This window comes from Pristiophorus japonicus, unplaced genomic scaffold, assembly GCF_044704955.1.
Source record: "Pristiophorus japonicus isolate sPriJap1 unplaced genomic scaffold, sPriJap1.hap1 HAP1_SCAFFOLD_603, whole genome shotgun sequence".
NCBI lineage: Eukaryota > Metazoa > Chordata > Chondrichthyes > Pristiophoridae > Pristiophorus > Pristiophorus japonicus.
Window position 1 is genome coordinate 106,493 of NW_027254513.1, and position 72,089 is coordinate 178,581.

At 54.8% G+C, this 72,089-nt stretch overlaps 1 protein-coding gene and 1 pseudogene across 1 annotated transcript in view; both read left to right on the plus strand.

The window, feature by feature from the left end:
• The first annotated feature begins 5,807 nt into the window (after positions 1 to 5,807).
• Positions 5,808 to 51,485, plus strand: LOC139255435 (flavin-containing monooxygenase 5-like; annotated as a pseudogene).
• An 11,390-nt stretch (positions 51,486 to 62,875) lies between these two features.
• LOC139255433 (scavenger receptor cysteine-rich domain-containing protein DMBT1-like) overlaps positions 62,876 to 72,089 on the plus strand; it is a 108,590-nt gene continuing 99,376 nt past the window's right edge. The window contains exon 1 of the mRNA XM_070873917.1: positions 62,876 to 62,900. Within this exon, the coding sequence (XP_070730018.1) occupies positions 62,876 to 62,900 (25 nt within the window). The remainder of the gene's footprint in view (positions 62,901 to 72,089) is intronic.

Here is a 72,089-nt window from a genome sequence, read left to right on the forward strand (position 1 = left end):
AGACTAGAACTAGGGGGCATGGTCTTAGAATAAGGGGCCGCCCATTTAAAACTGAGATGAGGAGGAATTTCTTCTCTCAGAGGGTTGTAAATCTGTGGAATTCGCTGCCTCAGAGAGCTTTTGTGTGGCACCTTGTCAAATGCCTTCTGGAAGTCCCAATACACCACATCCACTGGTTCCCCCTTTATCTACCCTGTTTGTTACATCCAACACCCCAGCAAATTTGTCAAACATGACTTCCCCTTCATAAATCCATGCTGACTCTGCCTGACTGAATTTTGCTTTTCCAAATGTCCTGCTATTGCTTCCTTAATAATGGACTCCAACATTTTCCCAACCACAGATGTTCGGCTAACTGCTCTATCGTCTCCTGCTTTCTGTCTGCCTCCTTTTTTTAAATAGGGGCGTTACATTTGCAGTTTTCCAATCTGCTGGGACCTTCCCAGAATCCAGGGAATTTTGGTAAATTACAACCAATGCATCCACTATCCCTGCCGCTACAAGTTTGCAGATGACACTAAGCTGGGTGGCGGTGTGAGCTGTGAGGAGGATGCTAAGAGGCTGCAGGGTGACTTGGACAGGTTCGGTGAGTGGGGCAAATGCATGGCAGATGCAGTATAATGTGGATAAATGTGAGGTTATCCACTTTGGTGGCAAAAACAGGAAGGCAGAATATTATCTGAATGGTGACAGATTCGGAAAAGGGGAGGTGCAACGAGACCTGGGTGTCATGATACATCAGTCATTGAAAGTTGGCATGCAGGTACAGCAGGCGGTGAAGAAGGCAAATGGTATGTTGGCCTTCATAGCGAGAGGATTTGAGTACAGGAGCAGGGAGGTCTTACTGCAGTTGTACAGGGCCTTGGTGAGACCACACCTGGAATATTGTGTTCAGTTTTGGTCTCCTAATCTGAGGAAGGACATTCTTGCTCTTGAGGGAGTGCAGCGAAGGTTCACCAGACTGATTCCCGGGATGGCAGGACTGACATATGAAGAAATTCTGGATCGACTGGGCCTGTATTCACTGGAATTTAGAAGAATGAGAGGGGATCTGATAGAAACATATAAAATTCTGACGGGACTGGACAGGTTAGATGCAGGAAGAATGTTCCCAATGTTGGGGAAGTCCAGAACCAGGGCTCACAGTCTAAGGATAAGGGGTAGGCCATTTAGGACCGAGATGAGGAGAAACTCCTTCACTCAGAGAATTGTGAACCTGTGGAATTCTCTACCACAAAAAGTTGTTGGGGGCCAGTTCGTTGGATATATTCAAAAGGGAGTTAGATGTGGCCCTTACGGCTAAAGGGATCAGCGGGTATGGAGAGAAGGCAGGAGTGGGGTACTGAGGGAATGATCAGCCCATGATCATATTGAATGGTGGGGCAGGCTCGAAGGGCCCAATGGCGGGGCAGGCTCGAAGGGCCCAATGGCGGGGCAGGCTCGAAGGGCCCAATGGCGGGGCAGGCTCGAAGGGCCCAATGGCGGGGCAGGCTCGAAGGGCCCAATGGCGGGGCAGGCTCGAAGGGCCCAATGGCGGGGCAGGCTCGAAGGGCCCAATGGCCTGCTCCTGCACCGATTTTCTATGTTTCTCTTAAGACCAGTTCCAGAATCGCTGACGACTTTCGCACCAACCTTTACACAGAAAGACGTTAGCAATTAACAGGACAATCCTTGTCAGCAAAACATTTCTGTTGGCCGTGTTCCAGACCAACTGGAGAATGTTCGCAGTGGCTATGATTTTCTGCGGTGGGGTCGGGCGGGGGGGAGGGCACGTTGCTGAGCGAAGGTCAGCTTCGGGAGCCCAAAGTCCAGGCCAATAGCTCACCGATACGTTGGAGAGGGGCCGGACAAACGGCCAAGGCAGCAAGCCGGGGTTGGGAGAGGAGACAGCGAGGTTACCGAGCCAGCGGGGGGTGAGTGAGCGGCAACACCGCGCAGTGTTTGAGCGGTGACGGGTTCAATCGCACGGCGTGGGGTGGGGGGGGCGGGGGGGAGGCGACAGGTCATAGCTTGTCCCCCGTGCACCACACACGGGGGAGCGGGAGTTTTCTTGCAAGCCCAGGGGGTCGTAAATGTGTCGGTAATTCAGCAAGGTAGGGAGGGGGGGGGAGCGAGAGAAGGGAGGGGAGGGATGGAGGGTGGAGAAGGAGGGAGTGATGGAGCGAGGGAGGGATGGAAAGAAAGACTTGCATTTATATAGCGCCTTTCACAACCAGCGGACGTCCCAAAGTACTTTGGGAGTGCGGTCGCTGTTGTATTGTGGGAAACGGGGCGGCCAATTTGCGCACAGCAAGCTCCCTCACACAGCGATGTGATCATGACCCGGATAATCGGTTTCAGTGATGTTGGTTGAGGGATAAATATTGGCCCCAGGACACCGGGGAGAACTCCCCCTGCTCTTCTTCCAAATAATCCCTCAGTACCGCCTCTCCGACAGCGCAGTACGGCACTCCCTCAGTACTGCCCCTCCGACAGCGCAGTACGGCACTCCCTCAGTACTGCCCCTCCGACAGCGCAGTACGGCATTCCCTCAGTACTGCCCCTCCGACAGTACGGCACTCCCTCAGTACTGCCCCTCCGACACTGCAGTGCGGCACTCCCTCAGTACTGCCCCTCCGACACTGCAGTACGGCACTCCCTCAGTACTGCCCCTCCGACAGTACAGTGCGGCACTCCCTCAGTACTGCCCCTCCGACAGCACAGTACGGCACTCCCTCAGTACTGCCCCTCCGACAGCGCAGTACGGCACTCCCTCAGTACTGCCCCTCCGACAGTACGGCACTCCCTCAGTACTGCCCCTCCGACACTGCAGTGCGGCACTCCCTCAGTACTGTCCCTCCGACAGCACAGTACGGCACTCCCTCAGTACTGCCCCTCCGACAGCACAGTACGGCACTCCCTCAGTACTGCCCCTCCGACAGTACGGCACTCCCTCAGTACTGCCCCTCCGACACTGCAGTGCGGCACTCCCTCAGTACTGTCCCTCCGACAGCACAGTACGGCACTCCCTCAGTACTGCCCCTCCGACAGTACGGCACTCCCTCAGTACCGCCCCTCCGACAGTACAGTACGGCACTCCCTCAGTACTGCCCCTCCGACAGCGCAGTACGGCACTCCCTCAGTACTGCCCCTCCGACAGTATGGCACTCCCTCAGTACCGCCCCTCCGAAAGTACAGTACGGCACTCCCTCAGTACTGCCCCTCCGACAGTGCAGTACGGCATTCCCTCAGTACTGCCCCTCCGACAGCGCAGTACGGCACTCCCTCAGTACTGCCCCTCCGACAGTACAGTACAGCACTCCCTCAGTACTGCCCCTCCGACAGTGCAGTACGGCATTCCCTCAGTACTGCCCCTCCGACAGTGCAGTACGGCATTCCCTCAGTACTGCCCCTCCGACAGTACGGCACTCCCTCAGTACTGCCCCTCCGACAGCGCAGTACGGCACTCCCTCAGTACTGCCCCTCCGACAGTACGGCACTCCCTCAGTCCCGCCCCTCCGACAGTGCAGTACGGCACTCCCTCACTACTGCCCCTCCGAAAGCGCAGTACGGTGCTCCCTCAGTACTGCCCCTCCGACAGTGCAGTACGGCACTCCCTCAGTACTGCCCCTCCGACAGCGCAGTACGGCACTCCCTCAGTACTGCCCCTCCGACAGTGCAGTACGGCATTCCCTCAGTACTGCCCCTCCGACAGTGCAGTACGGCGCTCCCTCAGCGTTGCACTGGGAGCATCAGCCTGGATTTTTGTGATCAAGTCCCTGGAGTGGGATTCGAACCCACAACCTTCTGACTCAGAGGCGAGAGAGTAACCCACGGAGACACAGTAGAGACTGGACAGTGCAGAGATAAACCCCAGACTCACATACCACATGGTTTAGACAAATAACACACGACATCGGTGTTGAAATGTACGTGTGTTTACCCTGAGAGCACTGCTACCGACCTTGACAAACAATCCTGTCATCGATCGTGGACTGACAATAACTGACACACTTTGACCACATTACCAAGAAATCTCCCTTTTCCATCCATGCTTAATATCCCGGGAATATTTCATCCACTGTTCAGCAGCACAATGATGCGGAGATTATCATTTTTATAAAAGGAGGGAGAGAGAAAACAGGAAATTATAGACCAGTCAGCCTGACATCGGTGGTGGGGAAAATGTTGGAATCAATTATTAAAGATGTAATAGCAGCGCATTTGGAAAGCAGTGACAGGATCGGTCCAAGTCAGCATGGGTTTATGAAAGGGAAATCATGCTTGACAAATCTTCTAGAATTTTTTGAGGATGTAAACTAGTAGAGTGGACAAGGGAGAACCAGTGGATGTGGTGTATTTGGACTTTCAAAAGGCTTTTGACAAGGTCCCACACAAGAGATTGTTGTGCAAAATTAAAGCACATGGTATTGGGGGTAATGTACTGACGTGGATAGAGAACTGGTTGGCAGACAGGAAGCAGAGAGTCGGGATAAACGGGTCCTTTTCAGAATGGCAGGCAGTGACTAGTGGAGTGCCGCAGGGTTCAGTGCTGGGACCCCAGCTATTTACAATATACATCAATGATTTAGACGAAGGAATTGAATGTAATATCTCCCAGTTTGCAGATGACACTAAGCTGGGTGGCGGTATGAGCTGTGAGGAGGACGCTAAGAGGCTGCAGGGTGACTTGGACAGGTTAGGTGAGTGGGGCAAATGCATGGCAGATGCAGTATAATGTGGATAAATGTGAGGTTATCCACTTTGGGGGCAAAAACAGGAAGGCAGAATATTATCTGAATGGTGACAGATTAGGAAAAGGGGAGATGCAACGAGACCTGGGTGTCATGGTACATCAGTCATTGAAAGTTGACATGCAGGTACAGCAGGTGGTGAAGAAGGCAAATGGCATGTTGGCCTTCATAGCGAGAGGATTTGAGTATAGGAGCAGGGAGGCACTCCCTCAATAGCAAGAATGTCCTTCCTCAGATTAGGAGACCAAAACTGAACACAATATTCCAGGTGTGGCCTCACCAAGGCCCTGTACAACTGCAGTAAGACCTCCCTGTTCCTATACTCAAATCCTCTCGCTATGAAGGCCAACATACCATTTGCCTTCTTCACCGCCTGCTGTACCTGCATGGCAACTTTCAATGACTGATGTACCATGACACCCAGGTCTCGTTGCACCTCCCCTTTTCCTAATCTGTCACCATTCAGATAATAGTCTGTCTCTCTGTTTTTGCCCCCAAAGTGGATAACCTCACATTTATCCACATTATACTGCATCTGCCATGCATTTGCCCCACTCACCTAACCTGTCCAAGTCACCCTGCAGCCTCTTAGCATCCTCCTCACAGCTCACACCGCCACCCAGCTTAGTGTCATCTGCAAACTTGGAGATATTACACTCAATTCCTTCGTCTAAATCATTAATGTATATTGTAAATAGCTGGGGTCCCAGCACTGAGCCCTGCGGCACCCCACTAGTCACTGCCTGCCATTCTGAAAAGGACCCGTTTATCCTGACTCTCTGCTTCCTGTCTGACAACCAGTTCTCTATCCACGTCAGTACATTACCCCCAATACCATGCGCTTTAATTTTGCACTCGATGTGTGGGACCTTGTCAAAAGCCTTTTGAAATTCTAAATACACCACATCCACTGGTTCTCCCTTGTCCACTCTGCTAGTTACATCCTCAAAAAATTCCAGAAGATTTGCCAAGCATGATTTCCCTTTCATAAACCCATGCTGACTTGGACTGAAGGTGATTTTGATTGAAGTTGGAGGCCCGTCGCGTTCGACTTGATTTGCTTCTGTCCGTCAGATGAAACGTGTCGCGATCATCGGGGCAGGAGCAAGCGGGCTCACCAGCCTGAAGTGTTGCCTGGACGAAGACTTGGAGCCGGTCTGCTTTGAGAGGAGCGATGATATCGGAGGACTGTGGAATTTCCAGGCAAGCACTGGCTTCGCAAGATATACGCGGGCTGCGTTTCTTCGGGTCTGCGTGTTGCGGGGACGGTGTGGAGGGGGGTCTACCCAAGGGCGGGCTCTGTCGGCGGTTAACCCCTCCCGTTATCTATCGGGAGACCACGCCCATATGAGGCACTTCCCAGGGAGCCTCTTATCAACCAGAGCAGACATTGGCGACGAGGGCCAACACCGCCCTCCAGTGCACCAGTGCAGCCTTCGGCCGCCTGAGGAAAAGAGTGTTCGAAGACCAGGCCCTCAAATCCACCATCCAGCTCATGGTCTACAGGGCTGTAGTGATACCCGCCCTCCTGTATGGCCCAGAGACATGGACCATGTACAGTAGGTATCTCACCCCCAGCACCCAGCTCATGGTCTACAGGGCTGTAGTGATACCCGCCCTCCTGTATGGCTCAGAGACATGGACCATGTACAGTAGGTATCTCACCCCCAGCACCCAGCTCATGGTCTACAGGGCTGTAGTGATACCCACCCTCCTGTATGACCCAGAGACATGGACCATGTACAGTAGGTATCTCACCCCCAGCACCCAGCTCATGGTCTACAGGGCTGTAGTAATACCCACCCTCCTGTATGGCTCAGAGACATGGACCATGTACAGTAGGTATCTCACCCCCAGTACACAGCTCATGGTCTACAGGGCTGTAGTGATACCCACCCTCCTGTATGGCTCAGAGACATGGACCATGTACAGTAGGTATCTCACCCCCAGTACACAGCTCATGGTCTACAGGGCTGTAGTGATACCCACCCTCCTGTATGGCCCAGAGACACGGACCATGTACAGTAGGTATCTCACCCCCAGCACCCAGCTCATGGTCTACAGGGCTGTAGTAATACCCACCCTCCTGTATGGCTCAGAGACATGGACCATGTACAGTAGGTATCTCACCCCCAGTACACAGCTCATGGTCTACAGGGCTGTAGTGATACCCACCCTCCTGTATGGCTCAGAGACATGGACCATGTACAGTAGGTATCTCACCCCCAGCACCCAGCTCATGGTCTACAGGGCTGTAGTGATACCCGCCCTCCTGTATGGCTCAGAGACATGGACCATGTACAGTAGGTATCTCACCCCCAGCACCCAGCTCACGGTCTACAGGGCTGTAGTGATACCCGCCCTCCTGTATGGCTCAGAGACATGGACCATGTACAGTAGGTATCTCACCCCCAGCACCCAGCTCATGGTCTACAGGGCTGTAGTGATACCCAGCCTCCTGTATGGCCCAGAGACATGGACCATGTACAGTAGGTATCTCACCCCCAGCACCCAGCTCATGGTCTGCAGGGCTGTAGTGATACCCGCCCTCCTGTATGGCCCAGAGACATGGACCATGTACAGTAGGTATCTCACCCCCAGCACCCAGCTCATGTTCCACAGGGCTGTAGTGATACCCGCCCTCCTGTATGGCCCAGAGACATGGACCATGTACAGTAGGTATCTCACCCCCAGCACCCAGCTCATGGTCTACAGGGCTGTAGTGATACCCACCCTCCTGTATGGCCCAGAGACAGGGACCATGTACAGTAGGTATCTCACCCCCAGCACCCAGCTCATGGTCTACAGGGCTGTAGTGATACCCACCCTCCTGTATGGCCCACAGACATGGACCATGTACAGTAGGTATCTCACCCTCAGCACCCAGCTCATGGTCTACAGGGCTGTAGTGATACCCACCCTCCTGTATGGCCCAGAGACATGGACCATGTACAGTAGGTATCTCACCCCCAGCACCCAGCTCATGGTCTACAGTGCTGTAGTGATACCCGCCCTCCTGTATGGCTCAGAGACATGGACCATGCACAGTAGACACCTCAAGTCGCTGGAGAAATACCACCAACGCTGTCTCTGCAAGATCCAGCAAATCCCCCGGGAGGACAGACACACCAACGTTAGCGTCCTTGATCAGGCCAACATCCCCAGCATCGAAGCACTGACCACACTCGACCAGCTCCGCTGGGCAGGGCCACATTGTCCGCATGTCCCCCCAGACACGAGACTCCCCAAAGCAAGAGCTCTACTCGGAACTCCTTCACGGGCAAACGAGCCAAAGGTGGGCAGAGGAAATGTTACAAGGGACCACCCCTCCCTGATAAAGTGCAACATCCCCCACCCACACCTGGGAGTCCCTGGCCCAAAGACCAGTCCGCCCTAAGTGGAGGAAGTGCATCCGGGAGGGCGCTGAGCACCTCGAGTCTCGTCGCCAATTGCGAGCACGCAGAAAGCAAGCGCAGGCAGTGGAAGGAGCGTGCGGCAAACCTGTCCCACCCTCCCCTTCCCTCAACGTCTATCTGTCCCACCTGTGACAGGGTCTGTGGTTCCTGTATTGGACTGTTCAGTCACCCGAGAACTCATGTTAGAGTGGGAGCAAGTCTTCCTCGATTCCGAGGGACTGCCTATGATGATAATGATACGACGATGGCCTGAAGGCTGTTGTCACGGAGCAATCATTTGGTTCACGGACTCCCCCCCAGGGACCGCCTGCAGCTTCTGCGGCCTGGAGGAGTTCGTGTTCCACGTGTCATCATCATAGGCAGTCCCTGGGAATCGAGCAAGACTTGCTCCCACTCTAACATGCGTTCTCGGATGACTGAACAGTCCAATACAGGAACCACAGACCCTGTCACAGGGTGGGACAGATAGACATTGAAGGAAGGGGAGGGTGGGACTGGTTTGCCGCACGCTCCTTCCGCTGCCTGCGCTTGCTTTCTGCGTGCTCTCGGCGACGAGACTCGAGGTGCTCAGCGCCCTCCCGGATGCACTTCCTCCACTTAGGGCGGACTGGTCTTTGGGCCAGGGACTCCCAGGTGTGGGTGGGGATGTTGCACTTTATCAGGGGAGGGGTGTGTCCCTTGTAACGTTTCCTCTGCCCACCTTTGGCTCGTTTGCCCGTGAAGGAGTTCCGAGTAGAGCGCTCGCTTTGGGGGTCTCGTGTCTGCGGGCATGCGGACAATGTGGCCCTGCCCAGCGGAGCTGGTCGAGTGTGGTCAGTGCTTCGATGCTGGGGATGTTGGGCCTGGTCGAGGACGCTAACGTTGGTGCGTCTGTCCTCCCGGGGGATTTACAGGATCTTGCGGAGACATCGTTGGTGGTATTTCTCCAGCGACTTGAGGTGTCTGCTGTACATGGTCCATGTCTCTGAACCATACAGAGGGCGGGTATCACTACAGCCCTGTAGACCATGAGCTGGGTGCTGGGGGTGAGATACCTACTGTATATGGTCCATGTCTCTGGGCCATACAGGAGGGTGGGTATCACTACAGCCCTGTAGACCATGAGCTGGGTGCGGGGGGTGAGATACCTACTGTACATGGTCCGTGTCTCTGAGCCATACAGGAGGGCGGGTATCACTACAGCCCTGTAGACCATGAGCTGGGTGCTGGGGGTGAGATACCTACTGTACATGGTCCATGTCTCTGAGCCATACAGGAGGGCGGGTATCACTACAGCCCTGTAGACCATGAGCTGGGTGCTGGGGGTGAGATACCTACTGTACATGGTCCATGTCTCTGAGCCATACAGGAGGGTGGGTATTACTACAGCCCTGTAGACCATGAGCTGGGTGCTGGGGGTGAGATACCTACTGTACATGGTCCGTGTCTCTGAGCCATACAGGAGGGTGGGTATTACTACAGCCCTGTAGACCATGAGCTGGGTGCTGGGGGTGAGATACCTACTGTACATGGTCCATGTCTCTGGGCCATACAGGAGGGCGGGTATCACTACAGCCCTGTAGACCATGAGCTGGGTGCTGGGGGTGAGATACCTACTGTACATGGTCCATGTCTCTGGGCCATACAGGAGGGTGGTGGATTTGAGGGCCTGGTCTTCGAACACTCTGTTCCTCAGGCAGCCAAAGGCTCCAATGGGGCACTGGAGCCAGTGTTGGCCCTCGTCGCCAATGTCTGCTCTGGTTAATAAGAGACTCCCAAGGTCTGGGAAATGGTCCAGGGCTGCGCCAGCATTTTTATATATCGTGAACAGCACTCACGTACGTTTCGCCCAAGATACTGAGGCCAACTAATACCCCTTGGTTTACCTCCACCAGGAACAAGCGACGGATGACCAGGCCAGTATCTACAAGTCATTGATCATCAATACCTCCAAAGAAATGATGTGTTACAGTGATTTTCCCATTCCTGCCAGTTACCCAAATTATATGCATAATTCCCGGATTCTCGACTACTTCCGTCTTTACGCCAAGAGGTTTGATCTGATGAAGTACACCCGGCTGAAGGTCAGTGCTTTCTGTTGGTAGAGAATTGTCTCAGTGGTGGCCCTGGGAAGGAATGTCCGACTCGAATTGAGTCACAGTAAGCCGTGACTCAGTGGGTACTGCGCTGTCGGAGGGTCAGTACTGAGGGAGTGCCGCACTGTCGGAGGGGCAGTACTGAGGGAGTGCCGTACTGTGCTGTCGGAGGGGCAGTACTGAGGGAGTGCCGTACTGCACTGTGGGAGGGGCAGTACTGAGGGAGTGCCGTACTGCGCTGTCGGAGGGGCAGTACTGAGGGAGTGCCGTACTGCGCTGTCGGAGGGGCAGTACTGAGGGAGTGCCGTACTGCACTGTCGGAGGGGCAGTACTGAGGGAGTGCCGTACTGCGCTGTCGGAGGGGCAGTACTGAGGGAGTGCCGCACTGTGCTGTCGGAGGGGCAGTACTGAGGGAGTGCCGTACTGCGCTGTCGGAGGGGCAGTACTGAGGGAGTGCCGTACTGCACTGTCGGAGGGGCAGTCCTGAGGGAGTGCCGTACTGCACTGTCGGAGGGGCAGTACTGAGGGAGTGCCGCACTGTCGGAGGGGCAGTACTGAGGGAGGGCCGCACTGTCGGAGGGGCAGTACTGAGGGAGTGCCGCACTGTCGGAGGGGCAGTACTGAGGGAGTGCCGCACTGTCGGAGGGGCAGTACTGAGGGAGTGCCGTACTGTACTGTCGGAGGGGCAGTACTGAGGGAGTGCCGCACTGCACTGTCGGAGGGGCAGTACTGAGGGAGTGCCGTACTGTCGGAGGGGCAGTACTGAGGGAGTGCCGTACTGTGCTGTGGGAGGGGCAGTACTGAGGGAGTGCCGTACTGTCGGAGGGGCAGTACTGAGGGAGTGCCGTACTGCACTGTGGGAGGGGCAGTACTGAGGGAGTGCCGTACTGCGCTGTCGGAGGGGCAGTACTGAGGGAGTGCCGTACTGTCGGAGGGGCAGTACTGAGGGAGTGCCGTACTGTCGGAGGGGCAGTACTGAGGGAGTGCCGTACTGTCGGAGGGGCAGTACTGAGGGAGTGCCGTACTGCACTGTCGGAGGGGCAGTACTGAGGGAGTGCCGTACTGCGCTGTCGGAGGGGCAGTACTGAGGGAGTGCCGTACTGTCGGAGGGGCAGTACTGAGGGAGTGTCGTACTGCACTGTCGGAGGGGCAGTACTGAGGGAGTGCCGTACTGTCGGAGGGGCAGTACTGAGGGAGTGCCGTACTGCGCTGTCGGAGGGGCAGTACTGAGGGAGTGCCGTACTGTCGGAGGGGCAGTACTGAGGGAGTGCTGTACTGCGCTGTCGGAGGGGCAGTACTGAGGGAGTGCCGTACTGTGCTGTCGGAGGGGCGGTACTGAGGGAGTGCCGTACTGCGCTGTCGGAGGGGTGGTACTGAGGGAGTGCCGTACTGCGCTGTCGGAGGGGCGGTACTGAGGGAGTGCCGTACTGCGCTGTCGGAGGGACAGTACTGAGGGAGTGCCGTACTGCGCTGTCGGAGGGGCGGTACTGAGGGAGTGCCATACTGTGCTGTCGGAGGGGCAGTACTGAGGGAGTGCCGTACTGTGCTGTCAGAGGGGCAGTATTGAGGGAGTGCTGCCGGAGGGGCGGTACTGAGGGAGTGCCGTACTGTTGGAGGGGCAGTACTGAGGGAGAGCCGTACTGTGCTGTCAGAGGGGCAGTATTGAGGGAGTGCTGCCGGAGGGGCGGTACTGAGGGAGTGCCGTACTGTTGGAGGGGCAGTACTGAGGGAGAGCCGTACTGTCGGAGGGGCAGTACTGAGGGAGTGCCGTACTGTCGGAGGGGCAGTACTGAGGGAGTGCCGTACTGTGCTGTCAGAGGGGCAGTACTGAGGGAGTGCCGTACTGTCGGAGGGGCAGTACTGAGGGAGTGCCGTACTGTCGGAGGGGCAGTACTGAGGGAGTGACGTACTGTCGGAGGGGCAGTACTGAGGGAGTGCCGTACTGTCGGAGGGGCAGTACTGAGGGAGTGACGTACTGTCGGAGGGGCAGTACTGAGGGAGTGCCGTACTGTGCTGTCAGAGGGGCAGTACTGAGGGAGAGCCGTACTGTGCTGTCAGAGGGGCAGTACTGAGGGAGTGCCGTACTGTCGGAGGGGCAGTACTGAGGGAGTGCCGTACTGTCAGAGGGGCAGTACTGAGGGAGAGCCGTACTGTGCTGTCAGAGGGGCAGTACTGAGGGAGTGTCGTACTGCGCTGTCGGAGGGGCAGTACTGAGGGAGTGCCGCACTGCGCTGTCGGAGGGGCAGTACTGAGGGAGTGCCGCACTGCGCTGTCGGAGGGGCAGTACTGAGGGAGTGTCGTACTGCGCTGTCGGAGGGGCAGTACTGAGGGAGTGCCGCACTGCGCTGTCGGAGGGGCAGTACTGAGGGAGTGTCGTACTGCGCTGTCGGAGGGGCAGTACTGAGGGAATGCCGTACTGCGCTGTCGGAGGGGCAGTACTGAGGGAGTGCCGTACTGTACTGTCGGAGGGGCAGTACTGAGGGAGTGCTGTACTGTACTGTCGGAGGGGCAGTACTGAGGGAGTGCCGTACTGTCGGAGGGCCAGTACTGAGGGAGTGCCGTACTGTGCTGTCGGAGGGGCAGTACTGAGGGAGTGCCGTACTGTGCTGTCGGAGGGGCAGTACTGAGGGAGTGCCGTACTGTACTGTCGGAGGGGCAGTACTGAGGGAGTACCGTACTGTGCTGTCGGAGGGGCAGTACTGAGGGAGCGCCGCACTGCGCTGTCGGAGGGGCAGTACTGAGGGAGTGCCGTACTGCGCTGTCGGAGGGGCAGTACTGAGGGAGTGCCGTACTGCGCTGTCGGAGGGGCAGTACTAAGGGAGTACCGTACTGTGCTGTCGGAGGGGCAGTACTGAGGGAGTGCCGTACTGTGCTGTCGGAGGGGCAGTACTGAGGGAGTGCCGTACTGCACTGTCGGAGGGGCAGTACTGAGGGAGTGCCGTACTGTGCTGTTGGAGGGGCAGTACTGAGGGAGTGTCGTACTGTCGGAGGGGCAGTACTGAGGGAGTGTTGCACTGTCGGAGGGGCAGTACTGAGGGAGCTTTTATCCTGTGCCAGTAACCTTTTCTGTGACACCTTGTCAAATGCCTTGTGGAAGTCCAAATACACCACATCTACTGGTTCCCCCGTTATCCACCCTGTTCTTTGTGTCTCCACAGACCAGTGTGTGCAGCGTAACTCAACGACAAGACTTCGCCTCCTCTGGGCAGTGGGATGTGACCACAAGGGACAGCGATGGACAGATGCAGACTTGGCTTTTTGACGCAGTAATGGTCTGCACCGGTCACCATACCAACCCACACTTGCCACTGGAATCCTTCCCCGGTGAGATGGGCAGGCTAGAATTCGGTCATAATGGGAGCGAGATTGGGGGCAGGAATTGAGCCTGACGTCATCGGCCCAGACCGTCAACACTTCCGTTCAAGCGGTGTGCCCTCTCCAAGTTGTGCTTCTATCAAAGTTCAGTCCACTGGCGCACCACCATGGCTTTCATAAGAAATAGGAGCAGGAGTAGGACCATACGGCCCCTCGAGCCTGCTCCGCCATTTAATACCATCATGGCTGATCCGATCATGGACCCAGCTCCACTTCCCTGCCCGCCCCCTTATCGGTTAAGGAACTGTCTATCTCTGTCTTAAATATATTCAATGTCCCGGCTTCCACAGCTCTCTGAGGCAGCGAGTTCCACAGATTTACAACCCTCTGAGAGAAGAAATTCCTCCTCATCTCAGTTTTAAATGGGCGGCCCCTTATTCTAAGACCATGCCCCTAGTTCTAGTCTCCCCCATCAGTGGGAACATCCTCTCTGCATCCACCTTGTCGAGCCCCCCTCATAATCTGATACGTTTCGATAAGATCACCTCTCATTCTTCTGAACTCCAATGAGTAGAGGCCCAACCTCCTCAACCTTTCCTCATAAGTCAACCCCCTCATCCCCGGAATCAACCGAGTGAACCTTCTCTGAACTGCCTCCAAAGCAAGTATATCCTTTCGTAAATACGGAGAGCAAAACTGCACGCAGTACTCCAGGTGTGGCCTCACCAATACCCTGTATAACTGGAGCAAGACTTCCCTGCTTTTATACTCCATCCCCTTTGCAATAAAGGCCAAGATACCATTGGCCCTTCCTGATCACTTGCTGTACCTGCATACTAACCTTTTGTGTTTCATGCACAAGTAACCCCCAGGTCCCGCTGTACTGCGGCACTTTGCAATCTTTCTCCATTTAAATAATAACTTGCTCTTTGATGTTTTTCTGTCAACTGCATGACCTCACACTTTCCAATTTTATAATCCATTTGGCAAATTTTTGCCCACTCACTGAGCCTGTCTGTGTCCTTTTGCAGATTTTGTGTCCTCCTCACACATTGCTTTTCCTCCCATCTTTGTATCGTCAATAAACTTGGCGACATTACACTCGGTCCCTTCTTCCAAGTCGTTAGTGTAGATTGTAAATAGTTGGGGCCCCAGCACTGATCCCTTCAGCACCCCACTAGTTACTGATTGCCAACCCGAGAATGACCCATTTATCCCGACTCTCTGTTTACTGTTAGTTAACCAATCCTCTATCCGTGCTAATATATTACCCCCAACCCCGTGAACTTTTATCTTGTGCAGTAACCTTTTATGTAGAACCTGATCGAATGCCTTCTGGGAATCCAAATACACCACATCCACTGGTTCCCCCTTTATCCACCCTGCTCGTTACATCCTCAAATCTGATGTTAATTCCATTTTCCTTGAAACAGAGGAGACTGAGGGAAGATTTAATTGAGGTGTATAAAATTATGAGGGGGCTAGATAGTTCCGAGTAGAGCGCTCGCTTTGGGAGTCTCGTGTCTGGGGCGTGCGGACAATGTGGCCCCGCCCAGCGGAGCTGGTCGAGTGTGGTCAGTGCTTCGATGCTGGGGATGTTGGGCCTGGTCGAGGACGCTAACGTTGGTGCGTCTGTCCTCCCAGGGGATTTGCAGGATCTTGCGGAGACAGCGTTGGTGGTATTTCTCCAGCGACTTGAGGTGTCTGCTGTACATCGTCACATTTCATACCTCGGGAGCCTCCTATCAACAAGGGCAGACATCAATGACGAGGTTCAACAACCCCTCCAGGGCACCAGTGCGGCCTTCGGTCGCCTTGAGGAAATGAGTGTTTGAAATCCAGACCCTCATATCCACTACCAAGCTCATGGTCTACAGGGCTGTAGTGATACCCGCCCTCCTGTATGGCTCAGAGACATGGACCATGTACAGTAGACACCTCACCCCCAACACCCAGCTCATGGTCTACAGGGCTGTAGTAATACCCACCCTCCTGTATGGCCCAGAGACATGGACCATGTACAGTAGGTATCTCACCCCCACCACCCAGCTCATGGTCTACAGGGCTGTAGTGATACCCACCTCCTGTATGGCCCAGAGACATGGACCATGTACAGTAGACACCTCAAGTCGCTGGAGAAATACCACCAACGATGTCTCCGCAAGATCCTGCAAATCCCCCGGGAGGACAGACGCACCAACGTTAGCGTCCTCGACCAGGCCCAACATCCCCAGCATCGAAGCACTGACCACACTCGACCAGCTCCGCTGGGCAGGGCCACATTGTCCGCATGCCCCCAGACACGAGACTCCAAAAGCGAGCGCTCGACTCGGAACTCCTTCACGGGCAAGCGAGCCAAAGGTGGGCAGAGGAAACGTTACAAGGGACACACCCCTCCCCTGATAAAGTGCAACATCCCCACCGACACCTGGGAGTCCCTGGCCCAAAGACCAGTACGCCCTAAGTGGAGGAAGTGCATCCGGGAGGGCGCTGAGCACCTCGAGTCTCGTCGCCGAGAGCGTGCAGAAAGCAAGCGCAGGCAGCGGAAGGAGCGTGCGGCAAACCAGTCCCACCCTCCCCTTCCCTCAACGTCTATCTGTCCCACCCGTGACAGGGTCTGTGGCTCTCGTATTGGACTGTTCAGCTACTTATTATCTGAATGGCGGCAGATTAGGAAAAGGGGAGGTGCAACGAGACCTGGGTATCATGGTACATCAGTCATTGAAAGTTGGCATGCAGGTACAGCAGGCGGTGAAGAAGGCAAATGGTATGTTGGCCTTCATAGTGAGAGGATTTGAGTATAGGAGCAGGGAGGTCTTACTGCAGTTGTACAGGGCCTTGGTGAGGCCACACCTGGAATATTGTGTTCAGTTTTGGTCTCCTAACCTGAGGAAGGACATTCTTGCTATTGAGGGATTGCAGCGAAGGTTCACCAGACTGATTCCCGGGATGGCAGGACTGACATATGAAGAAAGACTGGATCGACTAGGCTTATATTCACTGGAGTTTAGAAGAATGAGAGGGGATCTCATAGAAACATGTAAAATTCTGACGGGAGTGGACAGGTTCGATGCAGGAAGAATGTTCCCGATGTTGGGGAAGTCCAGAACCAGGGCTCACAGTCTAAGGATAAGGGGTAAGCCATTTAGGACCGAGATGAGGAGAAACTTCTTCACCCAGAGAATTGTGAACCTGTGGAATTCTCTACCACAGAAAGTTGTTGAGGCCAGTTCGTTGGATATATTCAAAAGGGAGTTAGATGTGGCCCTTACGGCTAAAGGGATCAGTGGGTGTGGAGAGAAGGCAGGAGTGGGGTACTGAAGTTGCATGATCAGCCATGATCATATTGAATGGTGGTGCAGGCTCGAAGGGCCCAATGGCCTGCCCTTGCACCTATTTTCTATGTTTCGATGTCTCTGAGGACTTGTGTTAGAGTAGAAGCAAGTCTTTCTTGTTTCCGAGGGAGTGCCGATGATGCTGGTTCACAATCCATGTCTCTGAACCATACAGGAGGGCGGGTATCACTAGAGATTAACAGCGCTATACAAATACAAGATTTACATGTGATTTGTCTGTCTTGTGTGCTTCTAGGCATCGACAGTTTCAAAGGTCAGTACATACACAGCAAGGAGTACAAAGATCCCCGGAACTTTGAGGGGAAGAGAGTCGTTGTAATCGGAATCGGAAATTCCGGAGGGGACCTTGCAGTTGAGATTAGTCGATTTGCTCAACAGGTGAGAACCAACGCCCAAGGAATTGTCGATTGCTCTGAGAACCGTCAAAGATACGCGGGCGGGCGCAGGGAGGGAACCATAACGGCAGAGCCCAGCACGTGAGTGTTAAGACAGGACCCCCCAGTAAAACCGACGTCAATGGGAACAAGAACATAAGAAATAGGAGCAGGAGTGGGCCATTCGGCCCCTCGAGCCTGCTACGCCATTTAATACCATCATGGCTGATCCGATCATGGACCCAGCTCCACTTCCCTGCCCGCTCCCTTATCGGTTAAGAAACTGTCTATCTCTGTCTTAAATATAGTCAATGTCCCAGCTTCCACAGCTCTCTGAGGCAGCGAATTCCACAGATTTACAACCCTCTGAGAGAAGAAATTCCTCCTCATCTCAGTTTTAAATGGGCGGCCCCTTATTCTAAGACCATGCCCCCTAGTTCTAGTCTCCCCCATCAGTGGGAACATCCTCTCTGCATCCACCTTGTCGAGCCCCCTCATAATCTGATACGTTTCGATAAGATCACCTCTCATTCTTCTGAATTCCAATGAGTAGAGACCCAACCTCCTCAACCTTTCCTCATAAGTCAACCCCCTCATCTCCGGAATCAACCGAGTGAACCTTCTCTGAACTGCCTCCAAAGCAAAGTATATCCTTTCGTAAATACGGAGAGCAAAACTGCACGCAGTACTCCAGGTGTGGCCTCACCAATACCCTGTATAACTGGAGCAAGACTTCCCTGCTTTTATACTCCATCCCCTTTGCAATAAAGGCCAAGATACCATTGGCCTTCCTGATCACTTGCTGTACCTGCATACTAACCTTTTGTGTTTCATGCACAAGTAACCCCCAGGTCCCGCTGTACTGCAGCACTTTGCGATCTTTCTCCGTTTAAATAATAACTTGCTCTTTGATTTTTTTCTACCAAAGTGCATGACCTCACACTTTCCCACATTATACTCCATCGGCCAAATTTTTGCCCACTCACTGAGCCTGTCTGTGTCCTTTTGCAGATTTTGTGTCCTCCTCACACATTGCTTTTCCTCCCATCTTTGTATCGTCAGCAAACTTGTCTACGTTAAACTCAGTCCCTTCTTCCAAATCGTTAATATAGATTGTAAATAGTTGGGTCCCCAGCACTGATCCCTGCGGCACCCCACTAGTTACTGATTGCCAACCAGGGAATGAACCATTTATCCTGACTCTCTGTTTTTTTCATTAATATAGATTGTAAATAGATGGGGCCCCAGCACTGATCCCTGTGGCACCCCACTAGTTACTGATTGCCAACCCGAAAATGACCCATTTATCCCGACCCTCTGTTTTCTGTTAGTTAATATAAATTGTAAATATTACATCGGGGTGGGGAACTGGCTGGAGTCATACCTAGCGCAAAGGAAGATGGTTGTGGTGGTTGGAGGTCAACCAATCACAGCCCCAGGACATCGCTGCAGGAGTTCCTCAGGGCAGTGTCCTAGGCCGAACAATCTTAAGCTGCTTCATGGAAGACCTTCCCTCCATCGTGAGGTCAGAAGTGGGGATGTTCGCTGAAGTGAGTTTGTGCACTTTGGTGGCAAAAACAGGAAGGTAGAATATTATCTGAATGGTGACAGATTAGGAAAAGGGGAGGTGCAACGAGACCTGGGTATCATCGTACATCAGTCATTGAAAGTTGGCATGCAGGTACAGCAGGCGGTGAAGAAGGCAAATGGTATGTTCGCCTTCATAGCGAGAGGAATTGAGTATAGGAGCAGGGAGGTCTTACTGCAGTTGTACAGGGCCTTGGTGAGGCCACACCTGGAATATTGTGTTCAGTTTTGGTCTCCTAATCTGAGGAAGGACATTCTTGCTATTGAGGGAGTGCAGCGAAGGTTCACCAGACTGATTCCCGGGATGGCAGGACATATGAAGAAAGACTGGATCGACTGGGCTTATATTCACTGGAGTTTAGAAGAATGAGAGGGAATCTCATAGAAACATATAAAATTCTGACGGGATTGGACAGGTTAGATGCAGGAAGAATGTTCCCGATGTTGGGGAAGTCCAGAACCAGGGACACAGTCTAAGGATAAGGGGTAAGCCATTTAGGACCGAGATGAGGAGAAACTTCTTCACCCAGAGAATTGTGAACCTGTGGAATTCTCTACCACAGAAAGTTGTTGGGGCCAGTTCGTTGGATATATTCAAAAGGGAGTTAGATGTGGCCCTTACGACTAAAGGGATCATGGGGTATGGAGAGAAGGCAGGAGTGGGGTACTGAGGGAATGATCATCCATGATTATATTGAATGGTGGTGCAGGCTCGAAGGGCCCAATGGCCTCCTCCTGCACCTATTTTTTATGTTTCTGTGTTTTCTAAGACTGCAGAGAGTTCAAGTCGAGATGGTGTGTGACTCGGATGAGAAGTAGGAGGTGGTGGTGTTCCCATGCGCCTACTACCCTTGTCCTTCTAGACGGTAGATGAACTCTAAGCCATCATCAACATGCTCAACTAGGCGTACGAAAGCATGGGCCTTACGTTAAACATCCGTAAGACAAAGGTCCCCCACCAGCCTGTCCTCACCGTACAGCACTGCCCCCCAGTCATCAAGATCCACGGCGTGGCCCTGGACAACGTGGACCATTTCCCAGACCTCGGGAGCCTCTTATCAACCAGAGCAGACATTGGCGACGAGGGCCAACACCGCCTCCAGTGCGCCAGTGCAGCCTTCGGCCGCCTGAGGAAAAGAGTGTTCGAAGACCAGGCCCTCAAATCCACCACCCAGCTCATGGTCTACAGGGCTGCAGTGATACCCACCCTCCTGTATGGCTCAGAGACGTTGACCATGTGCAGTAGGTATCTCAACCCCAGTACACAGCTCATGGTCTACAGGGCTGTAGTAATACCCGCCCTCCTGTATGGCTCAGAGACGTTGACCATGTGCAGTAGGTATCTCACCCCCAGCACCCAGCTCATGGTCTACAGGGCTGTAGTAATACCCGCCCTCCTGTATGGCTCAGAGACATGGACCATGTACAGTAGGTATCTCACCCCCAGCACCCAGCTCATGGTCTACAGGGCTGTAGTAATACCCACCCTCCTGTATGGCCCAGAGACATGGACCATGTACAGTAGGTATCTCACCCCTAGCACCCAGCTCATGGTCTACAGGGCTGTAGTAATACCCACCCTCCTGTATGGCCCAGAGACATGGACCATGTACAGTAGGTATCTCACCCCTAGCACCCAGCTCATGGTCTACAGGGCTGTAGTAATACCCGCCCTCCTGTATGGCTCAGAGACATGGACCATGTACAGTAGGTATCTCACCCCCAGCACCCAGCTCATGGTCTACAGGGCTGTAGTGATACCCACCCTCCTGTATGGCCCAGAGATATGGACCATGTACAGTAGACACCTCAAGTCGCTGGAGAAATACCACCAACGCTGTCTCCGCAAGATCCTGCAAATCCCCTGGGAGGACAGACGCACTAACGCTAGCGTCCTCGACCAGGCCCAACATCCCCAGCGTCGATGCACTGACCACACTCGACCAGCTCCGCTGGGCGGGGCCACATTGTCCACATGCCCCCAGACACGAGATTCCCAAAGCGAGCGCTCTACTCAGAACTCCTTCACAGGCAAGCGAGCCCAAGGTAGGCAGAGGAAACGTTACAGGGACCACACCTCCTATTATAAAGTGCAACATCCCTACCCACACCTGGGAGTCCCTGGCCCAAAGACCAGCCCGCCCTAAGTGGAGGAAGTGCATCCGGGAGGGCGCTGAGCACCTCGAGTCTCGTCGCCGAGAGCACGCAGAAAGCAAGCGCAGGCAGCGGAAGGAGCGTGCGGCAAACCTGTCCCACCCTCCCCTTCCCTCAACGTCTATCTGTCCCACCCTGTGACAGGGACTGTGGTTCCTGTATTGGACTGTTCAGTCAACCCGAGAACTCGCGTTAGAGTGGGAGCAAGTCTTCCTCGATTCCCAGGGACTGCCTACGATAATGATGTAGGCGGTCGGGGTCACTGTGTTTGGGAAGTGCTGGAAAAAAGCCTTGGCGTGTTGCTCCAGTGCATCTCTCGGACGGTGCACATGTGGGGGGGGTTTTTGCTCTGCCCTATTACGGGGGTCTTTGGTTGGCTGTTGGTGTATTGGGTCTCTCTGTCCCTTCTCGGGGACGGTCCAGCAGCTTCTGGCTCGCTGACCACTAAACTGGCGGTCTCGAAGCGCCCTCGCACCCCTATCTGGTTCTCAGCGCAGAATTCTGGTGGATTCTGAGCTTCCACAAGGGAAAACATAACACTCAGAGTCAAGTGGTCCTTTGGAACAACAAAAAAACCGGGTACGTCCAACGTATTAACCACGGTAAGTTTCCAACAAGGCCAAACTTCATCAAAACACATCTCAGACACACACACTTATAAACTATGAAAATCTATGGGAAGAAACGGTCACAACGAAAAGCTTACACAATTTTATCTTCACAAGACAGCCCCAACCCCACCCCCAGCCCGCTTTGTGCCTGACTGACCTGGGCCGACAGTTGGGACAAGAAAACCCCAGGACAATACTTACCATCCCTTTTTTGACAGTTATTCCTCATTGCCTTAGGATGGTCGGTTTCCGTTGGCTTACTGGGGTGAGTGTTGCCTCTCCCGGTTACTTTGGCCTCCGGTTCTTCAGCTGGTTGGCCTGGGAGGGTTGTTCGGTGTGCGGCTCCGCTTCTTGAGACGATGCTGGGCCTCTCGGTAGCTGGGTTGTATCTTCTGCACGCAAGTCGAGCCCAGGGCCCGTACGATGGTCTGCTTCACAGCCGGTAACAGTCGGTCTCCGTTCTCTCTCGGCTCCTCGACTCCTTCTCCGACTGCCCCCGCTGCTTTCTCCCTGTTGTTTCTCCGTGCTTTCGTAGGCCTTGCTCCTCCAGCTGCGTTTCCTACCACATTCCAACTGGGCCGGGCAGTCCCCATTGGTTGAGGATGTCCCCGCTCCAGGCCCGACTCGCCCCCTGATTGGCCGGCCACAATGCACTTTCGCCCCATTGGCCAGTGCCTCTGTCTTGCTTGTGAGCCAGACTCCACAGTGTCTGTATCCACCCACACGTTACCCAGCATGCCTGGTTCGAGGGTTTGACTTGGCCAAAAATGTTCATTTAAAATACATCAGAGTTAAAACAACAGTGCACTACTTGGCCAAAAATGTTCATTTTAAAATGAAGAGAAACATAGAAAATAGGTGCAGGAGTAGGCCATTCGGCCCTTCTAGCCTGCACCGCCATTCAATGAGTTCATGGCTGAACATGCAACTTCAGTACCCCATTCCTGCTTTCTCACCATACCCCTTGATCCCCCTAGTCGTAAGGACTACGTCTATACTCCATCCCCTTTGCAATAAAGGCCAAGATACCATTGGCCCTTCCTGATCACTTGCTGTACCTGCATACTAACCTTTTGTGTTTCATGCACAAGTAACCCCCAGGTCCCGCTGTACTGCGGCACTTTGCAATCTTTCTCCGTTTAAATAATAACTTGCTCTGTGATTTTTTTTCTGCCAATCATGATCTGATCATGGACCCAGCTCCACTTCCCCGCCCGCTCCCCAAAACCCTTCACTCCCTTATCGCTCAAAAATATGTCTATCTCCGCCTTAAATATATTCAATGTCCCGGCTTCCACAGCTCTCTGAGGCAGCGAGTTCCACAGATTTACAACCCTCTGAGAGAAGAAATTCCTCCTCATCTCAGTTTTAAATGGGCGGCCCCTTATTCTAAGACCATGCCCCCTAGTTCTAGTCTCCCCCATCAGTGGGAACATCCTCTCTGCATCCACCTTGTCGAGCCCCCTCATAATCTGATACGTTTCGATAAGATCACCTCTCATTCTTCTGAACTCCAATGAGTAGAGGCCCAACCTCCTCAACCTTTCCTCATAAGTCAACCCCCTCATCCCCGGAATCGACCGAGTGAACCTTCTCTGAACTGCCTCCAAAGCAAGTATATCCTTTCGTAAATACGGAGAGCAAAACTGCACGCAGTACTCCAGGTGTGGCCTCACCAATACCCTGTATAACTGGAGCAAGACTTCCCTGCTTTTATACTCCATCCCCTTTACAATAAAGGCCAAGATACCATTGGCCCTTCCTGATCACTTGCTGTACCTGCATACTAACCTTTTGTGTTTCATGTACAAGTAACCCCCAGGTCCCGCTGTACTGCCGCACTTTGAAATCTTTCTCCATTTAAATAATAACTTGCTCTGTGATTTTTTTTCTGCCAAAGTGCATGACCTCACACTTTCCCACATTATACTCCATTTAATGAGATCATGGCTGATCATTGACGTCAATGAGACCCCCTCTCATCCTCCAGTGAATACAGGGCCCAGTCGACCCAATCTCTCCTCATACGACAGTCCTGCCCTCCCAGGAATCAGTCTGGTGAACCTTCGCTGCACTCCCTCTACGCCAAGTATATCCTTCCTCGGGTAAGGAGACCCAACCTGCACATAATTGGGCCCAATTTTCTTAGAGCAACCAGTTTAGTTTGGAGTATCTTAGAAATCGCAATTCTTGGCATTTAGTTTGCTCCAGTTCGAGTGAGTTAGCTCAGGTTCGTTTTAGCTCAGGTTTTTTTCAAAAGGGGTTGTGACCAGCCACTTCGGCAAGTTTGGTCAGCGAAAACTTACTCCAAACTAACTTCGAACGGAGTAAGTATCCACTTTTGTAAGTTCTGAACAACTTTACCTCGAGTTAAGTTCGGGGCAGGCACAGCCAGAGACGGGGCGGTGGGACCCATTAAACACAAAGGACTGAAGCATTAAACACACCATGTAAAATGGATGAAAATCTCTTGCGATGATATTTTGCCTTATATCTGCTGAGTGAGGAGCGATCTTTCTCTTTAATAAGCAACCAATCAATAACAAATAAAAACTAGAAGTCCTACCTTGAGGTGAAGTGGAGGTGTGCCTGTCAGACTCTCTCTGTCTCTCTGTCAGACTCTCTCTGTCTCTCTCTCTCTCTCTCTCTGTCAGACCCTCTCTCTCTCTCTCTCTGTCAGACTCTCTCTCTCTCTCCCTCTCTCTCTCTCTCTCTCTGTCAGACTCTCTCTCTCTCTCTCTCTCTCTCTGTCAGACCCTCTCTCTCTCTCTGTCAGACTCTCTCTCTCTCCCTCTCTCTCTCTCTCTCTGTCAGACTCTCTCTCCCTCTCTCTCTCTCTGTCTCTCTGTCAGACTCTCTCTCCCTCTCTCTCTCTCTCTCTCTGTCAGACTCTCTCTGTCTCTCTCTGTCAGACTCTCTCTCCCTCTCTCTCTCTCTCTCTGTCTCTCTGTCAGACTCTCTCTCCCTCTCTCTCTCTCTGTCTCTCTCTGTCAGACTCTCTCTCCCTCTCTCTGTCTCTCTGTCAGACTCTCTCTGTCTCTCTCTGTCAGACTCTCTCTCCCTCTCTCTCTCTCTCTCTCTCTCTGTCTCTGTCTCTCTGTCAGACTCTCTCTCCCTCTCTCTCTCTCTCTCTGTCTCTCTGTCAGACTCTCTCTCCCTCTCTCTCTCTCTCTCTGTCTCTCTGTCAGACTCTCTCTCCCTCTCTCTCTCTCTGTCTCTCTGTCAGACTCTCTCTCCCTCTCTCTCTCTCTCTGTCAGACTCTCTCTGTCTCTCTCTGTCAGACTCTCTCTCCCTCTCTCTCTCTCTCTCTGTCTCTCTGTCAGACTCTCTCTCCCTCTCTCTCTCTCTGTCTCTCTCTGTCAGACTCTCTCTCCCTCTCTCTGTCTCTCTCTGTCTCTCTGTCAGACTCTCTCTGTCTCTCTCTGTCAGACTCTCTCTCCCTCTCTCTCTCTCTCTGTCTCTGTCTCTCTGTCAGACTCTCTCTCCCTCTCTCTCTCTCTCTCTGTCTCTCTCTGTCAGACTCTCTCTCCCTCTCTCTCCCTCTCTCTCTCTCTGTCTCTCTCTGTCTCTCTGTCAGACTCTCTCTTCCTCTCTCTGTCTCTCTCTGTCAGACTCTCTCTCCCTCTCTCTCTCTCTCTCTCTGTCTCTCTGTCAGACTCTCTCTCCCTCTCTCGCTCTCTCTCTCTGTCTCTCTGTCAGACTCTCTCTCCCTCTCTCTCTCTCTCTGGTTCTCTGTCTCTCTGTCAGACTCTCTCTCCCTCTCTCTCTCTCTCTCTCTCTGTCTCTCTGTCAGACTCTCTCTCCCTCTCTCTCTCTCTCTCTCTGGTTCTCTGTCTCTCTGTCAGACTCTCTCTCCCTCTCTCTCTCTCTCTCTCTGTCTCTCTGTCAGACTCTCTCTCCCTCTCTCTCTCTCTCTCTGGTTCTCTGTCTCTCTGTCAGACTCTCTCTCCCTCTCTCTCTCTCTCTGTCTCTCTCTGTCAGACTCTCTCTCCCTCTCTCTCTCTCTCTCTGTCAGACTCTCTCTCCCTCTCTCTCTCTCTCTCTGTCTCTCTGTCAGACTCTCTCTCCCTCTCTCGCTCTCTCTCTCTCTGTCTCTCTGTCAGACTCTCTCTCCCTCTCTCTCTCTCTCTCTGGTTCTCTGTCTCTCTGTCAGACTCTCTCTCCCTCTCTCTCTGTCTCCTCTCTGTCTCTCTCTCTCTCTCTCCTCTCCCTCTCTCTCTCTCCTCTCTCTCTGTCTCTCTGTCAGACTCTCTCTCCCTCTCTCTCAGTCTCCTCTCTGGCTCTCTCTCTCTCTCTCCTCTCTCTCTCTATCTCTCTCACCCTCTCTGTCTCTCTCTCTCTCTCTCTGTCTCTCTCCCTCTGACTCAGTGTTATTCTCTCTCTCTCTCTCTCTCTGTCTCTCTCTCTCTCTCTCTGTCTCAGTGTCTCTCTCTCTGTCTCTCTCTCTCTCTCTCCCTCCCCCTCTCTCTCTCTGTCTCAGTGTCTTTCTCCATCTCTCTCTCTCTCTGTCTCTCGCTCTCTGTCTCAGTGTCTTTCTCTCTCTCTCTCTCTGTCTCTCTCCCTCTCTCTCTCTCTCTCTTTCTGTCTCTCTCGCTCTGTCTCTCTCTCTCTCTCTCTGAGTGCCTCTCTCTCTGTCTCTCTCTCTCTGTCTCTCTCTTTCTCTCTCTCTCTCCCGCTGTCTCTCTCTCTCCCCTTCTCTCTCTCTCGCCCCCTCACTCTGTGTGTGTGTCTCTCTCTCTGTCACTGTCTCTCTGTGTTTCTGACAGTGAGGGGTAGCGGGAGAGGGGGGAGGGAAGAGGTGGAGGGAGCGGGATGAGGGAGAGGGTAGAGGGGGGAGGAGGGGTGTGGAGGGGGGAGGGAGGGGGGTCGGGGGAGGGAGGAGTTGGAGGGGGAAGGGAGGGGGTGGAGGGGGAGCAGGAGGAAGGAAGGAGGAGGGGTGTGGAGGGGTGGAGAGGGAGGGAGGGGGTGCAGGGGGGAGGAGGGAGGAGGGAGGGGGGAGGGGTGGGTCTGAACGGAGGCTGAACACGGGGGCAGGGACAACCAAACATTCTGCATTTACTCAATACAGTTGGACTGAATAGAAATGAAAACATTTATTAAAAGAATACACTCGCTCAATTAGTTAAATGAATGGCGAATGTGATCGATTACATTGTCCGCGGTCAGCGACAATGTAATCACTACAAGCTAGAGGAAATTCCTTTGGTTGCAGATAATTGAATGAGTTACCGAGTGTGGCCCTAATAAAAACCAGAAATCACGTCCTTGAAAGATGACCGTATGATATTAAAATTTCACGTGGGACGTGTTTTGCGACAGGCTGAATGTAGGTGGGGTGGCTGAACAGGAGGTTCAACTGCAGAGATTCGGGCTGTGACGAGCCGCTGCGCATGCGCGCAAACTCTAGTGCGCATGCGCAGTGTTCCCAGCACGGTTTTCTGCGCCAGGACCTGGCTCCGCCCCCCCCACCCCTTGTGCTGCGCCCGAAGACTTCCTGAGGAGCTCGGAGAATTAGCAAGTAAGTTTTCCGCGCCCTTTCCATTCTGGAAAGTCGACGCACCTTATGGAGATGCGTCGTTTTTACAGGGGGCGGAAACGTGGGCCCAATACTCCAGGTGCGGTCTCACCAGGGCCCTGTATAACTGCAGTAAGACCTCTTTGTTCCTGTACTCAGACCCTCTCACAATGAAGGCCAGCATACCATTTGCCTTCCGAACTGCGTGCTGTACCTGCGTGTTAACTTGCAGTGATTCATGTACAAGGACACCCAAGTACGCGCAAATTTGTAAAGTGCCGCAGTACAGCGGGACCTGGGGGTTACTTGTACATGAAACACAAAAGGATAGTATGCAGGTACAGCAAGTGATCAGGAAGGGCCAATGGTATCTTGGCCTTTATTGTAAAGGGGATGGAGTATAAAAGCAGGGAAGTCTTGCTCCAGTTATACAGGGTATTGGTGAGGCCACACCTGGAGTACTGCGTGCAGGTTTGCTCTCCGTATTTACCAAAGGATATACTTGCTTTGGAGGCAGTTCAGAGAAGGTTCACTCGGTTGATTCCGGAGATGAGGGGGTTGACTTATGAGGAAAGGTTGAGGAGGTTGGGCCTCTACTCATTGGAATTCAGAAGAATGAGAGGTGATCTTATCGAAACGTATCAGATTATGAGGGGGCTCGACAAGGTGGATGCAGAGAGGATGTTCCCACTGATGGGGGAGACTAGAACTAGGGGGCATGGTCTTAGAATAAGGGGCCGCCCATTTAAAACTGAGATGAGAAGGAATTTCTTCTCTCAGAGGGTTGTAAATCTGTGGAACTCGCTGCCTCAGAGAGCTGTGGAAGTCGGGACATTGAATATATTTGAGACCGAGATAGATGGATTTTAGAGCGATAAGGGAGTGAAGGGTTATGGGGAGCGGGCAGGGTTTAAGACAGAGATAGACAGTTCCTTAACCGATAAGGGGGCGGGCAGGGAAGTGGAGCTGGGTCCATGATCGGGTCAGCCATGATCGTATTAAATGGCGGAGCAGGCTCGAGGGGCCGAATGGCCGAGTCCTGCTCCTATTGCTGGTGGTAACAGGCCTTAAGGAGAGGGGAAATTTCGGGGGGGTTGTTCAGCGCACTGATTACCTCTCTGTTTTCCCCCCCCGTTGAAGAATTTTCAGTCAACACCCCATGGTTAATGACGATCTCCCGAATCGCATCATCTCTGGGACGGTGATGGCTAAACCCAATGTCAGGCGTTTCACGGAGACGGCCGCAGTGTTTGAGGACGGCAGCGTTGAAGACGTTGACCATGTGGTCTTCGCCACGGGGTACACCTTTGCGTACCCCTTCCTGGACGGCTCCATCTTGTCGGTCAACAGGAACCAGGTCTCTCTGTTTCCACCGCGCCTGGAACGACCGACATTGGCCGTGGTAGGCCTCATCCAACCACTGGGGGCGATAATGCCCATCTCAGAACTTCAGGCTCGCTGGGCCACCCGCGTCTTCAAAGGTACGGCATCGCCAGCACCGGGAGTCCCTGGGAATCGAGGAAGACTTGCTCCCACTCTAACACGAGTTCTCGGGTTGACTGAACAGTCCAATACGAGAGCCACAGACCCTGTCACAGGGTGGGACAGATAGACGTTGAGGGAAGGGGAGGGTGGGACTGGTTTGCCGCACGCTCCTTCCGCTGCCTGCGCTTGATCTCTGCATGCTCGCAATTGGCGACGAGACTCGAGGTGCTCGGCGCCCTCCCGGATGCACTTCCTCCACTCCGGGCGGACTGGTCTTTGGGCCAGGGACTCCCAGGTGTGGGTGGGGATGTTGCACTTTATCAGGGAGGTGTGTCCCTTGTAACGTTTCCTCTGCCCACGTTTGGCTCGCTTGCCCGTGAAGGAGTTCCGAGTCGAGCGCTCGCTTTGGGAGTCTCGTGTCTGGGGGGCATGCGGACAATGTGGCCCCGCCCAGCGGAGCTGGTCGAGTGTGGTCAGTGCTTCGATGCTGGGGATGTTGGGCCTGGTCCAGGACGCTAACGTTGGTGCGTCTGTCCTCCCGGGGGATTTGCAGGATCTTGCGGAGACAGCGTTGGTGGTATTTCTCCAGCAACTTGAGGTGTCTACTGTCCATGGTCCATATCTCTGGGCCATACAGGAGGCTGGGTATTACTACAGCCCTGTAGACCATGAGCTGGGTGCTGGGGGTGAGATACCTACTGTACATGGTCCATGTCTCTGAGCCATACAGGAGGTGGGTATCACTACAGCCCTGTAGGCCATGAGCTGGGTGCTGGGGGTGAGATACCTACTGTACATGGTCCATGTCTGTGAGCCATACAGGAGGGTGGGTATCACTACAGCCCTGTAGACCATGAGCTGGGTGCTGGGGGTGAGATACCTACTGTACACGGTCCATGTCTCTGGGCCATACAGGAGGGCGGGTATTACTACAGCCCTGTAGACCATGAACTGGGTGGTGGGGGTGAGATACCTACTGTACATGGTCCATGTCTGTGAGCCATACAGGAGGGTGGGTATTACTACAGCACTGTAGACCATGAGCTGGGTGCTGGGGGTGAGATACCTACTGTACATGGTCCATGTCTGTGGGCCATATAGGAGGGTGGGTATTACTACAGCCCTGTAGACCATGAGCTGGGTGCTGGGGGTGAGATACCTACTGTACATGGTCCACGTCTCTGAGCCATACAGGAGGGTGGGTATTACTACAGCCCTGTAGACCATGAGCTGGGTGCTGGGGGTGAGATACCTACTGTACATGGTCCATGTATCTGAGCTATACAGGAGGTGGGTATCACTACAGCCCTGTGGACCATGAGCTGTGTGCTGGGGGTGAGATACCTACTGTACACGGTCCGTGTCTCTGGGCCATACAGGAGGGCGGGTATCACTACAGCCCTGTAGACCATGAGCTGTGTGCTGGGGGTGAGATACCTAATGTACATGGTCCATGTCTCTGGGCCATACAGGAGGCTGGGTATTACTACAGCCCTGTGGACCATGAGCTGTGTACTGGGGGTGAGATACCTACTGTACATGGTCCATGTCTCTGGGCCATACAGGAGGTGGGTATCACTACAGCCCTGTAGACCATGAGCTGGGTGCTGGGGGTGAGATACCTAATGTACATGGTCCATGTCTCTGGGCCAGACAGGAGGCTGGGTATTACTACAGCCCTGTGGACCATGAGCTGTGTACTGGGGGTGAGATACCTACTGTACATGGTCCATGTCTCTGGGCCATACAGGAGGTGGGTATCACTACAGCCCTGTAGACCATGAGCTGGGTGCTGGGGGTGAGATACCTACTGTACATGGTCCATGTCTCTGGGCCATACAGGAGGGTGGGTATTACTACAGCCCTGTAGACCATGAGCTGGGTGCTGGGGGTGAGATACCTACTGTACATGGTCCATGTCTGTGAGCCATACAGGAGGGTGGGTATTACTACAGCACTGTAGACCATGAGCTGGGTGCTGGGGGTGAGATACCTACTGTACATGGTCCATGTCTGTGGGCCATATAGGAGGGTGGGTATTACTACAGCCCTGTAGACCATGAGCTGGGTGCTGGGGGTGAGATACCTACTGTACATGGTCCACGTCTCTGAGCCATACAGGAGGGTGGGTATTACTACAGCCCTGTAGACCATGAGCTGGGTGCTGGGGGTGAGATACCTACTGTACATGGTCCATGTATCTGAGCTATACAGGAGGTGGGTATCACTACAGCCCTGTGGACCATGAGCTGTGTGCTGGGGGTGAGATACCTACTGTACACGGTCCGTGTCTCTGGGCCATACAGGAGGGCGGGTATCACTACAGCCCTGTAGACCATGAGCTGTGTGCTGGGGGTGTGATACCTAATGTACATGGTCCATGTCTCTGGGCCATACAGGAGGCTGGGTATTACTACAGCCCTGTGGACCATGAGCTGTGTACTGGGGGTGAGATACCTACTGTACATGGTCCATGTCTCTGGGCCATACAGGAGGTGGGTATCACTACAGCCCTGTAGACCATGAGCTGGGTGCTGGGGGGTGAGATACCTAATGTACATGGTCCATGTCTCTGGGCCAGACAGGAGGCTGGGTATTACTACAGCCCTGTGGACCATGAGCTGTGTACTGGGGGTGAGATACCTACTGTACATGGTCCATGTCTCTGGGCCATACAGGAGGTGGGTATCACTACAGCCCTGTAGACCATGAGCTGGGTGCTGGGGGTGAGATACCTACTGTACATGGTCCATGTCTCTGGGCCATACAGGAGGGTGGGTATTACTACAGCCCTGTAGACCATGAGCTGGGTGCTGGGGGTGAGATACCTACTGTACATGGTCCATGTCTCTGGGCCATACAGGAGGTGGGTATCACTACAGCCCTGTAGACCATGAGCTGGGTGCTGGGGGTGAGATACCTACTGTACATGGTCCATGTCTCTGGGCCATACAGGAGGGTGGGTATTACTACAGCCCTGTAGACCATGAGCTGGGTGCTGGGGGTGAGGTACCTACTGTACATGGTCCATGTCTCTGGGCCATACAGGAGGGTGGGTATCACTACAGCCCTGTAGACCATGAGCTGGGTGCTGGGGGTGAGGTACCTACTGTACATGGTCCATGTCTGTGGGCCATACAGGAGGGTGGGTATCACTACAGCCCTGTCGACCATGAGCTGGGTGCTGGGGGTGAGATACCTACTGTACATGGTCCATGTCTCTGGGCCATACAGGAGGGTGGGTATCACTACAGCCCTGTCGACCATGAGCTGGGTGGTGGGGGTGAGATACCTACTGTACATGGTCCATATCTCTGAGCCATACAGGAGGGTGGGTATCACTACAGCCCTGTCGACCATGAGCTGGGTGGTGGGGGTGAGATACCTACTGTACATGGTCCATGTCTCTGGGTCATACAGGAGGGTGGGTATCACTACAGCCCTGTAGACCATGAGCTGGGTGGTGGATTTGCGGGCCTGGTCTTCGAACACTCTTTTCCTCAGGCGGCCGAAGGCTGCACTGGTGCACTGGAGGCGGTGTTGGATCTCGTCATCGATGTCGGCTCTTGTTGATAAGAGGCTCCCAAGGTCTGGGAAATGGTCCACGTTGTCCAGGGCCGCGCCCTATTGCCGGTGAACACGATCGCAAGTGAGCAGAGATTGAGCAGGCTAGGTCCATATGCTCCAGATCTCAGAGCCAATCTCATATCGATACATATCCACGGCGTAACTATGCCCGCCTGTTTCCCACCTCTGTAACATCGCCCGCCTCCGCCCTCTGCCGCAGCTCTTCCGCTGCTGAAGCCCTCATCCGTGCCTCTCTCCCCTCCAGACTTGACCGTTACAATGCACTCCTGGCTGGCCTCCCACGTTTTACCCGACGTAAACTCGAGGTGTTCCAAAACTCGGCTGCTCCCGTGTCCGAACTCGCACCCAGTCCCGCTCACCCATCACCCTCTGTGCTCACTGACACCGTGTCCTAACACACACCCAGTCCCGCTCACCCATCACCCCCTGTGCTCACTGCCCCGTGTCCTAACTCACACCCAGTCCCACTCACCCATCACCCCCTGTGCTCACTGACCCCGTGTCCGAACTCGCACCCAGTCCCGCTCACCCATCACCCTCTGTGCTCACTGACACCGTGTCCTAACTCACACCCAGTCCCACTCACCCATCACCCACTGTGCTCACTGTCCCTGTGTCCTAACTCACGCCCAGTCCCGCTCACCCATCACCCACTGTGCTCACTGTCCCTGTGTCCTAACTCACGCCCAGTCCCACTCACCCATCACCCCCTGTGCTCACTGCCCCGTGTCCTAACTCACACCCAGTCCCGTTCACCCATCACCCCCTGTGCTCACTGCCCCCGTGTCCTAACTCACACCCAGTCCCACTCACCCATCACCCGCTGTGCTCACTGCCCCGTGTCCTAACTCACACCCAGTCCCGTTCACCCATCACCCCCTGTGCTCACTGACCTGTGTCCTAACTCAAGCCCAGTCCCACTCACCCATCACCCCCTGTGCTCACTGCCCCGTGTCCTAACTCACACCCAGTCCCGTTCACCCATCACCCCCTGTGCTCACTGCCCCCGTGTCCTAACTCACACCCAGTCCCACTCACCCATCACCCGCTGTGCTCACTGCCCCGTGTCCTAACTCGCACCGAGTTCCACTCACCCATCACCCCCTGTGCTCACTGCCCCGTGTCCTAACTCACACCCAGTCCCACTCACCCATCACCCCCTGTGCTCACTGCCCCGTGTCCTAACTCACACCCAGTTCCACTCACCCATCACCCCCTGTGCTCACTGCCCCCGTGTCCTAACTCACACCCAGTTCCACTCACCCATCACCCACTGTGCTCACTGACCCCAAGTCCTAACTCACACCCAGTCCCACTCACCCATCACCCGCTGTGCTCACTGACCCCGTGTTCTAACTCACACCCAGTCCCACTCACCCATCACCCCCTGTGCTCACTGACCCCGTGTCCTAACTCACACCAGTCCCACTCACCCATCACCCCCTCTGCTCACTGACCCCGTGTCCTAACTCACACCCAGTCCCACTCACCCATCACCCCCTGTGCTCACTGACCCGTGTCCTAACTCACACCCAGTCCCACTCACCCATCACCCCCTGTGCTCACTGCCCCGTGTCCTAACTCACACCCAGTCCCACTCACCCATCACCCCCTCTGCTCACTGACCCCGTGTCCTAACTCACACCCAGTCCCACTCACCCATCACCCCCTGTGCTCACTGACCCATGTCCTAACTCACACCCAGTCCCACTATCCCATCACCCCCTGTGCTCACTGACCCCGTGTCCTAACTCACACCCAGTCCCACTCACCCATCACCCCCTGTGCTCACTGACCCCGTGTCCAAACTCACACCCAGTCCCACTCACCCATCACCCCCTCTGCTCACTGCCCCATGTCCTAACTCACACCCAGTCCCACTCACCCATCACCCCCTGTGCTCACTGACCCGTGTCCAAACTCACACCCAGTCCCACTCACCCATCACCCCCTGTGCTCACTGACCGACATTGGCTCCCGGTTAAGCAACGCCTCAATTTCACAATTCCCCATCCGTGTTTACAAATCCCTCCATGGCCCCTCGCCCCCTCCCTATCTCTGTAACCTCCTCTAGCCCCACAACCCCCCGAGATCTCTGCGCTCCTCTAATTCTGCGTTCTTGACCATCCCTGATTATAATCGCTCCACCATCGGTGGCCGTGCCTTCTGTTGCCTGGGCCCCAAGCTCTGGAACTCCCTCCCTAAACCTCTCCTCCTCTCGACCTCTCTCTCCTCCTTCAAGATGCTCCTTAAAACCTCCCTCTTTGGTCATATGCCTTAATTTCCTCTGTGGCTTCATTCTTCTTCGAAGTGCTGCCCCGTGATCTTTTACATCCAGCTGAGAGGGCAGTCGGGGCCTCGGTTTAAGGTCTCATCCGAAAGACGGCCCCTCCGACAGTACGGCGCTCTCTCAGTACTGCCCCTCCGACAGTACGGCGCTCTCTCAGTACTGCCCCTCCGACAGTACGGCGCTCTCTCAGTACTGCCCCTCCGACAGTACGGCGCTCTCTCAGTACTGCCCCTCCGACAGTGCGGCATTCCCTCAGTACTGCCCCTCCGACAGTGCGGCACTCCCTCAGTACTGCCCCTCCGACAGTACGGCACTCCCTCAGTACTGCCCCTCCGACAGTACGGCGCTCTCTCAGTACTGCCCCTCCGACAGTACGGCACTCCCTCAGTACTGACTCTCCGACAGCACAGTACGTCACTCCCTCAGTACTGCCCCTCCGACAGTACGGCGCTCCCTCAGTACAGCCCCTCCGACAGTACGGCACTCCCTCAGTACTGCCCCTCCGACAGTACGTCACTCCCTCAGTACTGCCCCTCCGACAGTACGGCGCTCCCTCAGTACTGCCCCTCCGACAGTACAGCACTCCCTCAGTACTGCCCCTCCGACAGTACGTCACTCCCTCAGTACTGCCCCTCCGACAGTACGTCACTCCCTCAGTACTGCCCCTCCGACAGTGCAACACTCCCTCAGTACTGACTCTCCGACAGCACAGTACGTCACTCCCTCAGTACTGCCCCTCCGACAGTACAGCACTCCCTCAGTACTGCCCCTCCGACAGTACGTCACTCCCTCAGTACTGCCCCTCCGACAGTACGTCACTCCCTCAGTACTGCCCCTCCGACAGTGCAACACTCCCTCAGTACTGACTCTCCGACAGCACAGTACGTCACTCCCTCAGTACTGCCCCTCCGACAGTACGTCACTCCCTCAGTACTGCCCCTCCGACAGTGCAACACTCCCTCAGTACTGACTCTCCGACAGCACAGTACGTCACTCCCTCAGTACTGCCCCTCCGACAGTGCGGCACTCCCTCAGTACTGCCCCTCCGACAGTACAGCACTCCCTCAGTACTGCCCCTCCGACAGTACGGCACTCCCTCAGTACTGCCCCTCTGACAGTACGTCACTCCCTCAGTACTGCCCCTCCGACAGTACGGCTCTCCCTCAGTACTGCCCCTCCGACAGTACAGCACTCCCTCAGTACTGCCCCTCCGACAGTACGTCACTCCCTCAGTACTGCCCCTCCGACAGTACGGCGCTCTCTCAGTACTGCCCCTCCGACAGTACGGCACTCCCTCAGTACTGACTCTCCGACAGCACAGTACGTCACTCCCTCAGTACTGCCCCTCCGACAGTACGGCGCTCCCTCAGTACAGCCCCTCCGACAGTACAGCACTCCCTCAGTACTGCCCCTCCGACAGTACGTCACTCCCTCAGTACTGCCCCTCCGACAGTACGGCGCTCCCTCAGTACTGCCCCTCCGACAGTGCAACGCTCCCTCAGTACTGCCCCTCCGACAGTACAGCACTCCCTCAGTACTGCCCCTCCGACAGTACGTCACTCCCTCAGTACTGCCCCTCCGACAGTACGTCACTCCCTCAGTACTGCCCCTCCGACAGTGCAACACTCCCTCAGTACTGCCCCTCCGACAGTACGCCTCCCTCAGTACTGCCCCTCCGACAGTACGTCACTCCCTCAGTACTGCCCCTCCGACAGTACGTCACTCCCTCAGTACTGACTCTCCGACAGCACAGTACGTCACTCCCTCAGTACTGCCACTCCGACAGTACAGCACTCCCTCAGTACTGCCCCTCCGACAGTACGGCGCTCCCTCAGTACTGCCCCTCCGACAGTACGTCACTCCCTCAGTACTGTCCCTCCGACAGTACGGCTCTCCCTCAGTACTGCCCCTCCGACAGTACAGCACTCCCTCAGTACTGCCCCTCCGACAGTACGTCACTCCCTCAGTACTGCCCCTCCGACAGTACGTCACTCCCTCAGTACTGCCCCTCCGACAGTACGTCACTCCCTCAGTACTGACTCTCCGACAGCACAGTACGGCACTCCCTCAGTACTGCCCCTCCGACAGTACGTCACTCCCTCAGTACTGCCCCTCCGACAGTACGTCACTCCCTCAGTACTGTCCCTCCGACAGTACGTCACTCCCTCAGAACTGCCCCTCCGACAGTACGTCTCTCCCTCAGTACTGCCCCTCCGACAGTGCGGCATTCCCTCAGTACTGTCCCTCCGACAGTACGTCACTCCCTCAGAACTGCCCCTCCGACAGTACGTCTCTCCCTCAGTACTGCCCCTCCGACAGTACGTCACTCCCTCAGTACTGCCCCTCCGACAGTACGTCACTCCCTCAGTACTGCCCCTCCGACAGCACAGTACGGCACTCCCTCAGTACTGCCCCTCCGACAGCGCAGTGCGGCACTCCCTCAGTACTGCCCCTCCGACAGCACAGTACGGCACTCCCTCAGTACTGCCCCTCCGACAGCGCAGTACGGCACTCCCTCAGTACTGCCCCTCCGACAGTAGAGTACGGCACTCCCTCAGTACTGCCCCTCCGACAGTACGGCACTCCCTCAGTACTGCCCCTCCGACAGTACGGCACTCCCTCAGTACTGCCCCTCCGACAGCGCAGTGCGGCACTCCCTTAGTACTGCCCCTCCGACAGTACGGCACTCCCTCAGTACTGCCCCTCTGACAGTACGGCACTCCCTCAGTACTGCCCCTCCGACAGTACGGCACTCCCTCAGTACTGCCCCTCCAACCGCACAGTACGGCACTCCCTTAGTACTGCCCCTCTGACAGCGCAGTGCGGCACTCCCTCAGTACTGCCCCTCCGACAGCGCAGTCCGGCACTCCCTCAGAACTGCCCCTCCGACAGTACATTACGACACTCCCTCAGAACTGCCCCTCCGACAGTACATTACGGCACTCCGTCAGTACTGCCCCTCCGACAGTACGGCACTCCCTCAGTACTGCCCCTCCGACAGCACAGTACAGCACTCCCTCAGTACTGCCCCTCCGACAGTACGGCACTCCCTCAGTACTGCCCCTCCGACAGCACAGTACGGCACTCCCTCAGTACTGCCCCTCCGACGGTACGGCACTCCCTCAGTACTGCCCCTCCGACAGCACAGTACGGCACTCCCTCAGTACTGCCCCTCCGACAGCACAGTACGGCACTCCCTCAGTACTGCCCCTCCGACAGTATGGCACTCCCTCAGTACTGCCCCTCCTACAGCACAGTACGGCACTCCCTCAGTACTGCCCCTCCGACAGTACGGCGCTCCCTCAGTACTGCCCCACCGACAGTACGGCACTCCCTCAGTACTGCCCCTCCGACAGTACAGCACTCCCTCAGTACTGCCCCTCCGACAGTACGGCGCTCCCTCAGTACTGCCCCTCCGACAGTACGGCACTCCCTCAGTACTGACTCTCCAACAGCATAGTACGGCACTCCCTCAGTACTGCCCCTCCGACAGTGCGGCACTCCCTCAGTACTGCCCCTCCGACAGTGCGGTGCTCCCTCAGTACTGCCCCTCCGACAGTGCGGTGCTCCCTCAGTACTGCCCCTCCGACAGTGCGGTGCTCCCTCAGTACTGCCCCTCCGACAGGTCTAATGGTACCCTTGGTGCTGTTACTGTGCCAATGGATAGAAGTCCCATAGCATTTAGACTTGGGGTTTGGGAAAACTGGTTTACCATGTGGTAGAATATAGTTTGAATATTGTGATTAATGTTGCAGGTGTTGAAAGACTACCTTCCATGTCCGACATGTTGTCAGACATAAAAGACAAAAAAGATACGATGGCAGACAGGTATGCAAGTTATACAACCTACTCGTATCACCAGTAACAAGCACCTGCATTTATATAACGTTTCACAGGAGTGTTAAGAGACCAATACCCCCTGTGTTCACTGACCCTGTGTCCTAACTCATACCCAGTCCCACTCACCCATCACCCCCTGTGCTCACTGCCCCGTGTCCTAACTCACACCCAGTCCCACTCACCCATCACCCCCTGTGCTCACTGACCCCGTGTCCTAACTCACACCCAGTCCCACTCACCCATCACCCCCTGTGCTCACTGACCCCGTGTCCTAACTCACACCCAGTCCCACTCACCCATCACCCTCTGTGCCCCGTGTCCTAACTCACACCCAGTCCCACTCACCCATCACCCCCTGTGCTCACTAACCCTGTGTCCTAACTCACACCCAGTCCCACTCACCCATCACCCCCTGTGCTCACTGCCCCGTGTCCTAACTCACACCCAGTCCCACTCACCCATCACCCCCTGTGCTCACTGACCCCGTGTCCTAACTCACACCCAGTCCCACTCACCCATCACCCCCTGTGCTCACTGCCCCGTGTCCTAACTCACACCCAGTCCCACTCACCCATCACCCCCTGTGCTCAATGACCCCGTGTCCTAACTCACACCCAGTCCCACTCACCCATCACCCCCTGTGCTCACTGCCCACGTGTCCTAACTCACACCAAGTCCCACTCACCCATCACCCGCTGTGCTCACTGACCCCGTGTCCTAACTCACACCCAGTCCCACTCACCCATCACCCCCTGTGCTCACTGACCCCGTGTCCTAACTCACACCCAGTCCCACTCACCCATCACCCCCTGTGCTCACTGACCCCGTGTCCTAACTCACACCCAGTCCCACTCACCCATCACCCCCTGTGCTCACTGCCCCGTGTCCTAACTCACACCCAGTCCCACTCACCCATCACCCCCTGTGCTCACTGACCCCGTGTCCTAACTCACACCCAGTCCCACTCACCCATCACCCGCTGTGCTCACTGACCCCGTGTCCTAACTCACACCCAGTCCCACTCACCCATCACCCCCTGTGCTCACTGACCCCGTGTCCTAACTCACACCCAGTCCCACTCACCCATCACCCCCTGTGCTCACTGACCCCGTGTCCGAACTCACACCCAGTCCCACTCACCCATCACCCCCTGTGCTCACTGACCCATGTCCTAACTCACACCCAGTCCCACTCACCCATCACCCCCTGTGCTCACTGACCCGTGTCCTAACTCACACCCAGTCCCACTCACCCCTCACCCCCTGTGCTCACTGCCCCGTGTCCTAACTCACACCCAGTCCCACTCACCCATCACCCCCTGTGCTCACTGACCCTGTGTCCGAACTCACACCCAGTCCCACTCACCCATCACCCCCTGTGCTCACTGACCCGTGTCCTAACTCACACCCAGTCCCACTCACCCATCACCCCCTGTGCTCACTGACCCATGTCCTAACTCACACCCAGTCCCACTCACCCATCACCCCCTGTGCTCACTGACCCGTGTCCTAACTCACACCCAGTCCCACTCACCCCTCACCCCCTGTGCTCACTGACCCCGTGTCCTAACTCACACCCAGTCCCACTCACCCATCACCCCCTGTGCTCACTGCCCCGTGTCCTAACTCACACCCAGTCCCACTCACCCATCACCCCCTGTGCTCACTGACCCTGTGTCCGAACTCACACCCAGTCCCACTCACCCATCACCCCCTGTGCTCACTGACCCCGTGTCCTAACTCACACCCAGTCCCACTCACCCATCACCCCCTGTGCTCACTGACTCCGTGTCCTAACTCACACCCAGTCCCATTCACCCATCACCCCCTGTGCTCACTGCCCCGTGTCCTAACTCACACCCAGTCCCACTCACCCATCACCCCCTGTGCCCCGTGTCCTAACTCACACCCAGTCCCACTCACCCATCACCCCCTGTGCTCACTGCCCCGTGTCCTAACTCACACCCAGTCCCACTCACCCATCACCCACTGTGCTCACTGACCCCGTGTCCTAACTCACACCCAGTCCCGCTCACCCATCACCCGCTGTGCTCACTGCCCCGTGTCCTAACTCGCACCCAGTCCCACTCACCCATCACCCCCTGAGCTCGCTGATCCCGTCTCCTAACTCACACCCAGTCCCACTCACCCATCACCCCCTGTGCTCACTGCCCCGTGTCCTAACTCACACCCAGTCCCACTCACCCATCACCCCCTGTGCTCACTGTCCCCGTGTCCTAACTCACACCCAGTCCCACTCACCCATCACCCCCTGTGCTCACTGACCCCGTGTCCTAACTCACACCCAGTCCCACTCACCCATCACCCCCTGTGCTCACTGACCCCGTGTCCTAACTCATACACAGTCCCACTCACCCATCACCCCCTGTGCTCACTGCCCCGTGTCCTAACTCACACCCAATCCCACTCACCCATCACCCCCTGTGCCCCGTGTCCTAACTCACACCCACTCCCACTCACCCATCACCCCCTGTGCTCACTGCCCCGTGTCCTAACTCACACCCAGTCCCACTCACCCATCACCCCCTGTGCTCACTGCCCCGTGTCCTAACTCACACCCAATCCCACTCACCCATCACCCCCTGTGCCCCGTGTCCTAACTCACACCCAGTCCCACTCACCCATCACCCACTGTGCTCACTGACCCCGTGTCCTAACTCACACCCAGTCCCGCTCAGCCATCACCCGCTGTGCTCACTGCCCCGTGTCCTAACTCGCACCCAGTCCCACTCACCCATCACCCCCTGAGCTCGCTGACCCCGTCTCCTAACTCACACCCAGTCCCGCTCACCCATCACCCTCTGTGCTCACTGCCCCGTGTCCTAACTCACACCCAGTCCCACTCACCCATCACCCACTGTGCTCACTGACCCCGTGTCCTAACTCACACCCAGTCCCACTCACCCATCACCCCCTGTGCTCACTGACCCCGTGTCCTAACTCACACCCAGTCCCACTCACCCATCACCCCCTGTGCTCACTGTCCCCGTGTCCTAACTCACACCCAGTCCCACTCACCCATCACCCCCTGTGCTCACTGTCCCCGTGTCCTAACTCACACCCAGTTCCACTCACACATCACCCCCTGTGCTCACTGCCCCGTGTCCTAACTCACACCCAGTCCCACTCACCCATCACTCACTGTGCTCACTGACCCCGTGTCCTAACTCTCACCCAGTCCCGCTCACCCATCACCCCTGTGCTCACTGCCCCGTGTCCTAACTCACACCCAGTCCCACTCACCCATCACCCCCTGTGCTCACTGACCCCGTGTCCTAACTCACACCCAGTCCCACTCACCCATCACCCCCTGAGCACACTGCACCCGTGTCCTAACTCACACCCAGTCCCACTCACCCATCACTTCCTGTGCTCACTGACCCCGTATCCTAACTCACACCCAGTCCCACTCACCCATCACTCCCTGTGCTCACTGCCCCGTGTCCTAACTCACACCCAGTCCCACTCACCCATCACCCGCTGTGCTCGCTACCCCGTGTCCTAACTCACACCCAGTCCCACTCACCCATCACCCCCTGTGCTCACTGCCCCGTGTCCTAACTCACACCCAGTACCACTCACCCATCACCACCTGTGCTCACTGACCCCGTGTTCTAACTCACACCCAGTCCCACTCACCCATCACCCCATGTGCTCACTGACGCGTGTCCTAACTCACACCCAGTCCCACTCACCTATCACCCCCTGTGCTCACTGACCCCGTGTCCTAACTGGCACCCAGTCCCACTTACCCATCACCCCCTGTGCCCCGTTTCCTAACTCACACCCAGTCCCACTCACCCATCACCCCCTGTGCTCACTGCCCCGTGTCCTAACTCACACCCAGTCCTACTCACCCATCACCCACTGTGCTCACTGACCCCGTGTCCTAGCTCACACCCAGTCCCACTCACCCATCACCCTCTGTGCTCACTGACCCCGTGTCCTAACTCACACCCAGTCCCACTCACCCATCACCCCCTGTGCTCACTGACCCCGTGTCCTAACTCACACCCAGTCCCACTCACCCATCACCCCGTGTGCTCACTGTCCCCGTGTCCTAACTCACACCCAGTCCTACTCACCCATCACCCACTGTGCTCACTGACCCCGTGTCCTAGCTCACACCCAGTCCCACTCACCCATCACCCTCTGTGCTCACTGACCCCGTGTCCTAACTCACACCCAGTCCCACTCACCCATCACCCCCTGTGCTCACTGACCCCGTGTCCTAACTCACACCCAGTCCCACTCTCCCATCACCCCCTGTGCTCACTGACCCCGTGTCCTAACTCACACCCAGTTGAACTCACCCATCACCCCGTGTGCTCACTGCCCCGTGTCCTAACTCACACCCAGTCCCACTCACCCATCACCCCCTGTGCCCCGTGTCCTAACTCACACCCAGTCCCACTCACCCATCACCCCCTGTGCTCACTGTCCCTGTGTCCTAACTCACACCCAGTCCCACTCACCCATCACCCCCTGTGCTCACTGTCCCCGTGTCCTAACTCACACCCAGTCCCACTCACCCATCACCCCCTGTGCTCACTGCCCCATGTCCTAACTCACACCCAGTCCCACTCACCCATCACCCCCTGTGCTCACTGCCCCATGTCCTAACTCACACCCAGTCCCACTCACCCATCACCCACTGTGCTCACTGCCCCGTGTCCTAACTCACACCCAGTCCCACTCACCCATCACCCCCTGTGCTCACTGACCCCGTGTCCTAACTCATACACAGTCCCACTCACCCATCACCCCCTGTGCTCACTGCCCCGTGTCCTAACTCACACCCAATCCCACTCACCCATCACCCCCTGTGCCTCGTGTCCTAACTCACACCCACTCCCACTCACCCATCACCCCCTGTGCTCACTGCCCCGTGTCCTAACTCACACCCAGTCCCACTCACCCATCACCCCCTGTGCTCACTGCCCCGTGTCCTAACTCACACCCAATCCCACTCACCCATCACCCCCTGTGCCCCGTGTCCTAACTCACACCCAGTCCCACTCACCCATCACCCCCTGTGCTCACTGCCCCGTGTCCTAACTCACACCCAGTCCCACTCACCCATCACCCACTGTGCTCACTGACCCCGTGTCCTAACTCACACCCAGTCCCGCTCACCCATCACCCGCTGTGCTCACTGCCCCGTGTCCTAACTCGCACCCAGTCCCACTCACCCATCACCCCCTGAGCTCGCTGACCCCGTCTCCTAACTCACACCCAGTCCCGCTCACCCATCACCCTCTGTGCTCACTGCCCCGTGTCCTAACTCACACCCAGTCCCACTCACCCATCACCCACTGTGCTCACTGCCCAGTGTCCTAACTCACACCCAGTCCCACTCACCCATCACGCCCTGTGCTCGCTGCCACGTGTCCTAACTCACACCCAGTCCCACTCACCCATCACCCACTGTGCTCACTGACCCCGTGTCCTAACTCACACCCAGTCCCACTCACCCATCACCCCCTGTGCTCACTGACCCCGTGTCCTAACTCACACCCAGTCCCACTCACCCATCACCCCCTGTGCTCACTGTCCCCGTGTCCTAACTCACACCCAGTCCCACTCACCCATCACCCCCTGTGCTCACTGTCCCCGTGTCCTAACTCACACCCAGTTCCACTCACACATCACCCCCTGTGCTCACTGCCCCGTGTCCTAACTCACACCCAGTCCCACTCACCCATCACTCACTGTGCTCACTGACCCCGTGTCCTAACTCTCACCCAGTCCCGCTCACCCATCACCCCTGTGCTCACTGCCCCGTGTCCTAACTCACACCCAGTCCCACTCACCCATCACCCCCTGTGCTCACTGACCCCGTGTCCTAACTCACACCCAGTCCCACTCACCCATCACCCCCTGAGCACACTGCACCCGTGTCCTAACTCACACCCAGTCCCACTCACCCATCACTTCCTGTGCTCACTGACCCCGTATCCTAACTCACACCCAGTCCCACTTACCCATCACTCCCTGTGCTCACTGCCCCGTGTCCTAACTCACACCCAGTCCCACTCACCCATCACCCGCTGTGCTCGCTACCCCGTGTCCTAACTCACACCCAGTCCCACTCACCCATCACCCCCTGTGCTCACTGCCCCGTGTCCTAACTCACACCCAGTCCCACTCACCCATCACCACCTGTGCTCACTGACCCCGTGTTCTAACTCACACCCAGTCCCACTCACCCATCACCCCATGTGCTCACTGACGCGTGTCCTAACTCACACCCAGTCCCACTCACCTATCACCCCCTGTGCTCACTGACCCCGTGTCCTAACTGGCACCCAGTCCCACTTACCCATCACCCCCTGGCACCCAGTCCCACTTACCCATCACCCCCTGTGCCCCGTTTCCTAACTCACACCCAGTCCCACTCACCCATCACCCCCTGTGCTCACTGCCCCGTGTCCTAACTCACACCCAGTCCTACTCACCCATCACCCACTGTGCTCACTGACCCCGTGTCCTAGCTCACACCCAGTCCCACTCACCCATCACCCTCTGTGCTCACTGACCCCGTGTCCTAACTCACACCCAGTCCCACTCACCCATCACCCCCTGTGCTCACTGACCCCGTGTCCTAACTCACACCCAGTCCCACTCTCCCATCACCCCCTGTGCTCACTGACCCCGTGTCCTAACTCACACCCAGTTGAACTCACCCATCACCCCCTGTGCTCACTGCCCCGTGTCCTAACTCACACCCAGTCCCACTCACCCATCACCCCCTGTGCCCCGTGTCCTAACTCACACCCAGTCCCACTCACCCATCACCCCCTGTGCTCACTGTCCTTGTGTCCTAACTCACACCCAGTCCCACCCTCCCATCACCCCCTGTGCTCACTGTCCCCGTGTCCTAACTCACACCCAGTCCCACTCACCCATCACCCCCTGTGCTCACTGCCCCATGTCCTAACTCACACCCAGTCCCACTCACCCATCACCCCCTGTGCTCACTGCCCCATGTCCTAACTCACACCCAGTCCCACTCACCCATCACCCACTGTGCTCACTGCCCCGTGTCCTAACTCACACCCAGTCCCACTCACCCATCACCCCCTGTGCTCACTGACCACGTGTCCTAACTCACACCCAGTCCCACTCACCCATCACCCCCTGTGCTCACTGACCCAGTGTCCTAACTCACACCCATCCCACTTACCCATCACCCACCGTGCTCACTGCCCCGTGTCCTAAATCGCACCCAGTCCCACTCACCCTTCACCCTCTGTGCTCACTGCCCCGTGTCCTAACTCACACCCAGTCCCACTCACCCATCACCCCCTGTGCTCACTGCCCCGTGTCCTAACTCACACCCAGTCCCACTCACCCATCACCCCCTGTGCTCACTGAACCAGTGTCCTAACTCACACCCAGTCCCACTCACCCATCACCCGCTGTGCTCACTGCCCCGTGTCCTAACTCACACCCAGTCCCACTCACCCATCACCCCCTGTGCTCACTGACCACGTGTCCTAACTCACACCCAGTCCCACTCACCCATCACCCCCTGTGCTCACTGACCCCGTGTCCTAACTCACACCCAGTCCCACTCACCCATCACCCCCTGTGCTCACTGCCCCGTGTCCTAACTCACACCCAGTCCCACTCACCCATCACCCCCTGTGCTCGCTGCCCCGTGTCCTAACTCACACCCAGTCCCACTCACCCATCACCCCCTGTGCTCACTGCCCCGTGTCCTAACTCACACCCAGTCCCACTCACCCATCACCCCCTGTGCTCGCTGCCCCGTGTCCTAATTCACACCCAGTCCCACTCACCCATCACCCCCTGTGCCCACTGACCCGTGTCCTAACTCACACCCAGTCCCACTCACCCATCACCCCCTGTGCTCACTGACCCCGTGTCCTAACTGGCACCCAGTCCCACTTACCCATCACCCCCTGGCACCCAGTCCCACTTACCCATCACCCCCTGTGCCCCGTGTCCTAACTCACACCCTGTCCCACTCACCCATCACCCCCTGTGCTCGCTGCCCCGTGTCCTAACTCACACCCAGTCCCAATCACCCATCACTCCTTGTGCTCACTGACCCCGTGTCCTAACTCACACCCAGTCCCACTCACCCATCACCCCCTGTGCCCACTGACCCGTGTCCTAACTCACACCCAGTCCCACTCACCCATCACCCCCTGTGCTCACTGACCCCGTGTCCTAACTGGCACCCAGTCCCACTTACCCATCACCCCCTGGCACCCAGTCCCACTTACCCATCACCCCCTGTGCCCCGTGTCCTAACTCACACCCTGTCCCACTCACCCATCACCCCCTGGCACCCAGTCCCACTTACCCATCACCCCCTGTGCCCCGTGTCCTAACTCACACCCAGTCCCACTCACCCATCACCCCCTGTGCTCACTGACCCCGTGTCCTAACTCACACCCAGTCCCACTCACCCATCACCCGCTGTGCTCACTGACCCCGTGTCCTAACTCACACCCAGTCCTACTCACCCATCACCCACTGTGCTCACTGACCCCGTCTCCTAGCTCACACCCTGTCCCACTCACCCATCACCCTCTGTGCTCACTGACTACGTGTCCTAACTCACACCCAGTCCCACTCACCCATCACCCCCTGTGCTCACTGACTCCGTGTCCTAACTCACACCCAGTCCCACTCTCCCATCACCCACTGTGCTCACTGACCCCGTGTCCTAACTCACACCCAGTTGAACTCACCCATCACCCCGTGTGCTCACTGCCCCGTGTCCTAACTCACACCCAGTCCCACTCACCCATCACCCCCTGTGCCCCGTGTCCTAACTCACACCCAGTCCCACTCACCCATCACCCCCTGTGCTCACTGTCCCTGTGTCCTAACTCACACCCAGTCCCACTCACCCATCACCCCCTGTGCTCACTGCCCCATGTCCTAACTCACACCCAGTCCCACTCACCCATCACCCACTGTGTTCACTGCCCCGTGTCCTAACTCACACCCAGTCCCACTCACCCATCACCCCTGTGCTCACTGCCCCGTGTCCTAACTCACACCCAGTCCCACTCACCCATCACCCACTGTGCTCACTGACCCCGTGTCCTAACTCACACCCAGTCCCGCTCACCCATCACCCGCTGTGCTCACTGCCCCGTGTCCTAACTCGCACCCAGTCCCACTCACCCATCACCCCCTGTGTTCACTGCCCCGTGTCCTAACTCGCACCCAGTCCCACTCACCCATCACCCCCTGAGCTCGCTGACCCCGTCTCCTAACTCACACCCAGTCCCACTCACCCATCACCCCCTGTGCTCGCTGACCCCGTGTCCTAACTCGCACCCAGTCCCACTCACCATCACCCCCTGTGCTCGCTGACCCCGTGTCCTAACTCGCACCCAGTCCCACTCACTCATCACCCCCTGTGCTCACTGACCCCGTGTCCTAACTCACACCCAGTCCCGCTCACCCATCACCCCCTGTGCTCACTGCCCCGTGTCCTCACTCACACCGAGTCCCGCTCACCCATCACCCCCTGTGCTCACTGACCCCGTGTCCTAACTCACACCCAGTCCCGCTCACCCATCACCCCCTGTGCTCACTGACCAACATTGGCTCCCGGTTAAGCAACGCCTCAATTTCACAATTCCCCATTTTTACAAATAGCTCTATGGCCCCTTGCCCCCTCCCTATCTCTGTAACCTCCTCCAGCCTCTACAATTCTCATCCTCCTGTTCAAATCCCCCCCTCACCCCCTCCCGATCTCTGTAACATCCTCCAGCCCCTACAATTCTCATCCTCCTGTTCAAATCCCTCCCTCGCCCCCTCCCGATCTCTGTAACCTCCTCCAGCCCCTACAATTCTCATCCTCCTGTTCAAATCCATCCCTCGCCCCCCTCCCTATCTCTGTAACCTCCTCCAGCCCCTACAATTCTCATCCTCCTGTTCAATTCCCCCCCTCACCCCCTCCCGATCTCTGTAACATCCTCCAGCCCCTACAATTCTCATCCTCCTGTTCAAATCCCTCCCTCGCCCCCTCCCGATCTCTGTAACCTCCTCCAGCCCCTACAATTCTCATCCTCCTGTTCAAATCCCTCCCTCACCCCCTCCCGATCTCTGTAACCTCCTCCAGCCCCTACAATTCTCATCCTCCTGTTCAAATCCCTCCCTCACCCCCTCCCTATCTCTGTAACCTCCTCCAGCCCCTACAATTCTCATCCTCCTGTTCAAATCCCTCCCTCACCCCCTCCCGATCTCTGTAACCTTCTCCAGCCCCTACAATTCTCACCCTCGTAGAAAGATACAAACATAGAAAATAGGTGCAGGAGCAGGCCATTCGGCCCTTCGAGCCTGCACCACCATTCAATATGATCATGGGCTGATCATTCCCTCAGTACCCCACTCCTGCCTTCTCTCCACACCCCCTGATCCCTTTAGCCGTAAGGGCCACATCTAACTCCCTTTTGAATACATCTAATGAACTGGCCCCCAACAACTTTCTGTGGTAGAGAATTCCACAGGTTCACAATTTTCTGAGTGAAGAAGTTTCTCCTCATCTCGGTCCTAAATGGCTTACCCCTTATCCTTAGACTGTGAGCCCTGGTTCTGGACTTCCCCAACATCGGGAACATTCTTCCTGCATCTAACCTGTCCAGTCCCGTCAGAATTTTATATGTTTCTCTGAGATCCCCCTTTCATCCTTCTAAATTCCAGTGAATATAAGCCCAGTCGATCCAGTCTTTCTTCATATGTCAGTCCTGCCATCCCGGGAATCAGTCTGGTGAACCTTCGCTGCACTCCCTCAATAGCAAGAATGTCCTTCCTCAGATTAGGAGACCAAAACTGTACACAATACCCAAGGTGTGGTCTCACCAAGGCCCTGTACAACTGTAGTAAGACCTCCCTGCTCCTATACTCAAATCCTCTCGCTATGAAGGCCAACATGCCATTTGCCTTCTTCACCGCCTGCTGTACCTGCATGCCAACTTTCAATGACTGATGTACCATGACACCCAGGTCTCGTTGCACCTCCCCTTTTCCTAATCTGCCGCCATTCAGATAATATTCTGCCTTCCTGTTTTTGCCACCAAAGTGGATAACCTCACATTTATCCACATTATACTGCATCTGTCATGTATTTGCCCCACTCACCTAACCTGTCCAAGTCACCCTGCAGCCTCTTAGCATCCTCCTCACAGCTCACACCGCCACCCAGCTTAGTGTCATCTGAAAACTTGGAGATATTACACTCAATTCCTTTGTCTAAATCATTGATGTATATTGTAAATAGCTGGGGTCCCAGCACTGAGCCCTGCGGTACCCCACTAGACTTGGCCTGGAGGGCGTTCCACGGGTCAGTCCCGTGCAATAAATTTTTAAGTCGGTTCATGGGCTCCCAGGGCCGCCGGCAATTTCTGCGGTCTGGAAGAGTCCGTGTTCCACGTTTGAATTGAATGCGCGAGGTTGCAGCCCCTGTTCCAATATTTGAAGGGGCTGCTCCTGAAATTCTGCTTGCGTTTCAGTCCCACTCTCCTGATCTGTGGGCACCCTGTGCGGAGGGGAGCGGGTAGGTCCGAGGGCCTCCTCGTAGGACTGCTCCTGGGCACGGCCAAGGGGGCCATCAGCCGGTCCAGGCAGCGGGTGGTCGAGGGAGTTGTTCGGTCCGACTGCCTGCCTCTCTTCCGCGGTTACATCCGGTCCAGGGCGTCCCTGGAGATGGAGCACGCGGTGTCCACCGGTACGCTCGCGGCCTTCCGCGGGAGGTGGGCGCCGGAGGGACTGGAGTGCATCATCACCATGCCCGAGTGTAACGTAGCCAAGTTTGCTGACGATACAAAGATGGGAGGAAAAGCAATGTGTGAGGAGGAGACAAAATCTGCAAAAGGACACAGACAGGCTCAGTGAGTGGGCAAAAATTTGGCCGATGGAGTATAATGTGGGAAAGTGTGAGGTCATGCACTTTGGCAGAAAAAAAGCTCAAAGAGCAAGTTATTATTTAAATGCAGAAAGATTACAAAGTGCGGCAGTACAGCGGGACCTGGGGGTTACTTGTCCATGAAACACAAAAGGTTAGTATGCAGGTACAGCAAGTGATCAGGAAGGGCCAATGGTATCTTGGCCTTTATTGTAAAGGGGATGGAGTATAAAAGCAGGGAAGTCTTGCTCCAGTTATACAGGGTATTGGTGAGGCCACACCTGGAGTACTGCGTGCAGTTTTGCTCTCCGTATTTACGAAAGGATATACTTTGCTTTGGAGGCAGTTCAGAGAAGGTTCACTCAGTTGATTCCGGGGATGAGGGAGTTGACTTATGAGGAAAGGTTGAGGAGGTTGGGTCTCTACTCATTGGAATTGAGAAGAATGAGAGGTGATCTTATCGAAACGTATCAGATTATGAGGGGGGCTCGACAAGGTGGATGCAGAGAGGATGTTCCCACTGATGGGGGAGACTAGAACTAGGGGGCATGGTCTTAGAATAAGGGGCCGCCCATTTAAAACTGAGATGAGGAGGAATTTCTTCGCTCAGAGGGTTGTAAATCTGTGGAATTCGCTGCCTCAGAGAGCTGTGGAAGCCGGGACATTGAATATATTTAAGACAGAGATAGACAGTTCCTTAACCGATAAGGGGGCGGGCAGGGAAGTGGAGCTGGGTCCATGATCGGATCAGCCACGATGGTATTAAATGGCGGAGCAGGCTCGAGGGGCCGAATGGCCCACTCCTGCTCCTATTTCTTATCTTCTGATGCATTTAGGCGGTGGCTGTTGTTAAGTTTTGCGTTTGCTTTTTTTCCGGCTCAAGGTATGTCAGCTCCCAGAGGCACACCATTCAAGTGGACTACGTCAGCTACATGGTCGAGTTGGCTCATCAGATCGGAGTGAACCCCGATCTCCGGGGGCTCGTCCTGCGCGACCCGCGATTGGCTTATCAGGTCTTCTTCGGCCCATGCACGCCATGTCAGTTCCGCCTGGGCGGGCCGGGGAGCTGGCCCGGAGCCCGGGAGACCATCCTGACCCAGTGGGATCGGGCCCTCGCCCCGACAAAGACACGCACCGTGGTGGGAGGGCACCCTGAGGGCAGGCTGCCGCTTCTGCTGAAGTTGCTAGCCCTCTTCCTCGTGGTCGCGGCTCTGTGCTTTCTTCTCTGAGCGCGGAGGAAGGCAGTGCGTCATGCACGGGGATCAGTGCTGGGGCTTCGGCTATTTACTCCATATATATATATATATAAGCAATTTGGATGAGGCAACCAAATAGAAACATCGACCACAGGGATCAGTGCTGGGGCTCCGGCTATTTACTATATATATATATATATAAGCAATTTGGATGAGGGAACCAAATAGAAACATAGAAACATAGAAAATAGGTGCAGGAGTAGGCCATTCGGCCCTTCGAGCCTGCACCGCCATTCAATGAGTTCATGGCTGAACATGCAACTTTAGTACCCCCTTCCTGCTTTCTCGCCATACCCCTTGATCCCCCGAGTAGTAAGGACTTCATCTAACTCCCTTTTTGAATATATTTAGTGAATTGGCCTCAACAACTTTCTGTGGTAGAGAATTCCACAGGTTCACCACTCTCTGGGTGAAGAAGTTTCTCCTCATCTCGGTCCTAAATGGCTTACCCCTTATCCTCAGACTGTGAGCCCTGGTTCTGGACTTCCCCAACATTGGGAACATTCTTCCTGCATCTAACCTGTCTAACCCCGTCAGAATTTTAAACGTTTCGATGAGATCCCCTCTCATTCTTCTGAACTCCAGTGAATACAAGCCCAGTCGATCCAGTCTCTCCTGATATGTCAGTCCCGCCATCCCGGGAATCAGTCTGGTGAACCTTCGCTGCACTCCCTCAATAGCAAGAATGTCCTTCCTCAGGTTAGGAGACCAAAACTGTACACAATACTCCAGGTGAGGCCTCACCAGGGCCCTGTACAACTGTAGCAACACCTCCCTGCTCCTGTACTCAAATCCCCTCGCTATGAAGGCCAACATGCCATTTGCCTTCTTCACCACCTGCTGTACCTGCATGCCAACCTTCAATGACTGATGTACCATGACACCCAGGTCTCGATGCACCTCCCCTTTTCCTAATCTGTCACCATTCAGATAATAATCTGCCTTCCTGTTTTTGCCACCAAAGTGGATAATCTCACATTTATCCACATTATACTTCATCTGCCAAGCATTTGCCCGCTCACCTAACCTGTCCAAGTCACCCTGCAGCCTCTTAGCATCCTCCTCGCAGCTCACACCACCACCCAGCTTAGTGTCATCTGAAAACTTGGAGATACACAGGGATCAGTGCTGGGGCCTCCGATATTTACAATCTCCATGTGTCAATGATTTGGACGAGGGAACCAAATATAATATTTCCAAGTTTGCCGAGGACACAGAACTGGGTGGGGTTGTGAGTTGTGAGGAGGATGCAGAGATGCTGCACAGGCGATTTCGATAGGTTTGAGTGAGTGGGCAAACATGTGGCAGACACAGTTTAACGTGGATAAATGTGAAGTTATCCACTTTGGTAGCAACAACATAAGGACAAAGTTTTATTTAAAGGGTGACGGCTTGTGAAGTGTCGATGTACAGAGGGACCTGGGTGTCGTTGTACACCGGTCATTGAAAGGAAACACGCAGGGGCAGCAAGCAGTTAGAGAGGCAAGTGGTACGTTGGCCTTCATTGCGAGAGGGTTTGAGTACAGGAGCAAGGAGGTCTCACTGCAGTTACACAGGGCCCTGGTGAGACCACACCTGGAGTATTGTGTGTAGTTTTGGTCTCCTTACCTAAGGAAGGATATACTTGGTGCAGAGGGAGTGCAGCGAAGGTTCACCAGACTGATTCCTGGAAGGGCAGGACTGCCGTACGAGGAGAGATTGGGTCGACTGGGCTTGTATTCACTGGAGTTTAGAAGAATGAGAGGGGGATCTCGTTGAAAGGTATAACATTCTGACGGGGTTGGACAGACTGGATGCGGGGAGGATGTTTTCCCGGGGCTGGGAAGTCTAGAACAAGGGCTCACACAGTCCCGGGATACGGGGTAGGAAATTTAGGACCGAGATGAGGAGAAATGTCTTCACTCAGAGGGAGGTGAACCTGTGGAATTCTCTACCACAGAAGGCTGTGGAGGGCAAGTCACTGAATATATTTACGAGGGAGATAGATAGAGTTCGAGACACAAAAGACATCAAGGGGTCTGGGGAGAAAGGGGGAATATGGTGTTGAGATAGAGGATCAGGCCATGATCATATTGAATGGTGGTGCAGACTCGAGGGGCCGAATGGCTGACTACTGCTCCTATTTTCCATGTTTCTATGTTTCTATAAGATCATAAGAACATAAGAAATAGGAGCAGGAGAAGGCCATTCGGCCCCTCGAGCCTGCTCCACCATTTAATACGATCGTGGCTGATCCGATCATGGACCCAGCTCCACTTCCCTGCCCACCCCCTTATCGGTTAAGAAACTGTCTATCTCTATCTTAAATATATTCAATGTCCCGGCTTCCACAGCTCTCTGAGGCAGCGAGTTCCACAGATTTACAACCCTCTGAGAGAAGAAATTCCTCCTCATCTCAGTTTTAAATGGGCGGCCCCTTATTCTAAGACCATGCCCCCTAGTTCTAGTCTCCCCCATCAGTGGGAACATCCTCTCTGCATCCACCTTGTCGAGCCCCCTCATAATCTGATACGTTTCGATAAGATCACCTCTCATTCTTCTGAACTCCAATGAGTAGAGGCCCAACCTCCTCAACCTTTCCTCATAAGTCAACCCCCTCATCTCCGGAATCAACCGAGTGAACCTTCTCTGAACTGCCTCCAAAGCAAAGTATATCCTTTCGTAAATACGGAGAGCAAAACTGTGCACGCAGTACTCCAGGTGTGGCCTCACCAATACCCTGTATAACTGTAGCAAGACTTCCCTGCTTTTATACTCCATCCCCTTTGCAATAAAGGCCAAGATACCACTGGCCTTCCTGATCACTTGCTGTACCTGCATACTAACCTTTTGTGTTTCATGCACAAGTAACCCCCAGGTCCCGCTGTACTGCGGCACTTTGCAATCGTTCTCCGTTTAAATAATAACTTGCTCTGTGATTTTTGTACATTATAAACAAATAAATTCTACCATAAATTTCTCGTGTACTATTATTTTAGAGTGGCATAATTCTTGGTATTTGTTTTACGTAGGATTATTAAAAATAGGAGTAGGAGTCGGCCATTCGGCCCCTTGAGCCTGCTCCGCCATTCAATAAGATCATGGTTGACCTTCGACCTCAACTCCACATACCTGCCCAATCCCTTGCTTGTCTTAATATCCAAAAATCTATCGATCTCAGCCTTGAGTATACACCGAGGGTGCAAAATTCATTATCGTTACATCACGCTCATAAACCTCAATAAAACCCCAGCCAGTTAAACGCAAGAACATAAGATTTAGGAGCAGGAGTCGGCTTTGTGGCCCCCTCAGCCTGCTCCGCCATTTAATAAGATCATGGGCTCAGCTCCACTACCCTGCCCGCTCCCCATAACCCTTCACTCCCTTGCAGATGGTGGAAAGGATTTGGGGAGTCAGCAGATGGGACACTTGTCCCCAAATACCCAGCCTCTGACCCGCTCTAGTAGCCACAGTATTTATGCAAAGTGTAGGGCTTACACTAGACATCCGTAAGACAAAGGTCCTCCACCAGCCTGTTCTCGCCGCCCAGTACTGACCCGCAGCAATCAAGATCCATGGCGTGGCCCTGGACAACGTGGACAATTTCCCAGACCTCGAGAATCTCCTATCAACCAGAGCAGACATTGGCGACGAGATCCAACACCGCCCTCCAGTGCGCCAGTGCAGCCTTCGGCCGCCTGAGGAAAAGAGTGTTCGAAGACCAGGCCCTCAAATCCACCACTGAGCTCATGGTCTACAGGGCTGTAGTGATACCCACCCTCCTGTATGGCTCAGAGACATGGACCATGTACAGTAGGTATCTCACCCCCAGCACCCAGCTCATGGTCCACAGGGCTGTAGTGATACCCAGCCTCCTGTATGGCTCAGAGACATGGACCATGGACAGTAGGTATCTCACCCCCACCACCCAGCCCATGGTCTACAGGGCTGTAGTGATACCCACCCTCCTGTATGACCCAGAGACATGGACCATGTACAGTAGGTATCTCACCCCCAGCACCCAGCTCATGGTCTACAGGGCTGTAATGATACCCGCCCTCCTGTATAGCTCAGAGACATGGACCATGTACAGTAGGTATCTCACCCCCACCACCCAGCTCATGGTCTACAGGGCTGTAATGATACCCGCCCTCCTGTATGGCTCAGAGACATGGACCATGTACAGTAGGTATCTCACCCCCAGCACCCAGCTCATGGTCTACAGGGCTCTAGTGATACCCACCCTCCTGTATGGCTCAGAGACATGGACCGTGTACAGTAGGTATCTCACCCCCAGCACCCAGCTCATGGTCTACAGGGCTGTAGTGATACCCGCCCTCCTGTATGGCTCAGAGACATGGACCATGTACAGTAGGTATCTCACCCCCAGCACCCAGCTCATGGTCTACAGGGCTGTAGTGATACCCACCCTCCTGTATGGCTCAGAGACATGGACCATGTACAGTAGGTATCTCACCCCCAGCACCCAGCTCATGGTCTACAGGGATGTAGTGATACCTGCCCTCCCGTATGGCTCAGAGACATGGAGCATGTACAGTAGACACCTCAAGCCGCTGGAGAAATACCACCAACGCTGTCTCTGCAAGATCCTGCAAATCCCCCGGGAGGACAGACGCACCAACGTTAGCATCCTCGACCAGGCCCAACATCCCCAGCATCGAAGCACTGACCACACTCGACCAGCTCCGCTGGGCGGGGCCACATTGTCCGCATGTCCCCCAGACACGAGACTCCCAAACCGAGCGCTCGACTCGGAACTCCTTCACGGGCAAACGAGCCAAAGGTGGGCAGAGGAAACGTTACAAGGGACACACCCCTCCCTGATAAAGTGCAACATCCCCACCCACACCTGGGAGTCCCTGGCCCAAAGACCAGCCCGCCCTAAGTGGAGGAAGTGCATCCGGGAGGGCGCTGAGCACCTCGAGTCTCGTCGCCGAGAGCACGCAGAAAGCAAGCGCAGGCAGCGGAAGGAGCGTGCGGCAAACCTGTCCCACCCTCCCCTTCCTTCAACGTCTATCTGTCCCACATGTGACAGGGTCTGTGGTTCCTGTATTGGACTGTTCAGTCACCTGAGAACTCGTGTTAGAGTGGGAGCAAGTCTTCCTCGATTCCCAGGGACTGCCTATGATGATAATGATTTATGTGGCTGATCCAGTTATGTGTCTGGTCAATGGTGATCCTCAGTATGTTGCTGGTGGGGGATTGGGGCGAAGCTAAGGCCGTTGAATGACAAGCGGTTGTGGTTCGACTCTCACTTGTTGGACATGGTCATTGCCTGAACAACAGAAACAGGAGCAGGAGTGGGCCATTCGGCCCCTCGAGCCTGCTCCGCCACTTAATACCATCGTGGCTGATCCGATCATGGACCCAGCTCCACTTCCCTGCCCGCCCCCTTATCGGTTAAGAAACTGTCTATCTCTGTCTTAAATATATTCAATGTCCCGGCTTCCACAGCTCTCTGAGGCAGCGAGTTCCACAGATTTACAACCCTCTGAGAGAAGAAATTCCTCCTCATCTCAGTTTTAAATGGGCGGCCCCTTATTCTAAGACCATGCCCTATAGTTCTAGTCTCCCCCATCAGTGGGAACATCCTCTCTGCATCCACCTTGTCGAGCCCCGTCATAATCTGATACGTTTCGATAAGATCACCTCTCATTCTTCTGAATTCCAATGAGTAGAGGCCCAACCTGCTCAACCTTTCCTCATAAGTCAACCCCCTCATCCCCGGAATCAACCGAGTGAACCTTCTCTGAACTGCCTCCAAAGCAAAGTATATCCTTTCGTAAATACGGAGAGCAAAACTGCACGCAGTACTCCAGGTGTGGCCTCACCAATACCCTGTATAACTGGAGCAAGACTTCCCTGCTTTTATACTCCATCCCCTTTGCAATAAAGGCCAAGATACCATTGACCTTCCTGATCACTTGCTGTACCTGCATACTAACCTTTTGTGTTTCATGTACAAGTAACCCCCAGGTCCCGCTGTACTGCGGCACTTTGCAATCTTTCTCCATTTAAATAATAACTTGCTCTTTGATTTTTTTTCTGTCCAAGTGCATGACCTCACACTTTCCCACATTATACTCCATCGGCCAAATTTTTGACCACTCACTGAGCCTGTCTATGTCCTTTTGCAGATTTTGTGTCCTCCTCACACATTACTTTTCATAAGAACATAAGAACATAAGAATTAGGAACAGGAGTAGGCCATCTAGCCCCTCGAGCCTGCTCCGCCATTCAATAAGATCATGGCTGATCTGGCCGTGGACTCAGCTCCACTTACCCGCCCTCTCCCCGTAACCCTTAATTCCCTTATTGGTTAAAAATCTATCTATCTGTGACTTGAATACATTCAATGAGCTAGCCTCAACTGCTTCCTTGGGCAGAGAATTCCACAGATTCACAACCCTCTGGGAGAAGAAATTCCTTATCAACTCGGTTTCCCATCTTTGTATCATCAGCAAACTTGGCTACGTTACACTCGGTCCCTTCTTCCAAGCCGTTAATATAGATTGTAAATAGCTGGGGCCCCAGCACTGATCCCTGAGGCACCCCACTAGTTACTGGTTGCCAACCTGAGAATGAACCATTTATCCCGACTCCCTGTTTTCTGTTAGTTAGCCAATCCTCTATCCGTGCTAATATATTACCCCCAACCCCGTGTACTTTTATCTTGTGTAGTAACCTTTTATGTGGCACCTTGTCAAATGCCTTCTGGAAGTCCCAATACACCACATCCACCGGTTCCCCTTTATCCATCCTGTTTGTTACATACTCAAAGAACTCCAGCAAATTTGTCAAACATGACTTCCCCTTCATAAATCCATGCTGACTCTGCCTGATCGAATTTTGCTTTTCCAAATGTCCCACTACTGCTTCTTTAATAATGGACTCCAACATTTTCCCAACCACAGATGTTCGGCTAACTGCTCTATCGTTTCCTGCTTTCTGTCTGCCTCCTTTTTTGAATAGGGGCGAATGTTACTTGAGACATATCAGCTGGAGCCTGAATACCGTCCAGGTCTTGTTGCATGCGAGCATGGACTGCTTCATTATCTGAGGAGTTGTGAATGGAACTGAACACTGTGAAGTCATCAGCGAACATCCCAACTCCTGACCTTGTGATGGAGAGATCAACCAAATAAACAGATTACGACACGGCTGAAAGCACTATCAGCTGACGATACAAAGATGGGAGGAAAAGCAATGTGTGAGGAGGACGCAAAAAATCTGCAAAAGGACACAGACAGGCTCAGTGAGTGGGCAAAAATTTGGCAGATGGAGTATAATGTGGGAAAGTGTGAGGTCATGCACTTTGGCAGAAAAAAAATCAAAGAGCAAGTTATTATTTAAACGGAGAAAGATTACAAAGTGCCGCAGTACAGCGGGACCTGGGGGTTACTTGTGCATGAAACACAAAAGGTTAGTATGCAGGTACAGCAAGTGATCAGGAAGGGCCAATGGTATCTTGGCCTTTATTGCAAAGGGGATGGAGTATAAAGCAGGGAAGTCTTGCTCCAGTTATACAGGGTATTGGTGAGGCCACACCTGGAGTACTGCGTGCAGTTTTGGTCTCCGTATTTACGAAAGGATATACTTTGCTTTGGAGGCAGTTCAGAGAAGGTTCACTCGGTTGATTCCGGGGATGAGGGGGTTGACTTATGAGGAAAGGTTGAGGAGGTTGGGCCTCTACTCATTGGAGTTCAGAAGAATGAGAGGTGATCTTATCGAAACGTATCAGATTATGAGGGGGCTCGACAAGGTGGATGCAGAGAGGATGTTCCCACTGATGGGGGAGACTAGAACTAGGGGGCATGGTCTTAGAATAAGGGGCCGCCCATTTAAAACTGAGATGAGGAGGAATTTCTTCTCTCAGAGGGTTGTAAATCTGTGGAATTCGCTGCCTCAGAGAGCTGTGGAAGCCGGGACATTGAATATATTTAAGACAGAGATAGACAGTTCCTTAACCGATAAGGGGGCGGGCAGGGAAGTGGAGCTGTGTCCATGATCGGATCAGCCATGATCGTATTAAATGGCGGAGCAGGCTCGAGGGGCCGAATGGCCGACTCCTGCTCCTATTTCTTATGTTCTGTTTAAGAGAGCATTTTTCTGACACTGAGTTATTTGACAGGACATTTGTCAAACACTGTGGCCCTCCAGCTCACAATTGTCAATGAACCCAGTCGCACATGGACAAAGTCACTGGACAGCCCTCCACGATGTCGAAATGTTCTTAGGTCATATTTACTCTGAAAGTGACGGAATCGATCTTGGCAAATAGCCCTATCAAAGGCCATGGTCTGACAATAGTCGGTTAGCTTTACAGTGATAACCGAGAAATGTTGTATTTGTTAGCCCTGCCGAACATTGTGGAAATCCAACACATATATATATATATATAAAACTGACAGCTAAAACTCCATTTTGTAGCAAGTGTCGTCATATTAGCTGTGGCTAACGTGTGTCCAATACAGTTCAAGCATAACCTCCCTGTTCTTCTATTCTATACTCTCATACAATGGTTGCAACACAGGCCATTCGGCCCCTCGAGCCTGCTCCGCCATTTAATACCATCATGGCTGATCCGATCATGGACCCAGCTCCACTTCCCTGCCCGCCCCCTTATCGGTTAAGAAACTGTCTATCTCTGTCTTAAATATATTCAATGTCCCGGCTTCCACAGCTCTCTGAGGCAGCGAATTCCACAGATTTACAACCCTCTGAGAGAAGAAATTCTTCCTCATCTCAGTTTTAAATGGGCGGCCCCTTATTCTAAGACCATGCCCCCTAGTTCTAGTCTCCCCCATCAGTGGGAACATCCTCTCTGCATCCACCTTGTCGAGCCCCCCTCATAATCTGATACGTTTCGATAAGAGCACCTCTCATTCTTCTGAATTCCAATGAGTAGAGGCCCAACCTCCTCAACCTTTCCTCATAAGTCAACCCCCTCATCTCCGGAATCAACCGAGTGAACCTTCTCTGAACTGCCTCCAAAGCAAAGTGCATCCTTTCGTAAATACGGAGAGCAAAACTGCACGCAGTACTCCAGGTGTGGTCTCACCAATACTCTATCATTTCATAGGCGGTCCCTGGGAATCGAGGAAGACTTGCTCCCACTCTAACACGAGTTCTCGGGTGGCTGAACAGTCCAATACGAGAGCCATAGTCCCTGTCACAGGGTGGGACAGATAGTCGTTGAGGGAAAGGGAGGGTGGGACTGGTTTGCTGCACGCTCCTTCCGCTGCCTGCGCTTGCTTTCTGCGTGCTCGCAATTGGCGACGAGACTGGATGCACTTCCTCCACTTAGGGCGGACTGGTCTTTGGGCCGGGGACTCCCAGGTGTCGATGGGGATGTTGCACTTTATCAGGGAGGGGTGGTCCCTTGTAACGTTTCCTCTGCCCACCTTTGGCTCGTTTGCCCGTGAAGGAGTTCCGAGTAGAGCGCTTGCTTTGGGAGTCTCGAGTCGGGGGCATGCGGACAATGTGGCATACGGCAGATGTAATGTTAGCAAGTGTTAATATTGTGAAGCCTGCATTTGCAAATCTGAGATGATGTGCTGTTAGACAGCAATACGTGCCTGTCTGTTGAAACCCTTATGATCATGGCGTGGCCCTGGGCAATGTGGACCATTTCCCATAACTTGGAAGCCTCCTATCAACAAGAGCAGGCATCGATGACCAACACCGCCTCCAGTGCACCAGTGCAGCCTTCGGCCGCCTGAGGAAAAGAGTGTTCGAAGACCAGGCCCTCAAATCCACCACCAAGCTCATGGTCTACAGGGCTGTAGTGATACCCACCCTCCTGTATGGCCCAGAGACGTGGACCATGTACAGTAGGTATCTCATCACCAGCACCCAGCTCATGGTCTACAGGGCTGTAGTGATACCCACCCTCCTGTATGGCTCAGAGACATGGACCATGTACAGTAGGTATCTCACCCCCAGCACCCAGCTCATGGTCTACAGGGCTGTAGTGATACCCACCCTCCTGTATAGCTCAGAGACATGGACCATGTACAGTAGGTATCTCACCCCCAGCACCCAGCTCATGGTCTACAGGGCTGTAGTGATACCCGCCCTCCTGTATGGCCCAGAGACATGGACTATGTACAGTAGGTATCTCACCCCCAGCACCCAGCTCATGGTCTACAGGGCTGTAGTGATACCCGCCCTCCTGTATGGCTCAGAGACATGGACCATGTACAGTAGGTACCTCACCCCCAGCACCCAGCTCATGGTCTACAGTGCTGTAGTGATACCCGCCCTCCTGTATGGCTCAGAGACGTGGACCATGTACAGTAGGTATCTCACCCCCAGCACCCAGCTCATGGTCTACAGGGCTGTAGTGATACCTGCCCTCCTGTATGGCCCAGAGACATGGACCATGTACAGTAGACACCTCAAGTCGCTGGAGAAATACCACCAACGCTGTCTCCGCAAGATCCTGCAAATCCCCCGGGAGGACAGACGCACCAACGTTAGCGTCCTCGACCAGGCCAACATCCCCAGCATCGAAGCACTAACCACACTCGACCAGCTCTGCTGGGCAGGCCACATTGTCCGCATGTCCCCACGACACGAGACTCCCAAAGCAAGCGCTCTACTCGGAACTCCTTCACGGGCAAACGAGCCAAAGGTGGGCAGAGGAAACGTTACAAGGGACCACCCCTCCCTGATAAAGTGCAACATCCCCACCCACACCTGGGAGTCCCTGGCCCAAAGACCAGTCTGCCCTAAGTGGAGGAAGTGCATCCGGGAGGGCGCTGAGCAGCTCGAGTCTCGTCGCCAATTGCGAGCGAGCAGAAAGCAAGCGCAGGCAGCGGAAGGAGCGTGCGGCAAACCAGTCCCACCCTCCCCTTCCCTCAACGTCTATCTGTCCCACCCTGTGACAGGGTCTGTGGTTCCTGTATTGGACTGTTCAGTCAACCCGAGAACTCGTGTTCGAGTGGGAGCAAGTCTTCCTCGATTCCCAGGGACTGCCTATGACTGATTGATTGATTGCGTGAATATTATTTGGAAAGTCTCTTAGACTTTTTTCGGGAGTTCGGAGATGGGGGAGGGCGGTGGGGAGGAAGGGAGCGGCGACAGTGTTAGTTTTTTTGAAATCTCGGGAGATCAAAACCATACAAGGAGGTGTAACGTTAGGGCCGGTGACACAAGGTCAGGGTTACGCACACTCGTGCTGTGGCTGAAAATTGGGACACATCAGAACTTGCAGAGGCACAGATCGAGCAAGGCACGTATACCTCCATAATATAGCCAGTGACTAGCGATCGAGGAAGGTACAAAACCAAGATTACGAGTTCCAGCGATAAGGTAGGCACTTGCATTCCTTAGTGTCTTTCAGATATATTCACGGTGAAATGATATTCCTGGTTTTACTTAAGTGTAAGCTGTGGCAACATTATAGACAGTCCCTGGGAATCGAGGAAGACTTGCTCCCACTCTAACACGAGTTCTCGGGTGACTGAACAGTCCAATACGAGAACCACAGACCCTGTCACAGGGTGGGACAGATAGACGTTGAGGGAAAGGGAGGGTGGGACAGGTTTGCCGCACGCTCCTTCCGCTGCCTGCGCTTGCTTTCTGCGCGCTCTCGGCGACGAGACTCGAGGTGCTCAGCGCCCTCCCGGGTGCACTTCCTCCACTTAGGGCGGGCTGGTCTTTGGGCCAGGGACTCCCAGGTGTGGGTGGGGATGTTGCACTTTATCAGGGAGGCGTGGTCCCTTGTAACGTTTCCTCTGCCCACCTTTGGCTCGTTTGCCCGTGAAGGAGTTCCGAGTAGAGCGCTTGCTTTGGGAGTCTCGTGTCTGGGGCATGGGACAATGTGGCCTGCCCAGCGGAGCTGGTCGAGTGTGGTCAGTGCTTCGATGCTGGGGATGTTGGGCCTGGTCGGGGACGCTAACGTTGGTGCGTCTGTCCTCCCGGGGGATTTGCGGGATCTTGCGGAGACAGCGTTGGTGGTATTTCTCCAGCGACTTGAGGTGTCTACTGTACATGGTCCATGTCTCTGAGCCATACAGGAGGGTGGGTATCACTACAGCCCTGTAGACCATGAGCTGGGTGCTGGGGGTGAGATACCTACTGTACATGGTCCACGTCTCTGAGCCATACAGGAGGGCGGGTATCACTACAGCCCTGTAGACCATGAGCTGGGTGTTGGGGGTAAGATACCTACTGTACATGGTCCATGTCCCTGAGCCATACAGGAGGGCGGGTATCACTACAGCCCTGTAGACCATGAGCTGGGTGCTGGGGGTGAGATACCTACTGTACACGGTCCATGTCTCTGAGCCATACAGGAGGCTGTGTATTACTACAGCCCTGTAGACCATGAGCTGGGTGCTGGGGGTGAGAATCCTACTGTACATGGTCCATGTCTCTGAGCCATACAGGAGGCTGTGTATTACTACAGCCCTGTAGACCATGAGCTAGGTGGTGGGGGTGAGATACCTACTGTACATGGTCCGTGTCTCTGAGCCATACAGGAGGGCGGGTATCACTACTGTGGGCAGAAGGTTGTGGGTTCGAGTCCCACTATGTATTAGACTTGAGCACATTAATCTAGCCGAGCGCTCCCAGTGCAGTACTGAGGGAGTGTTGTACTGCGCTGTCGGAGGGGCAGTACTGAGAGAGTGCCGTACTGCGCTGTCGGAGAGGCAGTACTGAGGGAGTGCCGTACTGTCGGAGGGGCAGTACTGAGGGAGTGCCGTACTGCGCTGTCGGAGGGGCTGTACTGAGGGAGTGCCGTACTGCGCTGTCGGAGGGGCAATACTGAGGGAGTGCCGTACTGCACTGTCGGAGGGGCAGTACTGAGGGAGTGCCGTACTGTACTGTCGGAGGGGCAGTACTGAGGGAGTGCCGTACTGTCGGAGGGGCAGTACTGAGGGAGTGCCGTACTGCACTGTCGGAGGGGCAGTACTGAGGGAGTGCCGTACTGTACTGTCGGAGGGGCAGTACTGAGGGAGTGCCGTACTGCGCTGTCGGGGGGGCAGTACTGAGGAAGTGCCGTACTGTCGGAGGGGCTGTACTGAGGGAGTGCCGTACTGTCGGAGGGGCAGTACTGAGGGAGTGCCGTACTGCACTGTCGGGGGGGCAGTACTGAGGGAGTGCCGTACTGTACTGTCAGAGGGGCAGTACTGAGGGAGTGCCGTACTGCGCTGTCGGAGGGGCGGTACTGAGGGAGTGCCGTACTGCGTTGTCGGAGGGGCTGTACTGAGGGAGCGCCGCACTGTCGGAGGTGCCATCTTTCGGATGAGACGTTAAACCGAGGCCCCGTCTGCCCTCTCAGGAGGATGTAAAAGATCCCACGCACAGCCACTATTTGGAAGAAGAGCAGGGGGAGTTCTCCCCGGTGTCCTGGGGCCAATATTTATCCCTAAACCAACATCACTGAAACAGATTATCCGGGTCATTATCACATCGCTGTGTGGGAGCTTGCTGTGTGCAAATTGGCTGAAACGTTTCTCACAATTCAACAGTGAGAACACTCCAAATAGGACTTCAATGGCTGTAAAGCGATTTGGGACGTCCGGTGGTCCTGAAAGACGTTATATAAAGGCACGTCTTCATTTTTTTGGTGTAAGTGACTTCAGTGACTGGTTTTCAAGTGTAAACGGTGAGAGATTGGGGAATAGTTGGTGTTCAGAGGGTCCTGGTGTCCTTGTACACGAATTGCTGAAAGTTAACATTCAGGTACAGCAAGCGATTAAAAAAGCAAACGGTATGTTGGCTTTGACAAGAGGATTTGAGCGAGACGTCTTTGTGCAATTATATCGGGTCCTGCTGAGACCACACCTGGAGTATTGTGCACAATTTTGGTCTCCTTGTCCACGAAACACAAAAGGATAGTATGCAGGTACAGCAAGTGATCAGGACGGGCCAATGGTATCTTGGCCTTTATTGCAAAGGGGATGGAGTATAAAAGCAGGGAAGTCTTGCTCCAGTTATACAGGGTATTGGTGAGGCCACACCTGGAGTACTGCGTGCAGTTTTGCTCTCCGTATTTACGAAAGGATATACTTTGCTTTGGAGGCAGTTCAGAGAAGGTTCACTCGGTTGATTCCAGGGATGAGGGGGTTGACTTATGAGGAAAGGTTGAGGAGGTTGGGTCTCTACTCATTGGAATTCAGAAGAATGAGAGGTGATCTTATCGAAACGTATCAGATTATGAGGGGGCTCGACAAGGTGGATGCAGAGAGGATGTTCCCACTGATGGGGGAGACTAGAACTAGGGGGCATGGTCTTAGAATAAGGGGCCGCCCATTTAAAACTGAGATGAGGAGGAATTTCTTCTCTCAGAGGGTTGTAAATCTGTGGAACTCGCTGCCTCAGAGAGCTGTGGAAGCCGGGACATTGAATATATTTAAGACAGAGATAGACAGTTTCTTAACCGATAAGGGGGCGGGCAGGGAAGTGGAGCTGTGTCCATGATATATAAGAAATAGGAGCAGGAGTGGGCCATTCGGCCCCTCGAGCCTGCTCCGCCATTTAATACGATCGTGGCTGATCCGATCATGGACCCAGCTCCACTTCCCTGCCCGTCCCCTTATCGGTTAAGGAACTGTCTATCTCTGTCTTAAATATATTCAATGTCCCGGCTTCCACAGCTCTCTGAGGCAGCGAGTTCCACAGATTTACAACCCTGAGAGAAGAAATTCCTCCTCATCTCAGTTTTAAATGGGCGGCCCCTTATTCTAAGACCATGCCCTCTAGTTCTAGTCTCCCCCATCAGTGGGAACATCCTCTCTGCATCCACCTTGTCGAGCCCCCTCATAATCTGATACGTTTCGATAAGATCACCTCATTCTTCTGAATTCCAATGAGTAGAGGCCCAACCTCCTCAACCTTTCCTCATAAGTCAACCCCCTCATCTCTGGAATCAACCGAGTGAACCTTCTCTGAACTGCCTCCAAAGCAAAGTATATCCTTTCGTAAATACGGAGAGCAAAACTGCACGCAGTGCTCTAGGTGTGGCCTCACCAATACCCTGTATAACTGGAGCAAGACTTCCCTGCTTGTAAACTCCATCCCCTTTGCAATAAAGGCCAAGATCGTATTAAATGGCGGAGCAGGCTCGAGGGGCCATATGGCTGCCTCCTGCTCCTGTTTCACACAGTTGGCCCATTTACTTCCATGTTGATAACTATTAGAGCAGGTGGGGACTGGATAATTGAACGGTAATGTTTGAAGATTGACGCAGTGTTGATATTAACGGTCAATGATCGCGGAAGGGGAGAAAGCCCCTTTGAAGATCCCGTTTGCTGGGATCAATAACTGTTTGAAAATTAAGTCCACAAGCCAAGTCGGCAGTGGACATGTTTGCCTGAACTGTGGCCTTCAGGACATTTTGCACCGGACTCCGGGGAGATCAAATAGCGATTGGCAAATTAGATTGTGTAACCGCTCTGAAACGATTAAGTAGCAGTCCAGTTGAAACGAAAGACATGCGTTTATATAGCGCCTTTCGCGACCACCGGACATCAGGAAGCGCTTTACAGCCAATGAAGTACTTTTGGGAGTGCGGTCACTGTTGTATTGTGGGAAACGTGGCAGCCCATTTGCGCACAGCAAGCTCCCACACCTAGCACTGTGACAATGACCCGGATATTCTGTTTTTTAATGTTGGTCGAGGGATAAATATTGGCCCCAGGACACCGGGGAAAACTCCCCCTGCTCTTCTTCGAATTACTGCCAGGGGAACTTTTATGTCCCAGCCGAGAGAGCAGGGCCTCGGTTTAACGTCGCACTCGAAAGAAGGCAGCTCCGACAGTGCGGCACTCCCTCAGTACTGCCCCTCCGACAGTGCGGCACTCCCTCAGTACTGCCCCTCCGACAGTGCGGCACTCCCTCAGTACTGCCCCTCCGACAGTGCAGTACGGCACTCCCTCAGTACTGCCCCTCCGACAGTGCGGCACTCCCTCAGTACTGCCCCTCCGACAGTGCAGTACGGCACTCCCTCAGTACTGCCCCTCCGACAGTACGGCACTCCCTCAGTACTGCCCCTCCGACAGTGCGGCACTCCCTCAGTACTGCCCCTCCGACAGTGCGGCACTCCCTCAGTACTGCCCCTCCGACAGTGCGGCACTCCCTCAGTACTGCCCCTCCGACAGTACAGTGCGGTACTCCCTCAGTACTGCCCCTCCGACAGTGCGGTACTCCCTCAGTACTGCCCCTCCGACAGTGCGGCATTCCCTCAGTACTGCCCCTCCGACAGTACAGTGCGGCACTCCCTCAGTACTGCCCCTCCGACAGTGCGGCACTCCCTCAGTACTGCCCCTCCGACAGTGCGGCGCTCCCTCAGTACTGCCTCTCCGACAGCACAGTGCGGCACTCCCTCAGTACTGCCCCTCCGACAGCACAGTACGGCACTCCCTCAGTACTGCCCCTCCGACAGTGCAACACTCCCTCAGTACTGCCCTTCCGACAGTGCAACACTCCCTCAGTACTGCCCCTCCGACAGTGCGGCACTCCCTCAGTACTGCCCCTCCGACAGTGCAACACTCCCTCAGTACTGCCCCTCCGACAGTGCAACACTCCCTCAGTACTGCCCCTCCGACAGTACAGTACGGCACTCCCTCAGTACTGCCCCTCCGACAGTACGGCACTCCCGCAGTACTGCCCCTCCGACAGTACGGCACTCCCTCAGTACTGCCCCTCCGACAGTGCGGCACTCCCTCAGTACTGCCCCTCCGACAGTGCAGTACGGCACTCCCTCAGTACTGCCCCTCCGACAGCGCAGTACGGCACTGCCTCAGTACTGCCCCTCCGACAGTGCAGTACGGCACTCTCTCAGTACTGCCCCTCCGACAGTACGGCACTCCCTCAGTACTGCCCCTCCGACAGTACGTCTCCCTCAGTACTGCCCCTCCGACAGTACGGCACTCCCTCAGTACTGCCCCTCCGACAGCGCAGTACAGCACTCCCTCAGTACTGCCCCTCCGACAGTACGGCACTCCCTCAGTACTGCCCCTCCGACAGCGCAGTATGGCACTCCCTCAGTACTGCCCCTCCGACAGCGCAGTACGGCACTCCCTCAGTACTGCCCCTCCGACAGCGCAGTACGGCACTCCCTCAGTACTGCCCCTCCGACAGTACGGCACTCCCTCAGTACTGCACCTCCGACAGTACGGCACTCCCTCAGTACTGCCCCTCTGACAGCACAGTACGGCACTCCCTCAGTACTGCCCCTCCGACAGTACGTCTCCCTCAGTACTGCCCCTCCGACAGCGCAGTACGGCACTCCCTCAGTACTGCCCCTCCGACAGTACGTCTCCCTCAGTACTGCCCCTCCGACAGTGCAGTACGGCACTCCCTCAGTACTGCCCCTCCGACAGTACGGCGCTCCCTCAGTACTGCCCCTCCGACAGTACGGCACTCCCTCAGTACTGCCCCTCCGACAGTGCGGCACTCCCTCAGTACTGCCCCTCCGACAGTACGGCACTCCCTCAGTACTGCCCCTCCGACAGTGCAACACTCCCTCAGTACTGCCCCTCCGACAGTACAGTACGGCACTCCCTCAGTACTGCCCCTCCGACAGTACGGCACTCCCTCAGTACTGCCCCTCCGACAGTACGGCACTCCCTCAGTACTGCCCCTCCGACAGTGCAGTACGGCACTCCCTCAGTACTGCCCCTCCGACAGTGCAGTACGGCACTCCCTCAGTACTGCCCCTCCGACAGTACAGTACGGCACTCCCTCAGTACTGCCCCTCCGACAGTACGGCACTCCCTCAGTACTGCCCCTCCGACAGTACGGCACTCCCTCAATACTGCCCCTCCGACAGTGCAGTACGGCACTCCCTCAGTACTGCCCCTCCGACAGTACGGCACTCCCTCAGTACTGCCCCTCCGACAGTACAGTACGGCACTCCCTCAGTACTGCCCCTCCGAAAGTACGGCACTCCCTCAGTACTGCCCCTCCGACAGTACAGTACAGCACTCCCTCAGTACTGACCCTCCCACAGTACAGTACGGCACTCCCTCAGTACTGCCCCTCCGACAGTACAGTGCGGCACTCCCTCAGTACTGACCCTCCCACAGCACAGTACGGCACTCCCTCAGTACTGCCCCTCCGACAGCACAGTGCGGCACTCCCTCAGTACTGCCCCTCCGACAGCACAGTACGGCACTCCCTCAGTACTGACCCTCCCACAGCACAGTACGGCACTCCCTCAGTAGTGCCCCTCCGACAGTACAATACGGCACTCCCTCAGTACTGCCCCTCCGACAGTACAGTACAGCACTCCCTCAGTACTGCCCCTCCGACAGTGCGGCGCTCCCTCAGTACTGCCCCTCCGACAGTACAGTACGGCACTCCCTCAGTACTGCCCCTCCGACAGTACGGCACTCCCTCAGTACTGCCCCTCCGACAGCACAGTACGGCACTCCCTCAGTACTGCCCCTCTGACAGCACAGTACGGCACTCTCTCAGTACTGCCCCTCCGACAGCACAGTACGGCACTCCCTCAGTACTGCCCCTCCGACAGCACTCCCTCAGTACTGCCCCTCCGACAGCGCAGTGCGGCACTCCCTCAGTACTGACCCTCCGTCAGCGCAGCACTCCCTAACAACATAAGAAGAACATAAGAACATAAGGAATAGGAGCAGGAGTAGGCAATTCGGCCCCTTGAGCCTACTCCGCCATTTAATACGATCATGGCTGATCCGATCATGGACCCAGCTCCACTTCCCTGCCCGCCCCCTTATCGGTTAAGGAACTGTCTATCTCTGTCTTCAATATATTCAATGTCCCGGCTTCCACAGCTCTCTGAGGCAGCGAGTTCCACAGATTTACAACCCTCTGACAGAAGAAATTCCTCCTCATCTCAGTTTTAAATGGGCGGCCCCTTATTCTAAGACCATGCCCCCTAGTTCTAGTCTCCCCCATCAGTGGGAACATCCTCTCTGCATCCACCTTGTCGAGCCCCCTCATAATCTGATACGTTTCGATAAGATCACCTCTCATTCTTCTGAACTCCAATGAGTAGAGGCCCAACCTCCTCAACCTTTCCTCATAAGTCAACCCCCTCATCTCCGGAATCAACCGAGTGAACCTTCTCTGAAATGTATAAAATGATGAGGGGCCTGGATCGAGTGGATAGGACGGACATGTTTCCCTTGGCAGAGGGGTCAACAACCAGGGGGCGTGGATTGACAGTAATTGGGGGGGAGGGGTTTAGAGGGAAATGTCTTCACCCAGAGAGGGGTGGGGGTCTGGGGCAGGGTCTGGGATGGAACTCACGGCCTGAAAGGGCGGTAGAGGCAGAAACCCTCACCACAGCAGGCAGTGCATCTTGAAGTGCCGTATGCTACAGGGTGAGGGAGCGAGAGCGGGAAAGTGGGATTAGGCCGGGATGGCTCTCGGTCGGCCGGCGCCAGGCGGACACGATGGGCCCCAAACGGCCTCCTCCCGCGCGGTAAACGTCTATGATTCTACAAAATAATGTGTACCTTTTGTGAATTCTAGGAGAGATTAGTGAATTATTCAGAATTGGTATAGTAACATAGAAAATAGGTGCAGGAGTAGGCCATTGGGCCCTTCGAGCCTGCCCCACCATTCAATATGATCATGGCTGATCATTCCCTCAGTACCCCACTCCTGCCTTCTCTCCATACCCCCCGATCCCTTCAGCCGTAAGGGCCACATCTAACTCCCTTTTGAATATATCCAACGAACTGGCCCCCAACAACTTTCTGTGGTAGAGAATTCCACAGGTTCACAATTCTCTGAGTGAAGAAGTTTCTCCTCATCTCGGTCCTAAATGGCTTACCCCTTATCCTTAGACTGTGAGCCCTGGTTCTGGACTTCCCCAACATCTGGAACTTTCTTCCTGCATCTAACCTGTCCAGTCCCATCAGAATTTTATATGTTTCTATGAGATCCCCTCTCATTCTTCTAAATTCCAGTGAATATAAGCCCAGTCGATCCAGTCTCTCCTCATATGTTAGTCCTGCCATCCCGGGAATCAGTCTGGTGAACCTTCGCTGCACTCCCTCAATAGCAAGAATGGCCTTCCTCAGATTAGGAGATCAAACCTGAACACAATATTCCAGGTGAGGCCTCACCAAGGCCCTGTACAACTGCAGTAAGACCTCCCTGCTCCTATACTCAAATCCTCTCACTATGAAGGCCAACATCCCATTTGCCTTCTTCACTGCCTGCTGTACCTGCATGCCAACTTTCAATGACTGATGTACCATGACACCCAGGTCTCGTTGCACCTCCTCTGTTCCTAATCGGTCACCATTCAGATAATATTCAGATAAAAACTGCACACAATACTCAAGGGGTGGTCTCGTTAAATTCTGAACCAGCTTCAATCTGGTCCTCCACGGGAAAATGCATCGTGATATCATAGAATGATATGGAACAGATGTAAGCCATGTGGCCCATCGTTCCTGTGCCAGCTCTTTGAAAGCTCTCTCTCTCGCTCTTTCCCCAGAGACCCTTGCAAACTCCCTCCTTCAAATATTTATCCGACTGACTGTTGAAAGTTGCGATTGACTCTGCTCCCACCAACCTTTCAGGCAGCGCGTCCCGGATCCATGAAATATTGTCTCCCTATGTCACACTCTG